Here is a 72,089-nt window from a genome sequence, read left to right on the forward strand (position 1 = left end):
CGAGGCAGTTATGCAGGGCACGGCCTCTGCATACTTCGTAAAATGATCTATCATGACCAGCACCTGATTATAACCATTGTCTGTCATGCATATCTTTTGGAGATCTATCTGCACCACCTCGTTGAATTCAGACGACTCGATCGATTGTAAAGGAAATCGCAACTTCCTTGGATCTTTGACCTGCTGGCATGACAGACATGCTGTTACCCAGTTCTCGCATGCCTTTTTCATTCCAGGCCACTCAAAGCGCTTCAGGATCCTCTGATATACTTTGTCGATCCCCTGATGGCCCATCTGATCATGTGACCTGAATAATAGTTCTGTCTGATAGAGTTGCGGTAACACTATCGTGTTATACTTGTATAGGACTCTGTCTTCCTCCCTTCTTTTGTAAGCCACAATCCCGTCCTTGTTCAAATATAACCTCCCTTCCTTCTGCATGAAGTACTGTCTCAGGCTACGATAACTATCTTCCTCGAGGTCCCCTTTATCCGGAGAACCATTCTCGATCCAGGTTGCTTGTCATGCGATCATTTCTCTGCGCCCTGAGAAGATCCGAGAGTCTGTATCTCGCCTTCAAGTACGTCTTCATGACCCTCATCTGACTATTCAGCTCATTAGGCTGGTGTGTGTCTTCTTCCATCTTAACGCACCAAATCTTCGCCAACGGCTGTGTTTCTTGTTTAAACGACTGAAGATCAGTCCTGACTACCTCTTTCTGCGGCAACAGACTTATCGAACGCTTCGATACCGCTATTGTTTCCAAGTCATCCGCTGCGTTGTCAAAGACTCTTTCGCTTGGTATAAGGTAGCGATCGCTGTCAGGATCCTGGTACACCTCTCTGTCCAGGTCCCTTGCCCGAGTTTCCACTAGTAGTGTGTGTATCGCTAGTTCTGACAGTTCTGATCCCGAGTTCGAGTTCCTGTCTGAATAGGTGTCCATTCCTGAGTTTCGGGAATCGTCATCCGTCGAAGAGGTTGTGCTGGAGACTGCACGCTCCTCCAGATCATGTTTGTGCCTTCTTCGCATCCATCTGAACTCCCCGGACAAAACCTTGTTCTCTAGGTCTTGTTTCTCATCAGGAATTTTCTCGTCTATTTCAGACTCCCCGGACAAAGTTTCTTGTTCCGGGCGTTGATCTTGTGCTCGCTGGTTCTTCTCATCATTCGTCTCCCCGGACAAATAGTCTCGCAGCAGGTTTTGTTCTAACGTTTCACCTTCCTTATCCTGGTCCACAAAGGTGACGGTTTTCTTTCGCTTGCTGCTCCCCTGTTCTTTCTGTCTGTAAGAAGTACTGGTTAAAATCTCGTGGGGTATTGAGGATACTAGTTGCTGAACTATTGTCCTACAATCCCTCTCGTTCTCTGCAAGCTGTCGTCTAGACGGCATGATCTTCACCTTCTCCCTGACTGTTAGCAATGCCACTGCTGCTGTCCAATCGGGGTAATCTCTGGTCAGTTCTCTTTCTAACAATCCACCCAGCATCCGCATCACTTGCGGTGTGACCTGCACCGTTTGATCCAATGATGAGAGACTGTTTATGTTCATGCGAGAGAGTTCTTGCTGGACCAGATTCGAGCGCAGCAACAGATCCAAGGGGACCGGGTCCTCCTTGGATAGGATCTTTATCTCGGCTGCTTTCTCTACAGGTAACTCAGGATTCCCTGGAATTGGATGTCCAGACTTATCCAACCATCTCGTTAAGGGAAGCGCTTCATAAATTTCTTTGTCCAGAAACGAGAATCCCTCCTTTATTTCCGCCTGATTGGCCTGCTTCTGCTCCAATCTTTTATAGAACTCAGTTTTCTTGCTGAGGCTGTCAGCATTCTAGTGTTTATCACGCATCCTATGTTCGATTATCATATGGTAGCCATCCAATCTTATTATCCATCTACCAATATAACTCTGATCCATCGAGTAGGTCTTCAACCAGGATAACGCTCTGTTGTCCACGCGTAACTTGAAGGGAGCGCTCCCCAAGTATGCACGGTACTTTTCCACGAAGGTGACTACTGCAAACATTTCTGCCTTTGGTGCGCCGTATTTCATCTCTGTGTCACTCAAGACCTTGCTGCCGTATGCAATGGGACGGAGAACTGTTCTTCCGTTCCATTCTTGCTCTTGATGTAAGATTCCTGAGATGGCCACTACTGATGCGTCTGTGTCAAGAACATACATGCCCTTTTCTGTAGGCATGCCCAGCACTGGCGCTTCGCACAGTTCCCGCTTTATGTTCTCGAAAGCAACCTGTGCCTCATCATTCCATTCGAACTTTTTTCCCCTTGTTGCGCATCAGCTTCTGCATCGGATACACCTTGTCTGCATATCCTTTTATGAATTCCCGGTAGTAATTGGCAAACCCTAGGAAGCTCAGGAGCTGTGTGTCCGTTCTGGGAGCTTTCCACGTCAACACTGCTTCCACTGCTTCCGGGTCCGGCCTCACACCATGCCTATCCACCATTCTTCCCAGGTACTTTATCGAATCCCTAAGGATTTAACATTTCGAAGGTTTGCACTTCAATCCTGCTCTTTTCATGCATCCAAAGACCTCATCGAGCCTATCAATGTGGTCTTCCAGAGTCGGTGTCGCTATGACTACGTCATCCACGTAACACATCACGAGATTCCCGTACTTCTTGGTCACTCTCGTCAAAGCCTGAGCCATCAGTCTTTGAAAAGTGGCCGTTGCCTTGCTCAAGCCGAAGGGCATCCTCTTCCACTGGTACAATCCCAATTCGCACGCGAATCCGGTTTTCTCTCTGTCCTTCTTCCGCAGAGGGACCTGCCAGAAGGCAGAACCTAAGTCCAATGTGGTGAAGAACTTGGCATCACCAAGCTTAGATAGGCTCTCGTCTATTCGCGGTATCGGGTACGCATCTTTTATCGTTACCGCGTTCAAGTAACGAAAGTCGCAACAAAATCTAAGCTGCCCCCCTTTCTTTTTCGCCATTACTACCCGGCAAGCCCATGGCGATTTAGAGGGTTCTATCATTTCGTATTCAAGCAACATTTCTATTTCCGCTCGGCACGCTTCCGATCTGTGTGGCGTCATTCGCCTTGCGCCTTCCCTATGGGGAACGGCACCCTCTTCTAGTTCGATTTCGTGTTCGACGAAATTACAGCAACCGATATCCGCCTTGTGTTGTTTTGAAAATACATCTGCGTTCCAATTTAGGAGGTCCCGCAATTTTTCGAAATCTCCCTCATCTATTTTCCCTTTTAAATGTTCTATCTCTGGCAAAACCGGTTTGACAGATTCTAGTTCATATGACGAGGGGCGTTCCGGAAAATTCGAGCAGCTTGATAAGCCGTCGTCCGTTTCGGATTTCATTGAAAACAATTTATGAATAGATTTTAATTCATTAATGCTCTTTAAAATTTTATCTTTATTGGCATGATAAGGACAGTCTTTCACACTATACTTCTTCAAGTTTTGTGTCTCCTCATAGTCGGTCCTCATCGGTAAAGCGTAGCCAAGCTTTTTTCCACGCTGGATTGAAACCGTGGTGTCCAGTGTGTTCAACAACACACTGACACACAGTCCGTTTCGCGTTACCGAGAAGCTCCGGCCTAAAATCACCGAAATCTGACTATTTGGATTCGGTACTAAGCAAACCTGTTTACTATCACTTAACGAATTCAAATTTCTCATTCTAAAAATTGCTACCACAGCTTGTCCTGGTTGTAGTTTTACTTTTCTATCCAAAAAAATTGGTACCTTGTTTTCGTCTGTTATTATCCTATTAATTAGTCTCTTAACATACTTCCGGTCCGGGTTTCTAATCCGTATCAGACCGTTGTTCAAGTCAATCATCACGTCAAAATTCCTGACAAAATCTCTGCCCAAGATGAATTGGTCGGCGTCGTCCAAATTCTCTACCACCAGGAAGCTCATCCAAAGATCCCGTCCTCCCATGTGGAGGACCGTTATTGGTGTTCTTCCGGCTACGTAGATAGCTCCTCGATTGGCGGCGGCCAGTCGGAGATTCGTTGGTATTAGATCTTCCCGCGTGAAGCCCATTCTTTCCCAAGTTTTTATCGGCATCACACTCACTACCGCTCCTGTGTCCAGAAGCCCTGTGACTCCGATTTTTGTTCCGTTGGTGTCGAGCAGATGTGCGGTCACATCTGCTTCATACCCAATGTGTACTGCGTCTTGTTCCATCATGGCGTCATGGCCTATACTGCGGACTTTGAGTTCCTCTTCACCCAAATAGATTTGCCCCATTTCGTCATCATCTGTTGTTACATAAGTTCTGGTGTAGATACTGATTCCATCCACGTTCTGCATCACTTGATACGGCCCATAGACCTCTAGGTAGCGTCCATGAAGTTTCTTCATGCGAGGGCCACCCGTCGTTAGTAGTGCTCGCACAGCTCTCGACTCGGTGCGTGGTTCCACCTGCCTCAGATAATCTGCATATGTGTCCAAATGTATCAAAGTGAACTCGGATGGTTCACTCGGATTTCTTATTACCTGGTGTCCAGCCACTGAGATTATCGACTATATCTTGCTTCCTTGCGGCACCATGCCGAACCTCTGACCGGAGATCACATTAAGTTTCATGCTCAAACTGCTTGGTGCTTTCGTTTCTTCGAACTCCGTTGCTTCGAAGGTATTCAGTTGCTCCTGAAGTTTCTCATTTTCCAGTTCAAGTTTCACTTTTTGCTCGATCTCTTTCGTCAGCAGTTCCTGCTGCACTATATTTAGAGCATCCCTTGCGGCTGCCCTATAATCAAACTTGAAGTCATCAGCCGCAGTTGCTTGTTCCGGTTCACGTGTCTCCTCTGTTACCGCTTGCATTTTCTTTGCCGCCAGCTCTTGAGGTTTATCCTTTCTGCGTGCCTCCGCTTCACTCAAAAGGCGAGCCTTGCTGGCTTTCACTCCTGACAAAGCTTCTTCATGTCTTGGATGCTTGATGTCTGCCACTGCATCCCAGAATTGCGGACAATCTGATTTGAAATGACCTTCCAAGTTGCAAAAGAAACACCTCGGGCCGAATTTTGTAATTACTCCTCTCATGAAATCCTCATGGTCCAATTCTGACGCATCTTCGTCCTCGAGGCTAAAGCCTATTGCTTTCATGCCTTGTTTGTAAGTTGGGCATGCTGACACATGATGGTCCGTCGAACTGCAATTGGCACAAGAGCGTCTCTTGACCACATCATCCCTCGGTTTGTACCAATTGTTTCCTTGGTTTGCTGGTCCGTTGTTAAAATTGCCATAATTGTTCTTGTAGTATCCAGATCTCGAAGGAGGTTTCAACAAAAGATACTCTTTTGACTTGAGCCTCAACTCCTCCGGTGTTGGCGCATTGGTTGATAGGGGTGTGTAATGCGTTGCTAGCATCGTACGAAGTTCATCATTCTTCACACCATCGATGAACTTTGAGGCTACGGCCAGGTTCATCCTTCGGTTTGACTCATCCGGTTGGCTGGGTCTTCTCAGCATCTCCAAGTCATCGAGAAACTTGTCTATCGTTTCATCTTCTCGTTGCCTCCGTTTCTCGAAGCGCATCATCGCTTGGTGCCCCTGCACCCCTGATCCGAAACGGTTTAACAAGATTTCGAAGATTTTCTCAGCTGCGTCACGCTGATATTGCTTCTTGGCCATGGCACAGTTCAAGGCTGTCCCTTCCAAGTTGCTGGTTAGCGCATTGCATTCCTGTCTCTCCGACAAGTCCTCTTCCTCGAAATGCAGCTTCATTACCTCTATCCAGGTATCAATACAGCCATCAGATTCGTCTTTATAGCATCTTGGTTTCTTAAAGATTCTTCTGGACTTCTCACTGCGTTCATTGGTTCTGGATAACTTTGTAAGGAATGTCTCCAAAGACCTGTTTAGGGGTTCAAATGCTGTGGCCATTGCCGTAGCATCCCTTGAGTGTCCCGCCTGAGTGTCCTCACACCTCGTCAAAGGCTCTGTATGCGGTGCATCCCTGCAATCCGAATCGCCGTGAGTGTTTCCCGCTTGGCCCACATGACTCGTCCTCGGGCTTGCATGCCCCCTGTTACCGGAATCACTTCTCCCAGTCGCATGTGTGCCTTGTGTTGGTCGTTCGTTAGAGGTCTGTCTGTTCCCCGTTGAACTTGTTCTACTGTTCGGGCCCCATGCTCCATTACCCCTTGTGGCATAGCCTGATGAACTGCCCCTGCCTCTAGTGGATCCATACGTCTTCCTCTTTTGATGTTCATTGAAGTTCACCCTCGGTTCCCTGCTGGGACCTCCCGAGTTCGGTTCTCCTTCTTTTGGTCCACTCTTGCTGCTTAGTAGCCCGTCCAACCTATGCATGATAGCCTGAGTTCGCCTCTCCATCATCGCGTCTATCTTTGTGTCAAGAGTCCCAAGAGACTGCTCTTGCTGCACTCTTAACTTCTCCATGTCGTCTCTTAAGCGTAACTCTCGCTGTTCCTCTTCTCTTGTCATTCGCGACAAGTTCTTCGCCATATGCTCGTCTGTTCTTTCTTTCAAGCGTTTTTCGCTCCTGCCAACTTCTTGTCTATTGCGGTTTATTTCTTCCCGCAGACTTTCTCTTTCAATGTGAACTGCTCTTTCTAGTTCACTCATTCTTATGGACATCTGTTCATTTTGTTCTCCTAAACTGTCCAATATGTTGTTTAAGGCTTCCTCTAGTGCTGCCCCGTTATCCACGAGTGGCGTCACTAGTGGTGGTGTAATCCTGTCGGTCCCAGGTAGCTTCGTGCTGGTCGAGATCCGGGCCTTGACTCTCTGCCTCGACGTCTTTTCATTATCCACCTCAGGATTCGCCAATGCGTTGCCTAGCCCTCTGTTTCTACTCTCTCCAGTTTGCGGCTCTGAATTTTTCATTATCGCGAAGCCTCTCGACTGGCCCGGTGTGTTTGCCTCTTTGCTTATCGTTGTCACCACAACAAATTTGTCCATGGTTCCAGTCTCTCTTCCGACGTATGCCTCATTCTCCTGGGTCGAACTATTGAGGCTGACTTGAGACCCAAAGTCCCCTTGCTCTTCTTCGTCCTCTTCCTCCTGGGATTCACCTTCATTTCCTGCGCCTCCTCCCATGGTGAATGGGAAGATGTTTCCTAAGGTGTTCCTCATTCTTTCTGAGAACGATGATGACGTTGTTTGTTTCTCAGTTCCGCCTGCCATCATAGTGTTGTCTGTCGGAGATCTTCTAATTGCCACTATTTCAGTCGAGATGTCGGACAGTTCCGACATCTCCTCTCGATCCAATGTCCCGGTGGAAGTGGCAAAATCATGGCCTTGTTCTACCGGAGTAGATTCACTAGCCAAGTCGTTCATGGCATGGTCCGTATTGACCTCCACTTCTAACAGTTCTCTTCGCTCTTCTGAGATCTTCTGACTCCTTGTTTCAACCATTTTGCCTGAAACCGTCTCCCCTTTGTCGGTCCGGGCTCGTTTGATCCAATCCACAAAAGGATCGGTCATCGTTTTTCTTTGCTTCTCAGGTATGAATTTCCTAGAGCTATTACCTCGTTTAGGTATCCTTGACTTGTCTAGACTCATTTTCTATCTGTCACTTCTTAATGCCTATACACTTAATTTGATTGCTAGTGACCTTATAGTTTTATTACCAATAAAATGACACAACACAATAAATTTCACAAGATTCTATAAAAAAGTGACTACGAATCCTTGTACGTTGTCAGAGTACAGTTTGTATATAATTTATTCACACTAACCGATTATCGGTCGTAAGATTTGGAAACTAGCACAATATGCTGTTATCAGTCAATTTAAAAGATAGTGTACTCACTACCCAATCAAGCACAGTTTATGTTGATTTAAAATCAAAAACAAAAAAATATAATGACAGAAAAAGTATATCTCTATAAAAAAACGTATGTATAATGTACTTTTAGTCGGTCGCAGTACAATAGTCGAACTTGTTTTTGAAGGCAGTAATTTTCTCAAGTGGGCGTCTATTGCACCCACCGAGTACTGTGTTACCTATCTGCCTTCGGATTTCCCGAGCTATCCCTACTAAAATCCTCAGGGCAGTCACTTTTCACAAAAACGTATTGGGTTTCAATCCACACCAATGAATTACGCTCTTTTTAGTTTAGACTTAATGTCGCGAATATCCGAGTTCGGACCTGTTTTGTTTTGGTCTGGTTCTTATTGAAACGCAAGTTACCAGTGCAGTCACTGATTCCTAGCCTGTCTGCTAATAACCTAATACCTCTCACTTTAGTCTGTCTCCCGTCTACCTAAGTCCTTTAATAAAATAATACCCCTCCGGATTGGCACAAATAGGACCCTTCCGTACTAACAAAATCTAGACCCCTCCGGATTGGGACCCCTCTGAGTTAGTTAATATAAGACCCCTCCGGATTTGGACCCCTCCGAATTAGCAACTACAAGACCGCTCCGGATTCGGACCCCTCCTAATTTGAAAAAAAAAATTGGCCCTTCCGGATTGGGAGCCCTCCGGTTTTGTAAAAGAAGCTTTTCGGAGATTTCCTTCTTTCAACCTATACCCCTCCGGATACGTTCTCCGATGCAATTTTGCTCTTTCAATTAACTAGGAAGGGTATGTACTACTTTCCTAGACCCTTCCGGATTGAAGTTAAGCCTCTTATTTGACAATTCACAATAACGGTGAAGGGTCTTATCGCTCGCCTAACTTCGGCTCGAATAAGGTTTTTCTGTGCCTTTAGCCTTCCCTTTTCGTCTAGAACGGCCTAAAGTTACTTTATTCAACCGCTATTACCTTTTGGTAGGGGTATAAGGGTTTTCCTACAAGAAATTTACAAAACGTGAAGGGTCTACCCTCCCAAATTGGTGAATTTGCTAAAAACAATCTCAAAAAAAATTTTCGCGCTTACTTTTCCGAAAAACTTTTGTCCCTATCAGTAAGCTCAGCTAATTTCTGATCTATTGGTACCAAGATCAACTCGATATGCCTAGTAGTTCCAAAGTTATTAACCAAAACGTCTTTTTTCCAAAGTCAAGAAATTTCTCTCTTATAGGTTCCGCCTAACTTTTTCCGCAAATCTGGTCCTTTCGACCTAAAAATTATTGATCCGAGCTCAGAAGGCCTATAGTTGAAAACATTTGCGAGAACTATGCTACCTGTACCCCTCCGGATTGATGAATCCACCAAATCAAACACGTTAAATTCGATTTCCCTGCAACCGGGAAGGCTTTCGGGTAGCGGGTTTTAAAACTTGTAGATTCACTAGTGGACGTTGTCCGAACAACTATTTTTACTGTTCTAACTCAAAAATTTCAAAAAATTTTTCTGAGTTTTTAGTGTTTCGTTTTCTCAAAAATCACGAAAATTTGGTTTTTTGTTCCAAATTAGTTCCAACCACTTCCGAACTAAACTTAACCGGTTCTATCTATTGTAGTAGTGCAGTTACAATGTAACACACTAATTTAGCGCTTTTTTTTTGTTTCAAAAATTATCGATATCTCAAAAATCGCGACTTGTGGGGGGATCAAAATATCGCTATTGTGACCCTAAAAACCGGTCTGCATTCTGTGTTTTTCACTGAAAAACGGTATAAGAGTATTAATATAGACTAAATTAGTAATAATATTAGTAATACTATACCCCTCCGGGTTTGTTTAATATCCGAATTAAGGTGCTTAACTCGGATATTCGCAGTTCGGTGAAGGGTCACTACAGTGCAGCACTGTCGAGCCCCCCACAGATTACTATCTTACTTTTTGTACCAAAAGGGATACAAAACTTGTTAACGATACCCAACAGTCGATTGTTGTTGTCGTTGAGCGCCTTCTTGTTGCTCCTTGTACTGCTTGCCGGATCAGTCTTCTCCCAAGACCCTTCCGAATTGAGCGCAAATCAGCTGACCCTTTCGGATTGAGCGCAGTTTATCATTAACGTGCTTAAATGCTCAAATAACCCTACAGTACAAGCCTCACAAACAGGCTACAAAATTGATCGTAACGATCTTGACTGATATAAATGCCTGTAACAACAATATATCTATCAACAACAACGGGGGGGTCGGATCACATCTTGTCTGGGGGGGATGATTTCTACTGATTTTTTACTTTTTTTTACTGTTTTTGGTTTTTTCGGTTATTTTTTTATGTTTTTTGTTTTTCTTGGGTACTATACTACTTTTTATTTGGTTTTATATATATCTTTAAGTGTTTTTGGTCACAAACCTGTCAGGGAACGAGGGAATGGCCGATCCCCCCACCCTTCCTGATTCGTGAATTTTCGGTCTTAACTAAGTTAAAAAGCTATTCACGGTAATCCGGAAGGCTTCCGCGTTCCGAACTACCCTTCCGCGCCCGCGTTTTAGGCCTATTAAGGGCGTTAATGTGAGCATCCGCTCGGCGCGGAGTGCTCGTTAACGGTTCTGCCGGTCATGATGTTAAAAAAGAATAACACCCAGGAGCGCCATAAAAACATGTATGTAACATTCGCCCGGAAGACTGGCTAACGTCTAAACAGAGCTTTATATGCTTTTCACCGTCTCTACCAAGCCAGTACTTTCAGTGGTCTTTTCTAACATCGGGTCGACAAAACGTTACTGCTTTCGGCTTCGGTCAAAACACTCAAATTAACTTAATTACATGCAGAAATAGTGAGCTCATGGCTGGGTCTCAGTATCCCCAGACCAAGATATCACTCCTAAAAACAGGGCTACTACTTATTATATTACTATTGTTTTTGTTCAGTAGATAAAAATCATCATCTCCATCGAAGATGGATCAACCCTTTCCCCCAACTCCTAGCTTCTCATCCTTATCAAAATGAATCCAGTTGTTAATTAAATTCAAATCAGGACATGACAAGAAGCTAAAAGTCTATTTAAAAGAATAAAAGTCTCAGTTCCGAAACCCTTCCGGATTCTTGAATCCACTGAATCAAGCTCGTTAATCTTGATTTCTTAATCCGGAAGGCTGTCCTCCACCCTTCACCGTTGTCTGCAACAGCCTTGCAACTATTGTAGCGACACAATAGTTGCAACTCGGAGTGTTCACTGCTATTCCTGCAATCTGCTATTGTTTTTTCTCACAATTCTCGTACTTATCGTCCGCGCAACTAATGTTGTTCTGTTTTTCTTAGTTCTTTTTGCTAAAATGGCCGTTTCTGACGTTTCTCAGAAATGTTATGTAATCACTTCGAAAATTTAAAATTTAGGAATTTCCGAATCCTTCAACCTTCACGTTTTGTTCAATCGTTCAAATAACGTTCTTAATCCTCCAAAATCACTAACTCGGAAGGCTCGCTGCTAAAAATGACTAAACTGCAGAGATTGCATTTTGGCACATTCTGGTCGAATGTCACAAAGGTCGAGACGGTGAAAAACGAGTAGGATTAAGGTAACTGACGCCTGCCAGTCGTTAATAGGTACTTTTTCTACGCTCCGTCGCTGTGTAGTATTTGGGCGAATGTTACACAAATAGGACTGCTCAAAATCTTGCAGTTTTCCGGATATGATATTTTTTGTGTTTTTTTTTCAAAAAAATTTTCATGAAAATTTATTTAATTTTTTGAAAATTCGAAATTCCTAACCTGTAGCTGGGGGAAGGCTGTCAGAGTAATCTCAGGATTCGCAAAATTGACCTCCAATTAAGAATGCCCTAATCATCTTTGTATAAGAGATATGACGATTTTTGTGATTTTTTGAAATTTTCGGAAAACTCAAAATACAAAATAATTTGTCAAAGGGAAATTCCCAATCCTGTAGCTGTGTACTTTCAAAGATTCCGAATATTGCCATCAAAGAAGGTTGCTCAAATTTTGGTAGTTTTCGAGATGTAATTTTTTTTGGTTTTCCAAAAAATTACCTCTTACAAAACTTGAGGTGAAGTCAAAATTGTAGTTGGATGATGTAAGAGAACTCTCAGGAGTTGCAAATCTTGCGTCTAAATGCGACTGCTCATTTGTTTTCAGTTTCCCAGATAAGACTTGTTTTAGTACATTATATACTTCGATCTAAAAATGTCACAAATTTTAATGGTTTTTTCAAAATTTGAAATAAAAAATTGAATGAAAATTTTTACAATATTTGAAGTTACTCTCAGGAGTTGCAATTCTTGCGTACAAATGCGACTGCTCAATTGCTTTCAGTTTCCCAGATGTGACGTTTTTTAGTTCATTTTAAATTTTTCGAAGACTTTGTATAAAACTTACAAAATTTTATGGTTCTTCAAAGTTTGTATGAAACACTTGAATAAAAAACTTTGCAAAATTTTTAATTATGAACCCTGTAATTGGGTGCTGTCAGAGTATACTCAAAGAATAGTTTTTTGGAGTTGTTGAAAATTCGAAGCACCGGTTGTTGAAAACTCATAATACAAAATAATTTGTCAAAGGGAAATACCCAATCCTGTAGCTGTGTACTTTCAAAGATTCCGAATATTGCCATCAAAGAAGGTTGCTCAAATTTTGGTAGTTTTCGAGATGTAATTTTTTTTGGTTTTCATAAAAATTAACTCTTACAAAACTTGAGGTGAATTTAAAATTGTAAATGGATGATGTAAGAGAACTCTCAGGAGTTGCAAATCTTGCGTCTAAATGCGACTGCTCAATTGCTTTCAGTTTCTCAGATAAGACTTGTTTTAGTACATTATATACTTCGATCTAAAAATGTCACAAATTTTAATGGTTTTTTCAAAATTTGAAATAAAAAATTGAATGAAAAATTTTACAAAATTTGAAGTTACTCTCAGGAGTTGCAATTCTTGCGTACAAATGCGACTGCTCAATTGCTTTCAGTTTCCCAGATGTGACGTTTTTAGTTCATTTTAAATTTTTCGAAGAACTTGTATAAAACTTACAAAATTTTATGGTTCTTCAAAGTTTGTATGAAACACTTGAATAAAAAACTTTGCAAAATTTTTAATTACGAACCCTGTAATTGGGTGCTGTCAGAGTACACTCAAAGAATAGTTTTTTGGAGTTGTTGAAAATTCGAAGCACCGGAGGTGCGGTACACGCTAGTTATCATCTAATTCATTTTGCAGAATATGAGTAGCTAGAAATTGAGGGAAAGGGTTGATCCATCTCCGATGGATATGATGATTTTTATCTACTGAACAAAAACAATAGTAATATAATAAATAAGTAGTAGCCCTGTTTTTAGGAGTGACCTCGTGGTCTGGGGATACTGAGACCCAGCCATCAGCTAACTATTTTGCATGTAATTAAGTTAATATGCGCGTTCTGGCCGATAGCCGAAAACAGTAATGACCTTGTCGACCCGATGTTAATGTACCACACATTGAACTGGCTTTGGTTGAGACGGATAAAAGCATGTGAAGCTGTGTTTAGACGGTTGCCAGTCGTTTCATAACCTAGCTTTATTTGCAGTCGGTATGTACTTCCGGGCGAATGTTACAACTTCCGGGCGAATGTTTCAATAGTTAATTGTAAGTGACTCGAACAAGGTGCTTCGATTTTCCCTGCACAATCTGTTTGACCCTTTTTTGTAGCAATATTTTATTATAGCTAAGTCGAATATTCAAATACTCAACAGCTAAATATGATATTCCAGTCCTGAACAAGAAATTGGAATTAAATCTTTTTCTTTTTCCAAATATTTTTTTTTCTGGTCGAATTTTTGTCAATTTGATAAACTAGCTGCTTTATTCGTGGCTTATGTTAATAAAATTACAAGCGGGCTTGAAGAAGATGTGAGAACGTGTTACTCCTAATCTCAATTTTTCTTCAAGGTTTTTTTTTTAAAATCTTTTCCTTGTGTTTGACTTTGTTTTGCCTGTTTAGTGCTATTTTTTGCATCTTCCTTGCTTGTGTTTGCAAAGCGCAGCTTCGCCTCTGTGTTGGAATTTCGCTAAAGCTTCAGGTAATGTAGTTCCAAGATTAAGTTATAAATAAAAACAGTTTTGTATCGTAAATGCAAACCAAGATTATTTTCAGAGGTCTTTGGTGCTTGGAATTAGCAGAAATTTGAGCAGGTCGAGACGAATGAAATTAGCAAAGTGGGATCACTCATAACATTATTTGATTGCTGCTAAAATGAGGTAGCTGAAATAATACTCTGAAGGCTGTTGACGAAACCAGGCGAAGTCATGGAGTACAAAAATGGTTAAGTTTAATGCTACAAGCTCTGGTGGATGAACCATAGATCAGGTTTGCTGGGAGAAATTCGCACTGTTAGAGAGATTGGTTCAGATACCAAGGGTACCGTAATACAGCTGCTGATCAGAGCTGGATGGTAATATTCCTTATGAAACTAGATACATGTATCTATTCGAAGAATGTCTATGTAGTCTTCATGAACTTAACTTATGGAACTGGAAATGTGTTTCTTCAATTGAATTATGTCAATTTTGTAAATAAATTAATTTAAAAATCAAGCGATGCGTTGTCTTTCCTTCTTTTGAATACAAAGAGAAAAATGAATCTAGATAAAACTTAAGCTGGCGAGTCGTTTTAAATTGTTAATGTGTAATAAAGTCTTAGATGTTTTATAATGTATAATATCATCTGGTTCAATAATATCATCTGGTTCAAGTCTTAGATGTTTTATAATGTATAACATCATCTGTGTGAAAACTTAACTTTCGTGAAAATAGTGATTTGCTCTCAAAAATATGTTATTTAATGAACATCGTTCAATACAATCACAGTTTTCTTGCGAGAAAATTTTGAGTCTAAAATCGTTGACAAAAGAGCCAAATGAATATACGAAGTTCCTCAAAAAATAACGAAGGGGTTTCACATTGCAGCTCAGATCAAACGACTTGTAGAGGTTAGTAGTTTAAGAACCTGTCAACAATTTCCCCCTAATTGAAATTTTTTGACTATCCTCTAAGTATACTCTAACTTATTAACTATCCTCTCTATTATTTTTCACAACCCATTATGTATAAAATATGCATTTCGAAAATGACAACCATTAATTTGGCTTACGTTTCCTTGATCGTGTTTGTTTTAAACATTACTTAAATAGAACAAAATATTTAAATAATTCCGTTATTTAAACGAGATACGTAGATTTAATTATTTATGGAAATTGAGAAATTTGAAAAAGATAAGGTTTGTATTTGTATAGTTTGAATTGATCTTACCTGGTCAATACCATTTCTGCACTTCCAAATGAATTACAATAGTTTTTAATGTTGATTGTATCGCTAATGGGTTTTCTTCCGAGTTTGCTACGGTTTTTCTTTCCGAGTTTGCGCTGTGGTTAAACACTGAACATTATGGTTCAAAATAGAACGCAAGCATGAGCATAACAATGAAATGAACTGACTGTAGCTCCATTAAGCTAACTTAATTTTACTCAGTTATTAAATATATGTTTGCCATGAATGCTAATTTTCTTGAGACCTGTTAAACTGAGCCCCAAACTCATTCACAAATGGACCTTGAGTTGCCAACTTATGACCAAAGATCAATTGTTTGCCTAATTGTATTCTTCGCAAAAATGAACAATACATGATTCGCAATTTTTCACTAGTAGTTAAATTGCTCCTTGAAAAGTGTCACTCTTTGCCTGAAAAACTTCAACTGAGATGAGGCAGCAGGAATCATTCGTTTTGATAGACTGCCTTGACTTGGCATGCTTTTTACAATTCAGCGCCCGACCATTCTTGATCAGCAGATTGTGGATAAAATTTTCAAAGGACGATCTCCGACGTATTCAAACAATACACAGTTGAGGTTACAACCGTCGCGATATATTCTATAGTGTTATAAAATATATTCTGATTACGCTAGCGATTAACATGCGTTATCAAATCGAAATATTTTTTTTTCCGGTAAACAGTCTTTTTTTTCTGGTAAACAGTTTGCTGAATAAGCCATTTGATAGGTTGATTTTTTATTATTAATGAACGCAGTGAGTACTCTTATATAGGTCTTGCTGATTTTTTTTTTCAGGAAAAAGTCTTAAAATTTGTTGACGCTTATCTTTGATTTTTCGCGCTTTGACTTGTGATTTATTTTCAAGTTCAGTGCATTTCCATTGTTGAAAAGAAGGCAAACACCACTTTCGAACAGCAAAAGCGTAAAGTTCACAAAAAATGTGATCGACTTCTAATTTCTAAAATGAAAATTAATAATCAGATTTCCCAGCGAAATAAAAGTTTATGATAACCACATATTTTTCTGCTGATCTTTATCGGCTTAGTTATCACATCTTTAAATAGTTTTTTAGTGTTTGATTTACTCCTGCAATTTGTAATTTTACTTACCGCGACTTCGTATTTCCTTTTTGTTTTGTTTCGCTTAAGATAAATTCCTCGGTCCGAATTATTTCGCCCTATTTTTATCGACTTAATGACCTAAATTTGGGTAGTTTCATGGGAAACACAAGTTGATCCTTCTCCTCCGCAATTTCATGTCCGTTGTATTTTTATAATTGGTTTGTTGTAATTTTCATTATGGACAATTATTTCCAAATTCATTGGAAAAATTTTAGTTTTTCTCAGAAAATTCTGATGTTTTTCAAAAAGGGGTATCAATTGAAACACCGCCTTCTCCCCTGTGTTCTAGTATACTCCCCTAGTTTTTTGTTCGATCCCTCTGTTAGCAGCCTTCGAAATAATCTGTGGGAGATTATTTGACCTATATATTTTTTTTGTTTCTCGAAAAGTACCCTTCCCAAATCTGATTTCTTAGTTTCAACGAATAGAACGAGTTGGAAAAGCTCCTTGCATGAGCGGCTACGCCCATTTTTTTTGTACACATAAAGTTATGGTCCTTGGAATAGTCAAAATTTTGATTTTTGACCGTTTTTCAAAGTTTTTGCGTTCACGAAAACTACCTTTCCCCTCCGTGTGTGATTGTACTAGCTGATTTTATTCAATTTACTGTTGTTTTCCACTTAAAAGCTCATTTGGACCTTAAATTGTAGCTTAAATTGCTTTTCTGTAGCCAGTACGTTATTCAAAAGTTTTTCGAGTTTTTTTGTATGAGAAATAACTTTCAAGAGACTTCAACGAAAAAGGTAATGTTTTACTTTGTCAGTTTTGAACGTTTCAAAAAGATTGTAAATTAATTGTAAAAAAGATTGTAAGCTAAAGTGAAATTTTTCTTGAGAATGTGGATTTTGTATCAATTTTTGGATGAAAGTTAATTTTTTGGCGTAAAGTTTGGTATCACATGTGCAAAGCTCTGCTTCGCCTCTGTAGTGAAACAACATTTTTTTGCCACATATAGAGTTTCGGCCGATTTGATTCATTTAATTCGATATGGCTTAAAACTTTCGGCTTTTTGCCCCGCAAATGATTTCACAGCAGAATGAATTAAAGAAAGTAATCATATATTTTAGGCTTTGAAAATGGCAGTTTTAGTTAACTTAAACTGTCATTCAAATGTCTATTGGTAAGCGTTATCAAATCCGAATTAAGATTTTTTAAGATTAACAATTAATAAAACAAAATCACTTGAATCATATGATAGTTTGATTTGTAATCAATTCAAAATAGTTTCAGTTTCTCTGGCACACTTGGTCTAGAGTAAATGATTACGCCTGGGAGGGCTGAGGGCCTCGTTTCGAATCCGACCAGGATCTGTTTTTACTTTGATAGAAATAAGCTGCAAAATTTCCTTCTTTTTTGCATATCAATTTCCTTCTTTTTTGGTCGGCTTAATCGCCAAACCACCAATTTTTGTTGCGTTTAAGCAATTTTCCTTGTAATTACACTTGCAAAAGCAAGTTTCGTTTAATCGGGAATCATACTTTTTTCAGTTAAAAACTTTATACAGATCTTACTTGTTTTTCTTTCTTGCTTTATTGCGGAACCCTAATAATTTTCAGGCTCTTTCCATCTTGGATTTGAGGAAACGTGGCCGCCTATTCACCCTAAGGTCTGGGATTCGAGTCCTGTCCGGACCTTGTTTTTTTTCAGTATCTATGAAATTGAAATTTTTGTCTAACTTTCCTTTGTCTACTCAATTTTTGTCGGCTCAGTTGCCACATGGCGTTTTCTTTGCTGTAAGCAATATTCGTTATAATTGCGAGTGTTGTTAATTGCAGTTTCAGGGTGACAAAACTTTTTTTATACAAAATCGCTTTTTGGACGCAACTGATGTCTGCTCAAAGGTTGTCGGCTTTGTTTCCACTTCGTAAGTTTTTTAATTGCTTTTTTATTATTCAAAAAAAAATTTTGGCATGCTTACCTAGAACCAATTTTTAGCGAGACAGAATTAACTTTTATCGAGACGAAATTTTTGGTGAACCTGTCATTCATTATTTTTCTTTTTCGATTTCTTGTTTTTATTGTTTATGATTCGTCTTTGTTTTCATTCAGTTTTGATGCATTTTTGTTGTGCGTAAATTTACTAAATCTAACTTCAAGTTATTTCGACTGTTGTCTGCTATTGAGCAGTCTTGTTTGAGCTAAGGACTCTTAAGTAATTTTAATTTTTGTTACTTAGTTAGCTTGAAATCAATAGTTTGCATACCCTTTAGCTCAATACCCTTTAGCTGTTCGTAAATCAGGGCAAAGCCCTGAGTGGGATCAATTGAGCAATCTAGATCCAGACGACGCCGCCTTCCAGTGGTGGATCCGACATCTTGGGCCCCACCAAGATGCAAATGGCGTCAAGCCCCCCCTCCCATTGGGTCGGGAGAAGCTCAGAAGTCTCCGGGTTTTCGGTTACGGAGCGTCTGAAGCCGGCCAGGCTGCTCCGTCTGCTCATCCTTATACTACTACTCCGCTCCGGCATTAATCCAAACCCTGGTCCAGGGCCTTACTTTTGCTCCCCTTGCTCTTTCCGCATCAAACGCACCCAGCCCAGTGTCTGGTGCCACATCTGTGGTTACATTCACCTTAAATGTAGTGGTCTTACCCACCTTAACCAACACCACCCTGACTACAATTGCCCTACCTGTACCTCTACCTACAATTTACCTCCCCCAGGCACCAGGTCCTCTAACTTGACCACCCCCAACTCCCAAACTTGTTCAACTTCCCTAACCGCCCCCAACCCCACCTCCCTAACCCCCCTCCCCCTCCCACCCTTCCCACCTCCTCGAATAATAATTCCTCCTCCCAAAATCGCGCAAATCGTAATCGTGTAAATAGTGTAAATAACTCAAGTTCAAACAACCATTTTAATCATACTGCTGTTAATAATGTAAATAGTTCACCACACCCCGCCAAAGGCCTTTTAAAAATCCTTCAATTTAATTGCAACGGTATCTCCGGAAAAGCACCCGAAATTGCTGCTTTCTTATCTCAAAATCAAATTCATATTGCTGTCTTCCAAGAAACTAAATTAAGAAAGAAATCTCGAAACCCCTCACTTGGCTCACACTACACTTTAATTAGAAAAGATCGAGAAAAAGAAGGGGGCGGTCTTCTCATAGCCATACATGAGTCGATACAATACGAAGAAATAAATATTAACAACGATGGAACACTAGAGGCTATGGGCATATCAGTGGTAGCCAGTTCATCCAAGCTTCGTATTTATAATTTCTACATCCCCCCTTGCTCGAGCTGTCCCCCTGGTTACTCTGCGTCCCTTGCCGAACTACTTGAACCTGGGGACGCCTTAGTACTCGGGGATGCCAACGCACATTCACAACTATGGAACTCCAACATCGAGGAAGATCAACGCGGCTCTGTACTTAGCAATGAAATAACCGAATCCACCTTTGCACCATTAAATGATGACACACAAACCAGAGTCCCTTTTAACTCAGAAAACCAACTCTCGTCACCAGATATTTCCCTCGCATCCCAATCGCTCTTACTCTCCACATCATGGACCCCAATTAAATCTCTAGGATCAGATCACCTACCCATTCTTCTAGAACTACCCTTGGATGATTTTATAAATTTTTCACCTAAAAGGACTTTTATAAATTTTTTAAAAGCAGATTGGATCAAATTCACAGAGGAAATTGAGGAGGGTTTCTTTTCAGCGGTTCCACCTTCCGGAGTTGCCGCCGGAGAGAAATTCTTGAGGGACCTGGTGCTCAGGGCCCCACGCCACCACATCCCCGCTGGTCGTATTCGCCACTTCACTCCCTCTCTTTCCCCCGAGTCCACTGCCCTTGCCGCCGAAAGAGATTTAAGCCGACAACAAAATCTCCCCCCAGAAGTCATATCCCAACTGAACTGTAGACTCATGAAACAGACAGCAAAGGACAAAGAAAATAAATGGCGAGAATTCCTCCGGACTTGCGACTACCGCACTGGTGCCAGAAAGTTCTGGAAAGTGGTACGCTCCTTAAATGGATCTAAGCCCGTGGCAGGAAGACACCCCATTACTTTTGGTTCTAAACCCATACACTCACCTCGTGATATTACCAGCTTTTTTAACAAACAATTCACCAATGCCAGACCCCACGCCTCTGACAAACTCCTTCGTATAACGAGAAGAAAAATTGCCAAACTACCGCTGTCAGACAGCCCAATTTTTACCCCTGAAAATACTAAACAAGCCATTGCAGACAGCAAACCATCGCGAGCGCTAGGTCCCGACGGCCTTTGTAATATACATCTTAAATGTAGTGGTCTTACCCACCTTAACCAACACCACCCTGACTACTATTGCCCTACCTGTACCTCTACCTACATTTTACCTCCCCCAGGCACCAGGTCCTCTAACTTGACCACCCCCAACTCCCAAACTTGTTCAACTTCCCTAACCGCCCCCAACCCCACCTCCCTAACCCCCCTCCCCCTCCCACCCTTCCCACCTCCTCGAATAATAATTCCTCCTCCCAAAATCGCGCAAATCGTAATCGTGTAAATAGTGTAAATAACTCAAGTTCAAACAACCATTTTAATCATACTGCTGTTAATAATGTAAATAGTTCACCACACCCCGCCAAAGGCCTTTTAAAAATCCTTCAATTTAATTGCAACGGTATCTCCGGAAAAGCACCCGAAATTGCTGCTTTCTTATCTCAAAATCAAATTCATATTGCTGTCTTCCAAGAAACTAAATTAAGAAAGAAATCTCGAAACCCCTCACTTGGCTCACACTACACTTTAATTAGAAAAGATCGAGAAAAAGAAGGGGGCGGTCTTCTCATAGCCATACATGAGTCGATACAATACGAAGAAATAAATATTAACAACGATGGAACACTAGAGGCTATGGGCATATCAGTGGTAGCCAGTTCATCCAAGCTTCGTATTTATAATTTCTACATCCCCCCTTGCTCGAGCTGTCCCCCTGGTTACTCTGCGTCCCTTGCCGAACTACTTGAACCTGGGGACGCCTTAGTACTCGGGGATGCCAACGCACATTCACAACTATGGAACTCCAACATCGAGGAAGATCAACGCGGCTCTGTACTTAGCAATGAAATAACCGAATCCACCTTTGCACCATTAAATGATGACACACAAACCAGAGTCCCTTTTAACTCAGAAAACCAACTCTCGTCACCAGATATTTCCCTCGCATCCCAATCGCTCTTACTCTCCACATCATGGACCCCAATTAAATCTCTAGGATCGGATCACCTACCCATTCTTCTAGAACTACCCTTGGATGATTTTATAAATTTTTCACCTAAAAGGACTTTTATAAATTTTTTAAAAGCAGATTGGATCAAATTCACAGAGGAAATTGAGGAGGGTTTCTTTTCAGCGGTTCCACCTTCCGGAGTTGCCGCCGGAGAGAAATTCTTGAGGGACCTGGTGCTCAGGGCCCCACGCCACCACATCCCCGCTGGCCGTATTCGCCACTTCACTCCCTCTCTTTCCCCCGAGTCCACTGCCCTTGCCGCCGAAAGAGATTTAAGCCGACAACAAAATCTCCCCCCAGAAGTCATATCCCAACTGAACTGTAGACTCATGAAACAGACAGCAAAGGACAAAGAAAATAAATGGCGAGAATTCCTCCGGACTTGCGACTACCGCACTGGTGCCAGAAAGTTCTGGAAAGTGGTACGCTCCTTAAATGGATCTAAGCCCGTGGCAGGAAGACACCCCATTACTTTTGGTTCTAAACCCATACACTCACCTCGTGATATTACCAGCTTTTTTAACAAACAATTCACCAATGCCAGACCCCACGCCTCTGACAAACTCCTTCGTATAACGAGAAGAAAAATTGCCAAACTACCGCTGTCAGACAGCCCAATTTTTACCCCTGAAAATACTAAACAAGCCATTGCAGACAGCAAACCATCGCGAGCGCTAGGTCCCGACGGCCTTTGTAATATACATCTTAAACATCTCGGCCCACTTGCTACTCAATACTTAACATACCTTTTTAATATCTCTTTGTCCGAAAACATTATCCCCCAAATTTGGAAAAATTCAAAAATTGCACCGCTTCCAAAGCCCAATAAGGATCTTAAACAATCAACATCTTACAGACCTATATCCTTACTCTGCCCAGCAGTTAAAATTCTGGAGAGGCTCGTTCACCCCATCTTTACCAAACATCTCCCCAACGCCAAACACCAACACGGCTTCCGCCCTTTTCACTCCACCACCACAGCTCTCTCCACTCTCGAATTTTACATTTCAGACGGTTTTAACCAAAATCGCCCCCCTAAACGTACGGTACTGGCCACACTTGACTTATCTTAGGCTTTCGACATGGTGTGTCATCGCTCACTTGTGGAACTCGTTCATGACACTCCCCTCCCAAGAAGTCTAGTCCGCTGGCTAAGTAATTACCTTAATGGTCGACAGGCTGCCACCTCATTCCGTGAACACACATCCCCCCATCGAATAATCCACTGTGGCGTACCCCAAGGTTCTGTTTTATCACCCACACTCTTCAATTTTTATGTCCATGATGCACCGCCACCTCCCGATAATGTAAACCTTGTTTCGTATGCAGACGATTTCCACCCCTTCGCAAGCAGTTCCAATATTGATATCGCCTCAAACTCCATCAATAGCTACCTAAAAAGGCTCTACGATTTTTTCACCTCACGCAAACTAAGTTTCGCGTCCTCTAAAGGATCAGTTACACTTTTCTCCTCTTATAACAAAGAATTTAATAAAACACCTAGTGTTCTTTTAAATAACGAGGCGCTACCCCTAAACAAAAATCCAACAATCTTAGGGGTGACATTTGATCCAACACTTTGTTTTGCCACTCACTGCAAACAATCCGCTGAAAAGGCCAGACGCAGGATCGGAATCCTGAAGGCATTAGCAGGATCAACCTGGGGTCACTCCAAAGAAACCCTCCTCCTAACTTTTAAAGCTTTAATTCGCCCCATACTTGACTATGCAGCCCCCGCATGGTCCCACGCATCAAGTAACACCTCCATAAATTGCCTGCAGGTTGCCCAAAACCAATCCCTTCGCGTTGTTACTGGATCAAATCTAATGAGTTCCACTGCCCACCTGCACAGTGAATCTGAAATCCTAACGGTCAAAGACCACCATACCCTTCTGTCATCTCAATTTTTTATCTCTACCTATCGTTCCCACCATCCCATTAATTTTATACATTCACATCCCCCTCCTCCCCGTCTACTTCGCCCCTCAATTATAAGCTGCTTCAAAGAAGACACCCAGAAAATTTTAACCGACTTTTCAGTCTACGCAAACCACCCTCTAGTTCTGGACGACCGAGACGAAGTCTCCACTTTTATTTTTAACTACTACAAACCAATTTTAAAAGACAACCATACCTCCCTTGTAACCAAGTTCCTAGCCGAAACCCCTCCGTCTAAAGTTATTTGTATCCCTCCCCCAAAGATTGACCCCTCTGAAAAATCTCTCCCACGTCCCACGCGCTGTAAGCTCTCCCAACTCCGGTCTGGCTACAGCCGGCTCCTTAACACTTACCTATCCCGCCTCGACAGCTTCATCTCCCACCTTTGCCCAACCTGTTCCCTTGACCCCCACACAACATGTCACCTTTTCAACTGCTCCCAAAACCCCTCCCCACTCACCCCAGCAGACCTGTGGCTTCGGCCGGTAGAGGTTGCTAAGTTGAACTGGAGACAGAAGAGCCCAACCCGACCCGCGTGGGCTAACAACAATTGAGCAATCTCCCCCCCCCCCCTATTCTCGCGTGGGGGGGGGGGGGGGGGGGGGGGGGGGGGGAGAGCTCAATAGGTACTTGAGACATGTTCATAACCACTTCAAAATTGTTTGAATGATATGAATTCTTAAATCAGTTTCTTCAACGATAGTGAAACGCCTAAATTTACAATATCAAAACTCAAAAATTACATTACGAATGAAAAAAGAATCAATAAAATTGCTTTTTTTTTCATTTAGGACAGAAAAATTTGATATTCAGATATAAGGCTAGAGCATCAACCCTGGTAGGTCGCTTTGCTCGATGAGGCAATGGTCGCACAAGCAAAAATTTGCAAAAAAAAAAACTCGATTTTTTTGTTCAAATTTTTCTCGAAATGTACTTGCGTTTGCTGACATATTTTTGTAGTGTTTTACCGTTTTTGCTGGGGGGATTGCTCAATTGGTCATTACGGGGGGGGGGGAGGGGAAGAGATTGCTCAATTGATCCCCTGAATGTTCCAACTGCCCTTTAACTGGCCTCGAATAGTTTGGGCTGCTAATATTTATTACTAAGTGTTGAAGTTCGAATCTTATATGTAATTGATACGAAAAAATGCTTAAGCTCGAAATTTTTCAAACCCGCTTTGTTATGATTACTCGCTTTTTGAGAGAAACAAGTAGTTTGAAGTAGTATTCGTTAGATGTTCAATAAATGAATGTCGAAATGAAAAGTTCCAAAAACTATTTAGCAATGGCGTTTACAGGTTCCAAAGAAAAAGTAGTCATTGGATCCTCAGTCTGAGACGAGAGGGAAACAATAACAATAAACCAACTAATTGTGGGTGCTTCGAATAAAGTAAACGGATTTTCGCATTCGCTTCGCGTATTTATAAAAAAAATCTAAACAAATAAAACAATTAGGTAAATCAATACACGTCGCTCATTCGTTTTCAAGACTCTTCTCAAATGTAATCGACCTGCCTCATTTATGTTAGCTTAAATTGATGCTTTAATTTGACATCCCCGAATCAATAAATTAAATGGTTTTGAGGGATTGTATTAGGGATCATTTTAATTTCTTGCGACCCCGTTATCTCATGAATGTACCAAATGTTTCGATCAAAAAAATCACATTGGTTATTTCCCAAACCACCTCAAAAGAGCTGTCTAAATCTGCTGTTGACTGGAGGACTTTTATTTGAAGCAAGCACAGGCATGAGTAAATAAATTAATCGTCTTTTTTGGCACTATTGAACTTTTTCCGGCCCTTTGCATTTAAAGCCCGAGCAGTCTTGTTATTATTTATTTTTGGATTATTTATGTTTTATCTCGATTCTGATTGGTTCATACAGTATTTGTCTAAATACTGACGAGTATGAATACGCGGTTGTCTAAATACAGACCGCACTCCACAATTAGTCGCCACAACAAAATAAGTCAATGCCGCGTATCAAACGCTAATTTGATACGCGGCATTGTTAAGTAGACACCGCTTGCTCCGCTGCGCTCACATTTGGCACGAGATATAAAATGCGCGTGAAAAAGTATTTGCCTCTAATTTATTCGAATTGAGGTACAGTTAGTTGGAATTCGAAAATGAAGGTTTATTAAAGCAAACAAAAAAAGTTCGCTGAGATACCGTGAGATAATTGTATTTAACTAGACTACACGGTGTTGTTTATCAAGTCTGGTAAAAGGCCTGTTTTAATTTGTTAAATGGTCGGTCTGGTGAAACGTCCCCAAGTAGTTTTTTTCTGATATGTCACAAAAATGACTGAAGTGAGAAAAAAAGCAGAAAGACCTTTGGGGCTTTTTTTGCGCTTGTTATTAGAGTTTTTTCCGCTCCCCTGCCCCCGCACATTTGAATTTCAGTTTCAAAAACTAATTTACGTTGTCAGAATGTAACGAAATTTTTCATGCTGAACAACCTAATTATTGTGAGCAATTTTGTTCTTCATACCTTGCATGTTTACATCACGAATTCAGCCATAGAAACATGGAGAAATTTAAATGTGGGGGAGTGGAAAAGAGCCGCGATTAGTAAGCGTTATCAAATCGCAACAGACTTTTTCACGGAAAACATTTTGGCTAATAGAATCTCTGAAGCATTTCGTCATCCATCATTGTGTTTTTAAATACCCGATCTTCTCAAAATGTTTTCGATTGTTTGTAACTTTAAACTCAGATTTGTTTACGTTTGCGATTAGCAAGCGTTATCAAATTGGAATGTAGACTTTTTTTGGGTTAAAAACTAGTTAAACGAAATCAGTGATTCATATGATGCTGCTATGAAAAGGTCATCTGATGCTGCTATTCAGCTGACATGCTCATTTTCATAAACTCAAATTCAATAACTTGGTGGGTTCTAGTACAGGGTGGTTTCATTGGGGACGTGACACTTTTTTTAAAAGTTTTTTTTACAAAATCTGTTTTTTCGGCTCATCTGTTTTCTGCTTAAAGCTTGTCGGCATTGTTTCCACTTTGTAAAATTTGTTTCGTTGCGAATTCTTAACTCAGATTTCTTGCTCGGCATCTTTGTGATAAAACAGGTAATATGAAAGTGTATAGGATTTGTTTTGTTTCTACTTTGTTTTCGGAAAAGTCAATTTTTTGAGCTTGTGCTTTCTATATTTTATGATTTTTACCGGAAAAGATTTTCACATATCTGATATTTTGGGTTCATTGCAAGGAACGTGTTGTGGGAAGCTCTTTTGCATTTGCGACTACGCCCCCAATTTTTTTGACACAAAAAGTTCTGGTCCTCGGAAAATTCAAAATTTTGATTTTTTGACCGTTTCTCGAACTATCGTGCCAAACCTGGGTTTTTGGGCTCAATCGAAGTTACAGGTTGGGTGAATTTGTTCTGCATAAGCGAATGCTCCCATTTTTTTAAAACCAAAAAAGATATGGTTCTCGGAATTGTCATTTTTCTGATTTGTTGACCGTTTTTAGATTTTTCTCTATAAATATCTTGCCAAATCTGATATCATAGCTTTAATCGACACACCAGTTTGTCGGAAGCTTACTTTTGTAATTTGCTACGCCCAGTTTCTTTCAGAAAAAAGTTTTGGACCTCAAACAAGTGAAAATTTTAAAACTTCGACCGTTGTTTGGAAGTTTTTTGACTCTACTCGAAAATTAACGAGCCAATTCTCCGCTTAAGTGTTGAACGATTTGCTTTTAGCAGAAAAAAGTTATGGATTTCGGAAAGTAAGTTTTTGAACTTTGATCGTTTTTGAATTTGCTTAAAAACTACCGTATCAAAGCTGAGATTAAAATTTCAATTGAAAGAAGCGGTCGAGCGAGTTTTTTTATAGAAACGGCAAAAGGAAGGTTATGTTTTGGGAAAGTTCCAAAATCTCAATTATTTTCACTTATTTTAGTAGAGAAATAACTGAGCCAACGACTTCATTGATCCTTTGCTGACTTTTTTTCGTTTTCTATGTAGTTTTTTTGTTCATTTTGGTATCCTACATTTTTAAAACTTGCCTCGAGGTTGAAATTAGTGCTGTGCAGCTTGACTTCAGAACGGTCTGTCAATCTGTCTTTCTTGTTTTATGTTTCTTGTCTTGTTTCCTTGTCTTGTATGAAGGCTGGAAACAGCCATGCGTTAACCTACCATTGATTTATGCTCTCCGCAAGCACATATTTCACGTGGTCTTTCAAATAAGGAACCTTTTTTCCCACTTTAAGACAATCGAGTTCGATTTTTCAGCTCGTATGCACAAACGAACATTCGTGCTCGCGTTAATTCTTTTACCGCTGATGGCTTAAAAATACCAATTTCGTTTTGTGCTAGAGGTAGGCTAGCTGTACCTTTCTGTATTTGACTGAAATTGTTCTATCCTTTCTGCATAAGGAATGGAAATTTCCTTTCTCCAACACAGTATACCATACCATCTACCTATACACTTTGAATTTTTATACCAACCATACAAAATGATGGCGTGTCCGTAACTTGCTTATAAATTCCCCCTCTGCTCCCGCTTCGCTCTTAAGGCTGCGTATGTTTTCCTCAACCCACTTGAAGTGTATGTAACAAGGTAATGCTAGCCCTTGTTTCAAAACTAACCCAATCCCCGCCGTGTTTGCCCCTATCCTTCTCCTATACACCAAGTCTTTAATCTCAAATTGCGCAAAGGCTTTTTACTTACAATACATCACAAAATTAAGGTAGAAACCACTGCGCCTCGGGTAGCAGAAGAATTATCAAAATTTCGGGCATTACCGCAAATATCGCCATGAGTTCCTGACAGTTTCATTACCCCGAGGACATTTAACGTTTTTAATTCCACTCCTACATGGATACATTGTCTTAGATCATATTTATATCGTATTCACTAATACAGTAATATCCCTGGTGTGCTTGCTTCTTATTTAATCAGCTACGCGTGACAATATCTATCTATCAGTAGCCAAAAATACTTGCAATAGTCTTTGAAAAACGGCACCGTAGCAATAGTGCTGTTCTGTAGTTCAAAGAACACGACCAGATGTATGCGAAATTCGATCATGCACCATGGATTCAAATTACAATCGCAGGCTAGTTTCCGAAATCTTGTTTCAACTGCCTTGAGGGACCATTTAACAGGTATGTTTAAGCGCGCTTAACGTTTGCTTCTCGAAATAGTCTAAAATCAGATAAATAGTGGGCTGAAACACTTCTTATGAGCAAGTTTACATCAAACTGTAGAAAAAGATGCAAAAAATAGTCTGTTCTAATTGTCTAGTTTGAGCATAATTTGGCCGGTCAGTGCTCTCCTAATAAAATCAAAATAAAATCTACCGAATATTAAGTCGGAACTCAAAACTGCGCCAGTAGAATCTGTTAGTTCGAGATGATCTCAAAATTTAATTTCAAGGTTTAGATACAACAAATACTACATATCAATTTAACACAAACTGTCTAAAGCTATGGAAAAAAATTTTAAAAATTTTTCGGAAAAGGTTTTAGAATTTTTTCGGAAAAGGTTATAATGCTTTTGACTTTTCATTCAGATCCTAGTTGTTTTCGGCAAATTCTTTCCATTGCAATCCTTGCGGTTGTTCTTTTTTTCTTTTTTTTTGCGATTACCAAGGGTAATCAAATTTTCTGGGTACTATAATATTCCCTCCGTGAAGAACTTTGTTACAAAAATCGCTAAATATCATGATAACTTAAATAAATTTACCAGGTGTTACATATGCTGACCTGAGATGCTGTCCTGCTCAATATCCTGAATGTTCAATTTCAGCTTTAAGATCTTTTCAGAAGTGAGAGAGGGGTTTGTAAAAAGAGGAGTTTCAAAATCTTATAGCCATTATATGTTCATTTACCTTAAATTACCTTACATGTCCATTTAAAAAAAATCAAAATTGTTTCAAAACATTATCCAATTGTTGGCCTCAATGTAAATGTTTCCGAAACTAATTGAATTTTCTTCGCAATTTAAACTTTAATGAAACCAGTTTTTTGCCAATTTTAGGTACTTTTCGCAATTGAAAGTTTTTTCGGGCATATCTACTTGCAACAAAAATTTATCAATATCGTCTTGAGGTTTCAGATTTTTTGCATTTCCAGCTAAATTCTGAAAATAGAAATTAATTGACGTAAGCAAACTGTGTACTTTTGCGTCGGATCGATTTTTCGGCACGGTAAGTAATTTTTTTTTTCAATTAAAATGACTTGATTCTCGATTTAAATTGAAATGCTTCATTTAAATTGCGTGGATTCATAATTTTATATTTGGATAACTAAAAATGTAAGTGAAAGTTGAAATAAATTAACTTGTTATTTCTTAAAAAGACATCACTGCGTATAGCTCTAATTTTTTTATGACAAAAATTATTATTTCAGTTCAACTGGAGACTACCCAAATACTATCGACTCAGTTGCCGCTCGATTAGTTTTTATAGAATTCTTTTTCATTGCTGTTAATTTTTCCTACAACTATCCTTCAAAATGAAAATTATTTGAGTTTTTCGTTATATTTTTTTTCAATTTCCTTTAATATTTTTAATCTCCGTTTGTATACAGTAGCTTTCATTGATACATTGCCGTTGTGCCGCAAGCGGTGCAGACCTCAGCTTCGCTGCTGTGTCACTACTGCTTTTTTCTGGAGATATCCTAAAACTTTTCAAATACGGAGCACCATCCTGAGGGTCAGTCGAAATTTATGATTGGCTTCATATTCAGTTATGAATTGATAAGATTCGTAAAATCAAGACACGGCTCTCTGGTTTTGCGATGGATATTTCGAAGTTACACTGCTCTCAGTGCTCTACCAGTTCATGTAATAACTACTACTAGATACTTCATGTCATAGCTACTAATCTTTTTAGTAGCTGTGGTATTTGGAGGATTTCCTAGCTACTTGCCTTTTCTCTCTTTTTTAAAAAAAATAAAATTCGTGACCAGAAGAAGCAGTTGTTTAAAACGACAAAATGTAAACCAGCAGCAATCATTATAACTAACGATTTGTATTTTTTAAAAGAAGGATTTTTTGACAATTAATTTTGGCAAAGTGGACCACTTTTTAATGCTTATGCATCGCTTTTCGGTCGCAACTGGCAGCTACGTGAATCACGATTTTTCTTAATTGTAATTAAAATGAATCCTACCAATATCTGTTTAAACCTTGGATGTAGTTATAAGAAGCCATAAATCTCACTTTCCGAAACATGATTTTCTATTATTTCTCGCGTAATTAATGAGTTAGAGGATTAAATTGAGGTCATCAAATGTTTTAAAGGGGAAAATAGTGGATTGAATTTTTTAGAGGAAACAAAAGTATAGTTTAAAAGCAATAAAAACGAGGTAAGAGAGAGTACAGAAATTTAGAGTTCTCTAATATGGCGATTAGGTTTGTTCAAATTAATTGCTTCTTTGTTTGCGAAAAGAATCGTATGCCGCCAAATGCCAATGATGTATAATTCGCGTAGCTTTAAAATTAGTGGGAGAGCCAGTAGCTATGCAGGGAGTACAGAAATTACCGTCCTCACATGCGCTTGTCTTTGCTATAAATTTAAAAAAACGGAAAAATGCATGCCTTGTTTTTTCAGTATAGTGAGTTTTGCGACTTCTCCAATCATGAGATTGTAAAGAAACTTGAAAAAGGATATTTTTTTCGGATTTTTTTAAAATCCGGACTCACGATATAGGAACCAGGATATATAGCTAGAAACCATTGGACGCTTCTGCGTGGTTATTGGATTTGCGCGAGAAATTAAATACGCGAAGATAGAATTTCTCCCGACTATGTGATTGGAACAATATTGATACTCAGTGGAAACACTTTTAAAATTGATAAATAAATTTCTGGTTTTTTGTTAAATTTCTTGAGCGATCTGAAATGGGAGCATTCTCTGATAATGAAATATTTCTTTTCATACCTGAGGAAATATTTAGATACTTTCCTTTGTTTACCTATTTGAAGTGCAATGAAGTCATACTTTGTCAATGAAGTCATACTTTGCGTTACCAAAGGTCGCCTTGCAAATTTAGACACTCCAAATGTTTCTCAATGAATTCTAGCGATTTTATACGGGGTTTTCAGATGTCGATTATGATTCTCCTGAGTGTTGAAAGTGATTAAAAGCGCCACTTTTCTCATGGTATTTTCGTCAGATTTTCGTACATAAGTTTTTAATTTAATTTTGTTGTTTTCCGTTTTGTGAATAAGGTTCTTTGTACCATTGTGAGAAACTTAAGTTTCCTTTGAATGTGAATTTTATTATGTGTAAAAATTTTAATGCAAATTGCAGATTTTGACTCACAATAAGCTCATGCTTATTTGCCCTTGCGATCAGAAAGGGTGTTGCAACCAGCTACTAATTTTTTCCCACGTAAACAACTTTGTTCACAGATAAGTCAATTTAGTAAAAATGTTAAATAAATTTCAGACATGCTCATTTTTTTTTAAAAGGCAAATAAAAATACGATCATTTAATTCAGGTAATAATTATTTGGAGTTCGTTTCAGACGTAATTATTTAATAATTAAACTGAAAGACTATTAATTTTTTCTCGGACTCGTGGTTTTCGTCCTAGTTTCCGTCGGTTAATTTTCCGTTTTTAGTGCCATTTTGATAATCTGGTACAGTTTTTATGGCTTTTTTCCAAAGCATAGGTTTTTTCGAAAGTTCTGTATTTTGTAAATTTCCCAAATTGATTGTGTATATTTTTACATATTTTTTATTATTTTAGATTAAACGGTTTGGGCTTGTATTATATCGGCTCAGTCAACTTATGTTGCTAAGTTTCGAGGACTAAAAAATTTATGGGTGAGTCTCAGTAGGGATGCGTCGTAAAGTTTTTAAAGCTTAATAGTTTAAATTTTTCAAGACAACAGCTTTGTTTTCGGCTCAATGTGGGTCGACTAAAATGTTGTAGCTTTATTTGCATCTCGGTAAACGATTCCCAGTACTTTTCAAGGCTTTTTTTAACCCTATTCGATACAAAATCCGTCTCTTTTTTATTCACCGTATTCTAGCGCAATGTTTTTTTTTGTATCGTAAGTGGCTCTGCGCTAAAGTCTTAGTTTCTCAATTACTCGTTTAGTTGATATGATGCTTCAGAGTTGTTAAGCTCGAATCCCGTAGACGACAAAGTTGTAGTCGTCTAGCTCCAAAATGACAACTGCTTACATTTGCGACAAGCGAATGTTATGAAATCAGGCCATTTACTTTTTTCAGACTAGATTTTTCTCTAACTGAATCACTAAATCATTTGCTAACTTGATTGAAAATAGTTTCAAATTCAGCAGACGACAAGGGTTTGAATCCGACCAAGATCTGTTTTTTTTGCACATTGAAAATTAATCGCTTGAAATAAATTTAACGTTAAAGAGCTCCTATGCTTTTTTGTCGACTTTGCCACCAGAGAATCGAGCGTCTTGTTATCTGGAACTAGACTTTTTCCTTTAAACAACTTTTAGATATTTTAGAGATTGCATATGCTTTGTTTTTGAACTTTCAGGGCCCCTCCCGCTCGGTCTAAGGGTAACGCGGTTGCCTTTGCGCTATACTATTTAGGATTTGATTACCGGCTGGACCTTGTTTTTTCAGTATGTATAAATTTGAACGTTTTTTTTTGGGAAAAATTGAATGTCCGATTTTGTGTCTGCTAATTTTTTGTCGGTTTAGTTGCCACATCACGGATTTTGATTCTTCCTGTGCTCTCGCAATATTTGTTTGTAATTCTAAGTTTTGTGGACTTAACCCTGTAATTTTATGACTTTGCTAGCCCTGACTAGTACATTTTCCTTTCTTTGTTTTTTTTTCGCTTAAAAGTTTCATTTGGCCTAAATGGTTGTGGCCATAATTTTTTTTTGTATTCGTTGTCCTTTTTTTGTCGTTTGAAAGACATAGATTGATTTTACAACTTAATTGCTCAAGAAATTTTTATGGCAACAATTTTTAGGGCATTTTTTTGTTTTTGACTTTTGTTTTTGGCTCACTGTTTTTTTTTGCTGTTGGCCTTGTTTATCGACAGATTTTTTAAAATTGAATTTTTCAAATTCTTAACTATTATTTGCCTTAGTTATTTTGGTCCTATTTTTTTCGCTAGCTTGTAATGCTACGCTTGCATTGTATCCCAATTTATTCTAAGCTCCGTTTCGCCTCTGCGTGATGCCTCTGTAAAATGTACAAAATTTTCACGATAATTGAAATTTTTTTAGATGTGTTTCTGTAATGGTGCAGGTAATTGATTTTTAAGAGTTTTGGTGTTCCTATTTTTTGAAAACAATTTTGGGTCGATTGTCAATTTGTCTTTTCAGTCTGGTCTTAGTGAAACGAAAGAAATTAATGGAAGAGTTTAATTTTTTTACGCTTGTTATAATCAAATCACTTGTAATCGGTTTTAAATTGTTTGAAATTGGTTTCTATCTACTTGCAATTTTTTGAAAAAGACATATGATTTTCACAAACCCTACGTGAAGACAGAAAAGGCAGCCAAACATAGAAAATTTGGTCTTGAATTGATTGTTTCTTGCAAAACGGCACAATCTTGTTTTTGTACATCACAAAACGTTTTGTTTCTTACAACTCTGGCGGTGTTCTAAGTTAGTAGTCTGCATTTTAATAGATGTTAAAACATCAGTTGGCGGTTCATTATTTGATCATTTCTGTTGTGCTAAAATTGCTTTGAGCTATTTTTGATAAAATTCAAAACTCAACAATTTGAACTCTTGATTGAAGAGTCTTTCTGATTTTCATAAATATTTTTTGTTATTAATTCTGTGTACCTGAACCGAATCATCCTTCATTATTTGGTAAAGATTTTAAAAATTTGTTTCCAATCAAATTCAATCATTTTCGCGGTTTCTGTAACCTCAACGTCATTTCCTTGTCTAGTATTTTTGTCCAACAAGAGTTCTTAAGTGCATCAAACTAGATAGTAAATATGATGATTGGCTATTCGCTGGCGGATGATACGATAGTAAGCGGCTCATGATAAATAAAGGCCTTCTCTGTGTTTCTCTTTGACCTGTTCCGGAATAGACTTATTGCCTGGAATTACCAAGACTGAATTCGATCGCAGTTTATACCAATTGGTGCTTAATTTTATAAATGTGTCCTGTTCCATTAGCTGAACCAGTGCATTCACTTTTGCCTCCAAATCCGATATGCAATATCGATAAGCATCCGTTTATAAGTAAAATTGTCTCCACTTTTTGAAAACTATTATTTCTTGTTTCTATGGCTCACGTTAAGTTGTCTTCTCTTCTTTTACCAATCTAAAAGAGAAGTTTTCCTCGTCTTAAATTATGCCTTTATGTTTCTGTCTCTGTTCCCTTTTTGAGTGTTGTTTATTTTTCCCGTCTTTCTTTGTTTACTTCGCCACCTGATCCAAGTATCTTCCCACACGCTAAAGTAATCCGCCTTTGTAATTTCAATCAAGCCAAATTTTTTTTTTAAATTAAACAAAACTGCTTGGCGCTACTTTTTTTATACGTCGGTAAGCGAAAACACAGTTTTTTGTTGTTTCTTTTTTTTTTCGCTTGTGCCTTTATCTTAAAATCATTTCCTGTGCGATGTATTTATTAATTTTTCCCTTAGTTTTATCCGCTGCCTTCTTAATATGCGTACTGTTCTCTTTTTCTACATTTCAGTTTCAAAGAGGAACGAATGTTTGGTATACCAACTAGCACACTTTAATTGTCAACTCGACTGTATAATTGCAAAATCGGTACCTGAATGAATAAAATAACCAAATTTTTCCATTCAGTCGGCGCAGATAGATTTTAAAAATAAATTGGTGTCTATTCTCTCCGAGGCAATTTACAGCTCAAGAGTCAACACACTTTACTGCTGATGTTTAAACCAAATCATAATATTACTGCGAAAAAACGTAAAAATTTCTGCGCTTTTAGGCTTCGAAGAGTATAAAATGTGACCCGAGAAGAAGCTAATTTGAATTTGAAGTATGTCACAATTTCTAGTTGCACCATATTCAAATTGATCAAGAAGAACGGACGTGCAATTTGCATAATCCCCGTATGAGCAAATTACGAAAACAACAGTGGAAATCAGATCACCAACAACTGAATAGATATTATAACTGGATTATAACCCACTGAACAATAACAACAATGGACGCGTTTTGGCGGGGAGGGGGCAGGCCTCTTATTAAGCGACAAACAAGTGTAGTCGACACCGAAAATGAATCTCATGGAAACAATAACAACAACAATCGAAGCAGTTCGGCTTCTCGGGTTTCGAGTCGTAACATCAACGATTCGATGTCGGCGAGTGACACTCCGAGATCGCCAGATATTGTAAATTTGGGCTCGGAACATTCGGACGAGTCGTGTAATGGAGACGTTTTGTCTGCTAAAATGGGGGAAAGTGTGGATAATTTGTCGATTGGGGGAGTGGGGTCTTCGAATCGTCTAGGCATCGACAGTGTGAGAGAGCCCAATAGTTCAGCTAGGTCAGTTTTAATTATTTATTCAGTTCTATTCTTTTGATTCGCCATGGAAAAATCAATTGCATATATTATTTCAGAGAAAAAAAACATGCACTCTCATTTTGTATAAATCAGTTTCATGTGGACAGGGGCGGATCTAGGATTTTCTCGAGGGGGGGGGGCGGATTTTCAAAAAATTTTCCAAAATTTTGACGACCTTTTTTTTTTTTTTTAGGTCGACCAAATTGATTTTGATTTTTCGCGCTCTCCCAAAGCACTATTTTGCCCCTATTTTTGGCGAAATTTTCTGCGCCGCATGCAAATTTTTGAAAGAACAGTCAAAAAAAGCCGTTTTTGGGCACTTTTTGAAAAATTTTGACAAAAAAATGCGTTTTTTTGGCGCGCGCTCCCCCTCAAAAATAGCATATATTGGCGCCGAAGGCGCCTTTAGAAAAATTTTAGGGTCGGTCGGCCAAAAATGGATTTCTGAAAAAGTATCAAAGGGGGGACCCTTTGGGTCGGCAGGGGGTCAAATCCCTGAGGGGGGGGGGGCGTCCGCCCCCCCCCCCTAAATCCGCCCCTGCATGTGGAGAAATTTTTTGTGGAGAATTTACACTAAACTCAATTTTGCAAAATCGATATTTTGACGATGCGCATGATGAAATTTTCGCGGAGAGCCAAGAGTTTGGGTTGCAGATTCAAATTAAATAGCAAAATTCAGCAATAATTTCAGCTCCGTGTCTGATGACGCTGGAGGCGCCACCACGCCATCTCATCACCTTCCTCGGATCAGACCCGAGGAGGCCGAGAAACACTTTGAGGCACTAGACACGATTCTATGTCCCCTCCTATCCTCATACAGTGCAAACGACTCACAAATGTCCAAATGCTCAATTAGACGAAAGTTCTATACACAGACCTACATGCATTACCCACATAGTATATCTCTAGGAAAGAGTTACGGTGATTTAGCCCGGGCTCTGAGGACCCGCGAGGTGATCCAGTTGACCCGTGATTACGTTATGAGGATAGGCCAAGTGCAGTCGTTTATCTACACATTGCAGAGATTGGCAATTGAAGAGCACTGTCTGTTGTTGCAGAAACGAAAAACCGGTCAGCGAGTTTCCGGTAAGTGCTGGTTGTTCCGTTTTTTAAAGATTCTGATTTTTTCTTGATCAATAGTTTTTCGTAAAAAGATGTTAATATCGTTTTTCTTCAGGGGTGTTGGTTCAGTTCTTGACTACTACGACATAATGTTTACTACATAAATGTACGAGAACCAATTCTATATTGAACCAATTCCATAATTAACTGCCTTCGGCGCAGAGCCATTGGTTTTTCGACATAAAATAAAAATAACATTGTTGAAACATGACCACAGCATTCCCCTTCTTTTTCAAGCGGACGACAGTCGTGTGGACTGTGTGGTGGCCATCTGTGACGACATGAGGGGTCACGTGGCCCACTGGACCAGTCTCACCAACAAACTACTCCTCTCACACTCCATCAAGTGTTACAGGTAACCACCCCCGATTTCTATTCAGCAAACGACTCTTTTCTTTACCGTCCACAATCCCGTGATGGTATTAGGTTGTTTTTGGCCTATTGAAATTACGTTATATGTAAAGGTGCCCAAAGTCCCATGGCTCTTTTGTATACCTAGGCAATTTTTGATGGTGCGTAGGAGAAAGCGAGCGTACTCACCATGAACAGCATTTATCTGCGCTAAATAAAATTCAAGCATAAAAGCTAGACAGTTACATTAACCTATTTACTTATGAAATTTAAGTGTTCAGCTTAAATTTTATAAGTAATAATAATGATATAATAAATAATATGTAAAATGACAAGTTCATCAGTTGGAAAACTAAATGTGGGTTTTCTTGATTTTTTTTTGGTTTCTTCAATCTCAAATGATATCAGAAACTTATTAATAATAAATTTTCGAAGTCGTAATTTGTGTGTTTAGATGGCGTATCCTACAGAAGCTACAGGGTGTACGGAAACAGTTGCACTACCACATGCAAGTTGCTCTGTGGTGGTTGGCTCATCTCATCAACAGCTGCATACACGTATTTGCCATCACTCCTTTCCATCAGATTCCAGACGCAATTCTCTGGAACATCACGAGAGGAGTGGAAGAGTTCGGAATCATTCTGGATCTGGCCAAGTCCAGAGGCCTGTTGAAACAACTCCACGCTATGGGCTGGTGCAATCTGCCTATATTCAACCCTCAAACTAGCGATTGTAGTTTGCCAATTCTTTCTATCACTAACAGACCGAGTCTTGCCAAGTTGCTGAACGAGATATCAAAGTCAAGGTCAACCCTGGTAGCTGAACTAGTTTATGAAATTTTCTCATCTAACGACACTATTGTCGAGCTAATTAACTTGGATAAACAGTCCGATTACAAATGGTCATTGCTACAAGGAAAAACGGAAGGTGATAATAATGAGGATCTGAAAGATGGTATCACGATTCATTTAATTCAGAAACACGTTTCTTCTTTGCTGCAATATGTTAACTTGGAGGAAAGTTTTGCTACACAAATCCTAACTTCCCTGTCTACGAATACAAACATGTTGCGTAAAACTAATTTGAGAGCGGGCGGCGCAGCAACAGGTGCGGGAGGCTACGTCTCACCTCGGAACTCTTCGGCCCAGGACGTCGTGGCGCAGTTGTCACGGCTCAAGAACCGTCGAAGTAGTGAAGCGTCGCATTACTTTCAAGAATCCTCGTTTTCAATTGATATCTACAAGCCAAAACTGAAAAACGTCTCTAATAATCAATCGTCAGATATCCCACATACGTCATCAGAACCAAATGCCACTAAGCAACATACACCTTTGAAGTCCTCGACTTCGGAAGTCCATCATAATTCTTCTCAAAACGAGGGAACTTCGCCCGGAGGATCGGCTCAAGTGTCGGCCCGAAAACCGAGAAAGAGTGTCAAATGGAACGACTCGGCTACATCGAGTACCGTGAACCACTTCAAGACTCGGTATTTGAATTTACTTTGGATGCATCTAAAGGAGACTTTGAGTCGTAAGTTCCGAGAGCCTAATTGGACTACTGTAGAGTCGTCTCGTTTCTGCCTCGGTGATGTCAGACTTCTCTCGACTACTGCAATCATGTTCGTGAGCAAGTCGCTGCACCATCTATCCAACGACGGTTTGTGGTATTCATCTTTTGGAACATAGTAAACTTTTATAGTACTTTTATTGAATTGTAGTGGTCCTTGCAGAAGAAATTGAGACTTATCTTATCATTGTTTGATTTCTTACCTAATGAAATTTTTTGCTTTTTTAAACTGCCTATGACTTAGTACAAAAGCTTAAATTAAGTCAATAAATGTCCACATTTTGAAGGATGAAGCTAGAAGTAAACTCTAAATGTTTCGCTAAGGTAAATGCTAAGTGTTTCTGCTTAGATGGTTTCGGAGACCCCTTGCGGAATGTTATTCAACACATATCCAAGAGTATTCACTGCATCGCTGTCAATATCTTCACAGAGCAAGGTAAATCAGTTGGTACTTGGTAAGTAAGACGGATTGACATCATGAAATTGAGACGACAAATGAGCTTTAAACCTTATAAAATGTTCGAATTTAAGCAGTTTAAATTTTTCAGAAATACAATTAAAGAATTGTGTCGCGCCGTTTAAAAGTCCCATCAAAAACCGTTGTCGTCTTAACAGATGTCGTCTCATTTGTCGGACACTAAATTAGTTGTGTGATCTGTAGTTTGTTTGAAGATCTCGGAAGTTTGCAGTGTAAAAAATTTCGCTGATAAGATGATGTTTATGATGATAAAATGAAACATTTGGGATTTGAGCTCTTCTTTTTTTTTATATAAAACTTTCAAAGTAGCTTGACCCCTTTTGGTTAAATTCATCTCCCTCCTTGTACATAGTTTAGTTTTGTGCTGTAGAAAAGGGTTTCACAAAGGATATGAATATGAACTAAATGTTTTCACTTCAGTTAATTGTTCTTTCTAGTAAGTCTTGGTATATTTTAGGACAAAAAACTTTCATAAGCTGAATCGTTAAAATGGACAAATTGGAAAGTTAGAAAGAACCGCACCTTTTTTTAACGAAGTTGTGGATGACCTTTTTAATTCAGAATTCAGAAGAATGTTGGTATCCACCCTGAGTGATCGGTCTATCTTGACGGGGCTGGGGACAGGAGACTCAGTGGCTCAGCTGGAAGAGGTCAGTTCCCCCACCAAACTGGTCATCGGTGCCCTCAGATCCAGTATATCTCTAGCTGAGTGCACGACGAGGGAGCAGAGTGCAGACACCGCTGACCTCACAGGTGACGCCTTTTTTCAAATAAATGAAAAATCAGACTTTTTTCTCCACACGACCCTGTATGTAATATTCCAGGGGGAGTAAGCGCCGAAACATTTTCGACAATTTTTTTGAAACTCCGCCCTCCTCCTCCCCCCCCGAGAAAATCCTAGACCAGCGCCTGAATTAGACCTAACAATTAGCTTGGCTCAATTCAATTTGGATTATTTTTTGAGCCGGATTTTTTGGTAACTTGCGCGTTATTTACGTGGCAATTTTGAAACCCATATTTTAAATTTTAGCACAGTATCGATGTATTTTGTATGCTTATAAAAATTCCGTCAGAAATTGCTAGTTAAAAGGTCTAAATTTCTCAATTTCGCTGAACAAAAGAACCCAGGCAGAAGAATCAGTCACTTTTCCGATAGTCGGAACAAAAAACTAAATATCACCTTTTGTACAAAAATAGCGTTTATCAAATTCCGAATTGGCTTTTGTTTGGTAAAATAATAGAATCTTTATTAAGAGTCGATGAACGTAGCTCTGACTCTTATATAGGTCGCGATATTTTTTTTCTAAACAATTGTTCAGGCTCAAATTTTTTTTTCGCAGTTTTACTTTTGATTTCTTTTAAGTTCAGTTCATTTCTTTTGTTGAAAGGACGGCAAACTCCACCATCGAACAGCAAAACTGTAAAGGTCACAAAAAACGTGATCGGCTTCTAACTTCGAAAATGGACTTAAATTGTCAGATTTGCCAGCGAAACAAAAGTCTTACTTATTGTTCCAGTTTTCTCAAATTGGGCCAATTTTATCAAAAAAAATGTCAATCTAATTTTTTTTTAGAATTTCCAATAGCTTTAAGGCATCATATTTTTCTTGTAACTTCGAAAGCTGAGATTTTTTTCAAAAAAAAACAAGTCTATATTTTTTTCTGTTTATTTCATTGGCTCTTTTAGAACTGTCTGTTTTCTATGTTTTATTTTTGTGTTAAACTATTTTATGAAATTATATGCTTTTATTTCTGTCTAATGTCTAATTCTGCAGTTATTTTCTGGAAGTTTTTCTCATGTTTTCAGGCGTGAACGACAGTGGTAGAATTGGGATGTCTTTGTGGAACTGTCAGCTATGTGTGAACTGCAGCAGCGTGTTGCCTGGTAACCTGGTCCAGTGCTGCACGCTCATTGGCTCATACTCTGCCTGGTTCTCCTCCCAAATCAGCCAATCAACCCTCAACTGGAACGTGCAATCATACATCAATCTTGCCCACATTGACCTTATTGTGAGTTAATCAAGTTTGTTGTTTTTAACCGGAATTTGTGTTTGGGTTAATTCAACTGGTTATCCAGTGTTAAATGAATTTCAAACCAAGAGCAAGTTTTTTTCACTTTGACTTGCATTCAAAGATTGTTATGAAAATTTTTCATAATACTATGGAGTTCTTGCGCGCAATCCTTCTTTCAACTACAGCCCAAACTGCGCCCGTGTTTAAGAATCGATAAGCGCCGTGAAGACTCTTATATAGGCGCTGATGAGTTTTTTTTAGGAAAGTCTGTAATTTAAAAAAAAGTTGTTCAGGCTCAAATTTGATTTTTCTCAGTTTGATTTTTGATGTCTTTCTAAGTTCAGTTGATTTCCTTTATTAAAAGGAAAGTAAACTCCACTATCAAACTGCAAAAGTGTATAGGTCACGAAAAATGTAAACTCTGGAATCATTGAAAGATTCAGTTTTTTTTGTTTGGTTGCGTTCATTGACTCTCATCCGACTCTGTTATATTCAAATTGCGCGTACAGCGGTTTACGTTTAGCTCAAATATTACGGGAGCATTTTTTGGTGCTAAGAACCGAGCGAAACTCCCATGCCCGGTTCCGAATGGCAGTTTTTGATCAGTACAAGGAACCGAGAAAATATCTTAAGGTGAGGTTGTGTATTTACGTTCTGGGACTTGGAGGCAAGTTTTTCCTTCAGGGGAAGAGAAAAAATCCTCCTGTCTAGATGTTAAATTCCATAAATTTCTTCAAGTATCTTGTTATTGCCATTAATTTGAAGTCTTTCCCTTGCAGATTTCTTTCAAACGAATGAATGAAAAATGCTTGAATCTTAATTGCGCATTGCGAGTTTTGCTCAATTGGCTTTATCAGCGATTGAACGGAAAAGAAAGATGCCCAAAAATCACAAAAACTGAAAAGTTTATTTGTTGATCAGACAAACCCTGATTTTTTGCCATTGGTTGTCGAAATCATGCAAGCTGCAGATGAATCCGAACTGCATTTCGTTTTGTTTAGATGGTGAAAGAGTTAGTGGCCCGGCACCTAATCGCAATCGAGACTCTGATGAGCAGCCAGGGTTCGAATATTCCTCTCTCTTCTCCTATCGGTAGCAACCCCAACAACCCCCGGCAGCACCACGCGTCCCCATCCCTCCCCAACTCGCTCTCGCTCATCCCCCTCCACATCACGGCCACGCAGCTGAAACAGATCCAACAAGGGTTGCATTTGCTGACAGCGGAGTCTGAGAAGTTGTGGCTTGAACAGTGTGAAGTAGTTTGCAAAGCACACTGGCAGAAGAGTTTCCCATTGCACAAAGTGTGGAAGACCAGAGGATCAGGTAAGACTGAGGTTTTTCCTAGGTTGATTGAGTGTAATCAGACTCCGCCGTCAGCATGGAAAGGGTTTTTTCTTCCGCTGATAATCTCAATATTACAAGTTAATTAAATCTTGGCGTGCATATGTTTTAGCTATTTATAACTATCTATTTCGTATATGAAAGTTATCAGCAAATATTACTTTGCAACTAAGTAAAAATTAAGTCGTTGAAGAAAATTGCGAAAAGTAAGTAAATTGATAGCTCAAGGTTGGTGCTAAGTTTTCAACCGATTTTTCTTATGCTTATGTATGGTTTTAGGTGCAATTGGGAGTACTAAACCTCAAGAGTATGCCCAGAGGGCCATAGTGAGTATAGTGGAGCCAGTGGCCAGGGCAGCTGCCCCTCTGAGAGTGAACTCACAGGTGAGGATTGTGGGGTCTGTGCTCAGGACTCTCTTCCACACCTGGATGGACTACATTCTACAGAATAGAGTCCGATTTACGTGAGTCAATGCAAAGATTAAGATGAGTCGCTGAGATTTAACTTACAAAGGCCTCACTAGACTCATACTTGATTAAGCCTCCCCTGCATGGTCCCACAATGCCAGTAACACCTGAATAATCCACCTGCAGCTTACACAAAGTTACGCTCTCTGTGTTATTGCTGGTTAAACCCTCAGTGAAGTTGACACTAAATGTCAAAAACCACCACACTCTTAACTTCTCAATTTTCCATCTCTCCGCCTTCCGTTGCCATCATACTAACCCCTTCCCCCTCGCCAAGTACGTGCTTCTATTTTTAACCGCTTCAAAGAAGAAACCACAGAAAGGTTATCTTACTACTCGTTCAACGATAGATTTTAACAAACTGCTCGTATCAGGGCAAAGCCCTGAATGTTCCGACTGCCTTTTGAAGTTTATGGAGCAGTAGTAACATCAAAAAAATTAAATGTAATAAAATAAAAATAAAAAAAAATCTAAAATTTGAATTTTTTTTATGAAATCATCCCCCCACACGCCATATAAAGTACAAAAGAATAGATTTCGCTCATTTTAACAAATCAATTATGGCAAATAGGCTTCCTTCAACCAATTTAGAACGATTTCTAAGACGGATTAAATCTACGCTTACGCGTTAATAGCGCGAATTATATCGCGCGTTAATTGTCCCAAATTGGCCAAAATGGCAACCTTTAAACCCCCATAACTTTACGAAAAATGATCACAGGTGAAATATCTTTTCAAATTTAAGCTCACGACAACAATACCTTTCGAATGATATAAAAAAAATTCCGTCAAAAATGGCTAGTTAAAAAGTCGAAATTTGTCTGAAGAAAAAAAACCCACCCCGAGCACAAATATTCCGTTACTTTCGTATCGAAAGTCGGAACAATATATGACACGAAGTCTCCTGCTTTGTTTTTGAAAATTTTAAAAACTGTTTACACTTGCGAAGCGAGTGAATAGTACGAACCTTCCTTTTTTTCCAACCTAAGTCACAAATATTGGTACCACTTTTAGGGCACCCTTTACAGCTTTTTTCATAGTATGTGCTTTGCCATTCAAATAGTAGTAATTGACACAGTTGGTGCATTTTTAATTCATCAAATGAACCGAAACAAGTAATTTGTTTCAAACAACATAACAATCATGAAAACTCGATTTCAGAAATTTTCTAACTCAATCTATCTCGCAATTTTTTGAAATGCATAATTTACACATAATGTAGTTTTATGTTTTGCGATTTGTTACATGCAAAGTTAGTGTCGATGTCTTCAGTTTGTTATATTCCAAAATATTACTCGCAAAATTGAATATCTATGGTGCCACATTTGATGAATAGCATTGGCATATGTAGCTGTTTATTACGGATTAGTGTTTTTCGGTTGTTAAGCTTGCGTGGCTGGGTGGACAGTGCGTGAGACTCAAAATCTTAATTGCAATAGGTCGCAGATTCGAATCCTACACGTAGCCGAGTTTTTGCTAATTCGAGGCTCATTTCGACTTTTTCTTATTTCACTTGATAGAGCTGCTTTTTGGTCGTCCTCTCGCAAGTGTTTTCTCGCAAACACTTACCTTTTTCGGGTCGACAGCTCCTTTTAACCTCTATGGCCAACATGCTGTCTTTGCCACCTTTGTGAATTTCTCCAAAACCCTTCCCTACATAACCCTGCAGACTTCTGTGACTTTTGCCGGTGAATGCCCCGAAGTTTTTAGACCTATAGACGGACGAGCCCAACCCAACCCTGGGCTAACAACAAGAAGACAAAAGTTCCTCCGCATTTTCAATAGTCGGAATAATAATATCCAGTTGGTCATTTTGCGATTTACAACAAACTTTTGGAATTAAGTTATTGCTTCTCAAATACAAATCAACGTATAATATATATAAATAAAATAGTAGTTAAGCATAATAATTAGTGATTCTGAATCCAGTGTAAAAATATGAAATCTTCAATGTATCTGTGGAAGTTGCAACTAACATAGGTCTGCCAACGAGGAATCCAGCGCATTGAAATTGTAATTGCCGTTCGATGAATTCCGAATTTAGATGCCACAACTAACTATTTGGAGCTGCAATCTGTTTGCGTGTGGATCAGTGGCTAAAAACACGTCAATATGGCGTGCCTTTTTGTGCAGCCCACGAAATTGCTTTTTATGGATTGCGCTTCTAGGGGTTTTACGAACTTTCCGCACGGCAGCATCTTGGCCCGGTAATATTCTACCCATAGAAACTTTTAACGAATTGTCGCTTTGCGTATTATTATTATGGCTGAAGTAGACAAACAATTTGCAAACTTATCATAATAAGCCTAAAAGCACTGCGCAGGCGAAAATTCTAATATCTCCGCTATCGAAACGAGAGGTTGGGTTTTGGGCCTTCGAAAAATATATGGTCCGCGCTCATTGCTCGATTGTGGGCCAGCTTGTTCAAATCCCAGGAAATTCAATAAACATTAAGTAGTTTCCAATACAAGATGCCTCTGAGCTACGCCCTATTAGGGCGAGTAGTATTTTTCTTTCTATCTTGTCTTATGTGGATATTTGATTCAAAAAAAGTTTTTTCAACTAAAAAAAAACATGAATCTACAGTCCTGATTGTGGTTTTGACAACTTCACGCATAAACTGAAAAATACTCCTGAAAAATTACTCCTTCATAAGCTGAAAATTTTACAATCATCAAATATATGTTTCTATTGAATACAGCTAAACTATGACTATCGTTTTCTTTCGAGAATACAGCTAAATTTTTACTTTAATTTTCTTTTTCCTACCCAACTCATTTAGACAGTCTCATTGCTTCTACAATATTTCAATGTATCAAAATTTTGGAACGCTCTGTCTTTTTTTTCAACTTCAATCTGAAGAATATGGGCTCACATAGTTATCTGAACGCGAAATTTCTCTTTATCTGAATTGAATAATGCTGCAGGCTTCAATCCATTTAGAAAAAAGTCTAGTATGTTAACTCTGGATTTTTTTCAGAGTTGTTGGCGCGTACCAGTTAAGTGTAGACTTCGATTGTATCCAAAAATGGATCAGCTGCAACTTCTGCCAATTGGACCCAGAGACAGTTGCCCAGTTGGGCCTGCTGCACATATTCCGCGAGGCGTCAGCTGTGATTGCCATCCTGCAGGACGAGCAGCCGACATCATCATCTAGCATACCGCCGTCTTCTCCACAACGACATTCCCAGATTACAGGTAGCTTGGAAGCTGAATTGAAATAAGTCTCATTCAAGGTATAGGTTGGGATTTTGAGACATAATTTGAACAGCGGTAATTTTGATTTCAATCATGGATCAGAAAGCTTGCCGTATGGGGTTGAATAGCTTATTATTTGGTTGCTTTGGTTATAGATAAATTTTTTTTAAGTTTACCATCTTCATTGAACCCTCACCGGACTATCATTATCATTAGATAAGGCTAACCCTAACCATCTTCGATCATGTACTATTTGCAGAAAATTAGTTATTATGATTAACTTCATCATTGGGAATTGTTGCTTTAAAACGTTTGAAGCAAAACCGGAATGTTGAAAAAGGCCGATCATTTTAAGCTATTAAGCTTCCAACTACTTCAAGGGAAAGTTTCTATAGAAATAAAATTGGTTCAAACTTTTCAGACGTGAAAACAAAAAGCGCCAACTCGCTTCTTGACGTGATAGATCCGTCTCGAGATCAGGTAGTTTCGGATAAAGAAGGGCGAAACAGCAGTGGAACAGCCTCGGCGCCCATTTTACGAGAGTGGGATACGAACCGCATTCCTTCACTCGACAAACGACGGAAACTTTTGTCGGGTTCCGAGTACTCAGAAGTGTCAGCCAATCAGAAACCAGCAGTACCATTCGGCAATTTCTTCGCGACAAATAGCGACGCTGAGAGCAGTTCGAATTCAGTTTGCGGCGCTCGCAAAAATTCGAGCTCACATCAAAGTGATATTTCGTGCAGTTCGACGTCAGCCTTTCGGATACCCGGCGACTCGGGTCGTTCGGGTTTTGTTCACGTGAACCGAGCCGACGAATGGGAGTCATTGAGAGCAGGGAGTTCGCTGTGTCCTATGTCATTTGGAATAGTTCCTTTTCTATGTACCGACACTGAAAATTAGACGATGAATTATTGTGAATACCTTAATTTGTTTTGATTTGAGTTTGTAAAAATAATATAGTTGCATATTTAAATTCATTAAATATTTAATTAAAAAACTGTTTTCTTTCTGATTTTTTTGTTTTAAAGAATCAAGCATGGCATGCTTTCTACTAAGTTGAAGGTTTTAGTTTTTGCAACAAATCGTGAAATTTAATTTTGCTCGCCATTTTAGTAAGCGCAAAAAAACATGAGTGATTGTATCAGGGCAACAATATTTTATCTACCCGCTTGAGTTTTAATCCAATGGTTTCTTTCCAATTTTCAGTTATGTTTTTGAAATTTTACCTCATATACTGTCTTTGAAAATCTGAGAATCACAAGTTGCTCTGAGTCTTAGTTAGTGTGGTGTGCTTGTGGGTAAAAAGAAGTTAGAAAGCCCTGCATGCTTAGACTTGACTGCCTTTAAGTGGTCTCCAATATTTTTCTTAAAATTTTGATTACACGAAAATTTTGATTACACATTACTACAAAGCAACTTTTTTTCCAACATAAGTCGCCCTTGAAAGTATCATTTTATGGCACTTCTGGTATATTTTGAACCATAGGCATATTAATAATCTGTTGCTACTCTATTAGTGGCAAGAGTTAGTTTACTTCGAATAGACCATGTTGCAGTTATGAGGACGTGAAATTTTTTTTATCTACAGGCCTAAGACTCAAATCCGATTGAGTGAAATGGTTTTTTTATTTGGGGGCTATTTTGCTGCATAGCATTGGCGATTTAATAGCAACCTTAGCTGCTTAAGGGTTTGTAAGTTCTTATGCGAGCGTTATGCAGATGCGAAGACGTGAGGCTCGCGATCTCAAGGTCGGAGGTTCGATTCCGGCTTATTTTTAGCTTTTCCTTTTTCTTTACTACACTTGCGAGAGCAAGTGTCTTATAATCAGGAACTAGACTTTTTCCGTAACCTTTTTTCCTACACATCTATTTATTATTCTTCTCTTATTCGCTTCTCATTACAAATCTTTTCTTTATCATCGAGCCGTAACGACTTTCAGGTTCCTTCCTACTTGGTCAAGAGGTAACGCACAAAAATTATGGTGAATTAGTTGACACCTCACAGACTTTTTTCAGCTCTAAGCAAATTTCACTGTAGTTGCAAGTATAAGTTATGTTTATTGTAGTTTCAGGTGGAAAGTGAAACTTTGACGATTTTTTTTTATAAAACTTTTTTTTTCGGCTCAACTTGAATTTTTGTTCTGCTGCTGAGTAATTTGGTTGAAATGTCATGCATCATTTTTTTGGCGTCTTAAATTTTTTTATGTTTCCTTTGTATCGCAAGTGACGCGAAACTCCGCTTCGCTTCTTTGTTTTACTTTGTTTTTGTCTTTTAGGAGCTTATTTTTTTGCTGTGTTCGTGCCTGTGTTTTCAAATACAAACTAGTAAGCCTTAAAGGTTCAGTCGTATAGCCAAAAAGTAATAGAACTCCCCCACGATAGAAGGGCCGAAAAATTGAAAAAGAATACCCAGCAATCAGAAATTAATTTTCAAAAATTAATTACTCGTGCGATAAGCAAGGGTGTAACAAACGGCTTCTAGATGTTTTCCCATAAAAAACTTTGTGAACACGATGACTCAAATTAGGGATTATTTCCAAACCTGCATTTTTGTCAAGTGACAGAAAAATATGCACTTTGTGAATTCTAACTTTATGGTATATATGGAGTTATCACTTGTCTGATTGTTCAGCTCCTCTGTTAAGCTCCTCTGTGGTAAACTCATCCGCGTAAGCGGCTACGCCAAACCTTTGTAAAGAAAAAGCGATGGCCGTTTTTTGAATCTTCGGCTTTTGTGTCAAAATCTACCCTCCCAAGTCTGAGATTTGAGTTGGTCAAAAGGAGAAAACAGGCTGTGAAAATGTCTCATGCTCTAGCGGTCACTCCCAAAGAATTTCACCGAAAAATTTATAGCCCTCGGACTGTTTTTGAAATTTTTGACATTTCTTGAAAACAACCTTCAAAAGTCTCAAATTTTGGATTCAATTCAAAGAATGGGCTGTGAAAAAGTCCTCTGCATAGGCGACTGCGTTCAGTTTTTCTACACAACAAGTTATGATCCCCGTAAATCAGATTTTTGACTGTTATTTGAGTTTATGACATTCCTCGAAAATTACTTTCTCAAATGAGAGTTTGCGTTCAGCTTAAATAATGGGTTCTGCCAAGCTCTGCATAATCGACTACGCCCATTTTTTTACGCAAAAATTTATGGCCCCAAGAAAAGACTTGTCTTTTATAAGTATATGACTTTTCTCGTACATTACCTTCCGAAATCTGAGTTTTTTGATTTAACCAAAATAACAGATTGTGTGAGTCTTTTCTGCATAGGCGGCTATGGTCAAATTTTTTCTTACAAAAAGCTATAATTCTTGGAAAAGTCCGCTTAGTAGGCTGGGTGCCTGCATAATTCTCTAGTCTTTTTTAAAATCTCGCCCTACTTTCTACAGCCTTCGAAAAAATGGGGGTATTAAATTGTTGTCTTAAATTGTTTCAAAAACTACCCTCCCAAATCTGAGGTTTTGAAATCATGGGTAGAACAGGTTGTGGGAAGCTCCCCTGAATAATCTGCTACGCCCGAGTTTTTTCACACACAAAAAAGCAATGGTCTTCAGAGAATTCAATTTTTCAATTTTTGAAATTTTTTTGAAACTTGACTTTTCTCGAAAACTACCCTCCTGAATCTGAGAATTCGGTTTCAATGGGTGGAAGGAATTATTTTGAAAGCCACTCGGTATAATTTTTTACGCCCAAATTTTTTACACTGTCAATTTTTTGACCGTTTTTTCTGCAAAAGCGGCGAATCCTGATTTTTGATAGGATTGCCGTTTACTTGAGAAAATTCGGTTTCAAAAGTTTTCTCTCTTCTTTTTTATTTTAGTAGATAAACAATTAGGGTTTGAAATTTTGAAACGTCCAGTTTTGAAATTTTGAAATTGCTCATTGCTTCCCGCGTCAGTGTAACATTTTGAATAATTATTAAAAAGGGTATTCCAGCACTAGCTGCACTCCTAGTTTTTTTTGATTCTGTTGTATTGCAATTTCTGCCCCACTTCGCCTCTGTCTAGATTTATATACAAAAACTAAAGTCCGGCCATCGCCGCAAAGCAGCAACACTTGCTAATTGCGGTCATCAGCTACTTCAAACTGAGAGTTGTTAAAAACGTTGTAGTTTTGATATCTACAAAACTACTCACGAAGTTTCACAATATATCTGTGTGAAATTTTATTTTTCATGTTTCGATACTCTCTGGATTCGTTCTGAAACTCAATATGGCAAAAATTTGTCAAAATGATTGTTGACGTTCCAAAATAAAACACGACAGCTCGTATCATGTCGAAGCCTTAAATTTTCCGACTGCCTTTAAAACTCGATGGACTGGGGTTTGCTTTTAAAAAAAGATGTTCAAAAAAAATTGAAAATATTAATTTTTTTTTAACTTTCTGAAAAACCATCCCCTCCCTTGCAATGTTAAGTACCAAGTGATACTTTTTGCAGCTGTTTTTCTTTTTCCTTCCACCTACGAATTTATACAAGTAATTTTTTGTTGACATTTTCTGATTGCTACAAAATTTGACACGCGGACTAGTTAGGCCATGACAAACATATGTGGTCCTCATGTTTAGCCTTTTAAAAATTTTTGTTACACCTGAAAGTTGATGCATAAGTGAGATAGGGTGGAAAATGCCCATTTCGCATATAGCAAAGCAAAAAAATAGACCTAATAAGATACCTCATTTCAGTCTGGAACGATCTCTAAAACATTTAATATCTCAGCAAAAACGTTAATAGCACAAAGTATTGCGCGTTACTTGTCCCAAATTGCCAAACTGGCAGTTTTTAAACCACTGTAATTTTTCGAAAAAAAATCACAGAGAAAATATCACTGAAAATGGGAGCTTAAGACAACAACACCTTTGGGCTGCTATGACAAATGCCGTCATAAACTCTTAAAATTTTGAAACTTGTCAGGAGATAAAAAACTACCACGAGCACAAATACTTCGTCATTTTTGTCGAAAGTCGGAACAGTAAAACGTGACAGTATCAACCAAACTCGAAGAAAGTGTGATAGCCCAACCAAAAAGTTGCGTGACAGCGCAAACCAAAAGCGTGACACTATCAACCAAACTCCAAGAAACGTGACAGCCCAAACCAAGAAAACGTGACAGCCCAAGCAATTAATTTTCTTACGTACGAGTTTCTGGTCATTTCCATATTTGACTTTACTCCAGTTTTGACAATCTATTTGTATTGTCGTATGCTATCATTTTTTGCATGCTGAACAAATGAACTAAGAAAAACAAATTTAGTTTCGATATCCTAGGTTGTAAAATCCACTCTTTAAGCACCCGGGTCGAGGTGCTCACTTTACATCTTATGTTTCGACTTTCAGTGCTCGACCGAAAAAGAATAGTCGAGCTCAAATTCGAAACATTCCTCGAGCACAGTCGAAACATCCCTTGAGCAAGGTCGAGCATGTCGAAACATACCTCAAGCGCGGTCCAAACATACCTCGAGCTCGGTCGAGCGCGCTCGAAATCTACCTCGAGCACGATCCAAAAATGTCAATTTTCTTCTGATAACTCGCAGTCAAAACTAAAAATTTCTTCCGAATGTCAACATATTTCTTAACCTTTTTGAGTGAAAACCCAAACCAGTATTCCAAAAAATGAAGAAAAAAAACAGCTTAAAGATAGTTCATCTCTACACTCCATCTAAACTGTAAATAACTGTAATCATTTCATTCTGATAAAAAGGCATCATAAGATGTTACCTAAAAAACTTAAATTATAACGTTTAAACTTAGATAACTCCTGTTGTTTCAACAGATCCAAATTCGGTCGAGCACGGTCAAAACATATCTTGTTTGGATTGATCATGGTCAAGCACATTTGTTTCGGTCGATCACGGTCAAAACATACCGAATTTCGGTCAAGCTCGGTCGAAACATACCGCATTTTAGTCGAGACGATCGAAGCATACCGATTTTTGGTCGAGGCGGTCGAAACATAAAGTGAGCACCTGATCCGTGCATTATAACTTAAGTATGAATATTAAATATGTTCAAAATAGTTGTGTTGGGGTAAGAATTGGATAACAGATAATTGAAATTAATTAACTGTTTATTCAATACGATTGGAAAACAACAGCATATTTTTTAAGACATCTGTTTTAATTTTACGAGAGTGGGAACTGGAAAAACAAACAGCTAAAGTTTAAAGAGTGCTGATTCCGTACGATTCCAAAACAAGAGCCAATTTAAAAAATTCTATGTTTCAATTTAACGAGAGTGGAAACTAGAAAAGCACAAATAAAAGTTCAAAGAGTGTTCAAGTTTGACGATTAGCTCATAAAGAAAAGTACCATACAAGCTGCTGACGTCATCGCGGAGAACCGCTGTTGTGGCCCTGCCTAAGAACTACATGCAAGTTTTGGTTATTTTTTCTGGGCTGAAAAATTCCCTTACCCACAAGCACCGATCACAGATCATGTTGGGCCTCGAACATCCGACTTTGCGATTGAGAAAACAAAAGACGTGACTATTCGAAAAGAAAAGACGGCATTTTTTATTATTCTTTTTATTATTAAGACGGCATTTTTATTATTTTTATTATTCCAAGATTCTTATGTGGAACTAATTCGTGATGAAAAACTTTTATAAAAAAACTTCAGATGTAAAAAAAAAACGAGAAAAAACTCTGATTTAAGAACTTCAAAATCAAGACTAGGAGTGGCCTCACTAAATTGGAATGGAAAAACTATGAGTCGTGTAACATTCCTAAAAGATATTTTGCAAAGATGTTAAAATCCAAACCGGGATTCAAAAGCCTATTGACCTTTTGTAATATTTGTATAAATCGTCGATCGCTTGCTGACTGACATGAAAGCATTTTGTAAAATTTCTTATCTTTCTTGAAACACATAAGATTATTTTTTAATGTGCTGTTACCCGGGTATTAACATTAAGTCTGAAAACTGACCATTCTTTTTTCGTTTACTGAGATAGAGAGAGAGAGAGAGACAGATGTAGCTCCAACACAAAGAGTCGTGTACAACGTCCTTGTTAGACAAATCAGTCCTAGAAGAAGTACTCCTTTCGGCATTCTTTCGATATACAAAAAAAAAATATTTGAATTCAACCTTGGAAAAAACAGCCGCGCTTTTTTTTAGGTAATACACCATTTAGTTTCAAGAAGAATCACCCTACGAAAAAAGTTTTTTTTTGGGAAAACCTGACCAATATATGGCCAATTGGTGCCAATGAGTCAAAGATTTAATTCAACAACTTGTTCACACGTTTTTTTTTGCGGTTTCAGGAAATTTCACTACATTTTGTGCTGAACAAGATGCTATTGTGTTGAATTAAAACAACCGGATTGAATGAACCAAAATTGAGCTTTCAAAATGGTTATTCTCAATTTCAGTAGTATCGTTATGACGTGGACAAAACTTGGTTAGATTCTTACCAGTTTTTTGTGGTGCAGTTTTTTTTGCTAAAATTACACCCTCGAAACGGGTCAATTCATTTTGTTCAAAATTGAGAAAGTTCAAAGGCTAAATTGTTTTTATTCTTATATCAAGTCTTTTGTCCTCTTCAATTTTCAACAAAATGAATTGACCTGTTTTATTGACCCGGGTATAATTTGGGTCCCAACACTTGCAAAAAATGCACCATAAAAAAGCTGGTGAAATTCCAAGCAATATTTGTTGGCATCCTTTTTTGGCCAAATACTACTGAAATTGAGAAAAAAGAGTTTGAAAATTCAGTTTTACTTCATGTCATCCGGTTGTTTTAACTCAACACTATAGTACCTTGTTCAGCACAAAGTGCAGTGAAAGTTCATAAAACCGCAAAAAAAGTGTTGAAAACTTTTTGAATTAAACCTTTGAATCATTGGCACAAATTGGCTGTATCTGCTCAGGTTAACACAAAAAAAGTTTTTTTTGTAGGGTGATTCATCGTGAAACTAAATGGTGTATTACTTATTACATCTATCTGAAAACCCTGTAGTCCCCAGATAAAAAAAAATAGACGACTCTTTTCCATTATACACTCAGACCTGATGAGTTTTGTCGCACGTTTCTATTCTCCCATTCTTCTCCCACATTTGAATCGCATTGTTGAAAAAAGATATCCGATTGCTGTGCAATTTGCACAGAGTTCCGACCACATTCATAAAAACCTAAAAAAGAAAATGTTTATAGATTTTTCAAATTAGTGTAGCTCCTTGTGCGTGATTGGATGAGAAAACTATACAAACGCGTAGAAAAATTGTAATCAGGCATATTGGAAACAGTTGTCTTCAAAAATTTCTATTTGTTTTTTGCACAAAAGTTTTTTAAAAGGTTTTCGACAAGTTTTTTTTTGTCTAGGAAATGCTAACTGAAGTTTTCAAAGTTAGTTTTTGTTAGCAAAACAACTTATCTCAGCCTAAATGACCAACCTTACTCAATTTAACAAGTATTATTTAATCGATTTAGTCGATCGAAATTAGTGAGGGTACCTGATGGGTATTAGTGAGGGCAATTTAGTTTTGTAATTAAAATTCTGACACAATCCGTTTGTATTGGTTTCAGTAAGTGACTTAGCAAACAACTGAAACCCATGAACAATCAGAGCTGATTTTTGAATTTTCGATTCCATCTGTTGACACGATAGTCACCATCTGTTGACATGATTTACAAAACGCCGCAATACTATAAATGCATGCGGAGTAGAAACAAAACAAAAACGCTCCTCTGGTATTTGTTCAGTTTTCATTTAGAGGCCACCGATGCAACTAAAACAGATTTTTGAATTTTCGATTCCATCTGTTAACATGATAGCCACCATGTGTTGACATGAATTGCAAAACGCGGAAATATGCTAAATGCATGCGGAGTAGAAACAAAACAAAAACGCTCCTCGGGTATTTGTTCAGTTTTCATTTAGAGGCCACCAATGCAAACCGAAAAACCATGTTAACTTTTGCGAGCAGAAGAACCAATTCGTCCGCTTATGCCTAAAATTGGTAAACAAGACTGATTGCCCTGAATGTTCAGACTTCAGACAGTTTTTGGGAAAAAATTTTTTGAAAAATTATAATTTTGAACAAAATCAAAGATCATATGTGAAAATTTGAGTCATACGAAATTAATACGACTTCTTAGCTAGCCTCAATTCAGTTTGGAACGAATTTGTTGCGCCAGATAATTCGCAAAGCATAAATAATTTGCTGCGCGATTTCAGCATTATAAATAAAATCTCCAGAGCATGGCCAAATAGGCGTTTTTCAAACTACCAGAACTTTGAATAAAATGAACGGAAGTAAGAATGTTTTTTAGATTTGATTTCAAGGAGTCGACGTCTGATGGGATTTGAAATTTCTTTTGTTAGAAACTATTATTTCGGTTGCCGAAAAATGACTGAATAAAAAACCACTCCAAGCATAAAAATTCCGTTTTCTTCAAAATTCAGAACAAAAATCGCGATTGCAAAAGCACACATAATTTTTTCCTTTCCTTGAGCAGAACGTCTCTTTCGGAAAAGGAGTAATACCAGAAGTTGAAAAAAAAACCACAGCGCTATACACTGTTATCATCAGATACCATGTTAAAAAAATGAGAACAAAACGAAATTTATAATTACAGATGCGTTGCAGCGCTTAATAGTAATTCAAACATAGTCACAACGGTTTTTTAGAAGAAGTTTTTTCAGCAGGTTTCTTCTAGCTCCGTTAGCCTAGATACCATTGCAAAGCGTATTAGAGCTTGAAGTCATCCTTTTGTATATAATACTAGCTTAACCTTCGTCTAGGGTTAGCTGGTACAAACTTATAGTCCACTTTTAATGGCAAAAACACAATATCATGATTAAGAAGATAATGATAGTCGTTATTGGTTCAGTGGCTATGTTCACAGGATATTAAAGTGCTAGTTTTTTGATAACAAAAATTCACATAAAATTGTTTTCAAAAACACAAACAGAGCAACTTACACGAGCTATCTGGTTGTTGAGAAAAATGTGCTCTAAGAGTTTTGATACTTTTCAATCAAGAATTTTTGTAGAGCTTTTGTATGGTTTTTTGTAAAGCATTGCTGATGTGGGTTTTAATTTGCGTTTAAGTAAGCTGAAGCCCCTCATGATCTTGTTCATTGGTTACTGCCGCATGGTCTCAATTGGGTGTCCTCTGTACAAAAAAAACTCCATCAAGTTCTACAGGCTACTATTTGCTTTCAAAAATCACCGTTTTGGTTTTCAAACAAGCCTATAGTATATAGTTAATCAGGCATAAAATTGATAACCGGCCACAATCTGATCCACGAAACAAAAACTTGAATGTTCTCAAAACTGAAGATAGTTCCTCTTCTGTAACTGTCCGTACCCCGTTAGATTAGTATCAACTTGATTCAAGTGTAGTTAAGTGACAATCAACGTACTCACCACAAAAAATCTTAATCTATTCAAGTCGAATGCGCTTGCAACACAAGATGGCCCCGTTCTACGCTGGCGATTGACCGCAAAAACTTCTTGGATTATAGAAGCCATTGATGTCTTGATCTAATTCATTTATTAAATGCTGTGAGCAGAAAATTGAGTTTTATCTACCAAAAATTACTTTTCTGATCAAAAATGCTAAAAATAAAAAAAAATGATTTGAAAAAATTTTTCTCTTGAGGATCAAAACGCTCTTAAATTTTATAATGATTTTTAAAAAGGCTAAAGAGATAGGGTACCAAAACAAAGTTTTCATGTGATTGAAATCTGTAATCAGTCCCGTTGTAACCCGAGCGAGCCGGAAAAGTCCGTCGTGTTTTTTGAAAAAAAGGTCAAAATTTCTCAGTCGATACAAGCTTTTTAAAGCCAGTCGACACTATTAAATACCCATCAAACATCATTGCCGTTTTTCCTCTTTTTTCGTGTATTTAGTAAGCAATTCATAGCATCTAGGCAATTCAGAGTTGTTGGCATGTTTTCCGTGATCCAAAAAATTGATTTGTTTCGAAACTGAATGGAGTTACTTTTTGATTTAAAACTTCCCTCATAAAAACAATTTTTGCATTCGCTGCTCTCGTACATGATGTTTGTATCCTATACATAAGCTGAGCAACTACATTTTGAAATTTGTAAGTTTGATCATCCTTATGAAAATGTATCCAAAATTTGCAAATAAGCCTTCAGTATCTTCTCCGATTTTTTGTTCCAGGAAGAAACAACTGATTTTGGGCTGTAATAAACCATTTCGGGCTGTAGTTTTAATCATAAATTTTAGGAAAAATACATTCTAGGAAATACGGTTTTACTGGGCATGCTTTGAGACATTTTATTGATCAATAAGTAGAACTTGTTTCTGTCGGTTTCTAGGTTATGGGTAGAAAAGACTACCCGAGAAAACAAAATAATAAAATCAATTTTTTTCTATATAGAGAATGGTTTAAAGGTGCGAATAAAGAGGCTTTACGTTTAATAAGTGCTCACCGGTAGAAGTTCCATTGCATTGGATCGAAGAATTTAACTACTTTTCTTGTTCTCCGCTTAATGAGACACCTGAAAACGGGCCATGTTGGCTTAATGGTGTTCTCCCAAACGATTCTAATTTGTTCTTATAAATTTTCATAAATAACTTTGTAACTAGATATCGTTTGGAAACAATTTATTATAATATTATTATAATAATAAATCCGGTTCCAACTTAGGTTTGGATGCTTCCAATTGATATCTGGTGCAGCACTTTTTGTGAAATTTTTTCAATAAAGAATTAAAAGTTTTGTGTCGACTGTTGATTTTTAGGTCTTTCATTTTTAGGTCTAAGGAAAAAGATTACTAACATGCTAATGCCGCATGCTTACATATTAGAAAAAGTGACGTTTTGGGTCTTGTATTAAAAAATTTTTAATAAAAGACCTAAGACGCCTCTGCCAACATATTAGAAAAAACTCTTTAGATCTTCTATTAGAAAAAAAATTTCAACAAAAACTGCATAATTTCCAGTGTTATTTTGCTGCTTAATTCTAGTGAATATTGGCATCCAACGTGCCGTCAGAAATTTTTTTTCTGACGGCGTGTTAGATGCCGATTTTCACTAGATTTGAAAGGAAAGAGAGCACAGGAAAAATATGCAATTTTTGTTGAAGTTTTTTTTAAAAATGACCAAAACTATACGGATATTTAAACACAAATATATGCATTCGATGGTCGCATATTAATTATTTTTAACTTCTAAGCATTCACGTTGACGTAAGCTGGTTCATTTGAAAACTTAAATTACGTCAAATCTCATGATACGTTGATAGTTTACTCAGCAAAAAAACTGTTCGAACACAATAATGTAACTATGAATTGTAAGCATTGTTGTCAGCAAAACAAAATCAAATTCTTCACAAAATACTGAATGTAATCAATGCTGTATTTTGAATAGCTTTTGCCAAACAAATTTGCTTGTTAACATCGTCATTTTAGAATCGGTTAATTTTTTGAGCTTTTTTCTCTCAAGTTATCACTTTTTCACTCTACTAAAACAGGCTATTGAAACTTTTATTTAAATTCTACTTCGATTAAGAGATAAAAAAGACATGGCTGTTAAAATACTAGTGGACGTGTGGCTTTTGATTGCTCTGGCAATCCACGTGTGTACAATAGTGTTTGCTGTGGCTTCGGTAGCCGGACCCTACTGGATGGATGGACCAGTGGCTCATTTCGGCCTGTGGAACTACTGCTACGAGTACGTGTCGGCTACGCACTCGGACAAGTGCTACCAGATCACAGACGTGGATGGGTTCGATGTCGACGGTGAGTCATGAATTAATTGCAAATATGCCAATTGGAAACCAAAAAAAGTCGAGCAAAAATTTGTTCGACCAATTCGCATCAAATTACAGACTCTCGAGCGTATTAATTTATTTTTAATGAAAAGCAGATTGCTGCACAGTTGTTTATATAGTGTGGACACAGTAAAGTTTGCTTCTCAGACGATTTCATCGTGTTTGGTTTTTGTTTAGTTTCAGCTCGGCAATAATCTTTTACAATTTCTAGATTATTTGGCGCTTTGCCACTGTAAAACAAAACTGCTAGTATTCGTATAGTCATGTCATTCTTTCAAATTGTGCAAAATTACATTAACCTTGTAATTGAGAAATTGGTGCTCCCATCAGAATAACTCCCGTCGACTGAATCTTATGAAGGCGGTAACTTGCTTAGTTTTTTTTAGCGCTGCAGAAATATTTTCTGTACCAAAATTCCGTTTATGAAATACTTGAAAAGTTTTGACCAACAGGTAGAGTTTTTCCACGCTATTCCCTTAAAGTTAGTAGATATAATGCATGTGAAACTACCATGAACTCGTTGACTCAAAATGGATGTAAAATAACCAAGAAACTGGAGCTCTTGGTCTCAGCTCCCACTAAATTCTCTCCTGTATTTGCTCCTCATTTTGTTGTTTTGTAGATATTTTTTGTAAGGAATTTCGTATGGTATTTTGAAAATATTTAGGATTGAAAACTTTTCAAATTACAACTTTTATAAACTCGAACGGTATTCTACACCTGGGGCGTTGCTTTAGCTCAAATCTAGTTCTTGTTTTGAAATTTAAGTCCATAAAATTTTATCAAAATTGTTGAATATTTCCAACAATAAAATTCCGGTATTGTTTCGACCTTTGGCTCTTTTCGAACCCCCACCCCTTATTTGGGAAAAACTGTATAAATATGTATCAATATGTGATAGTTTAGTGAAAGTTTGCTTGTTGATTAAATTTATTATGATTCTTCTTGAAAGCTCATAGTAGAACAAGATTAGCCGACTACTGTGCAAACAGCACAGAATGTTCCGACAATAGAAATATATAAAAGAAAATTTTTTGAAATTGGTGTTGTATGTTTTTTTTCTCTGTGGTTTGATAAAAGGGTCTGAACAAAAAACTAAAAGCTAGGCAAACTCGATTGTCATAGTAAATTAGGCAAATTTGACAACAGTTTTGTAGAAAAATGACTGGAAAACGAAAAAAAAAAAACACTCATAAAACAATTCTTTTTTGATTTTTGAAGTTTTTGATTCCCAAAATAATGTTTAATAGCTTCAAAAACTGACTTACTCGACTAAGATTAAAAGTGAGCATAAATAGTTTTATGATAAACTGTTTAAATTAACCATAAAAAAGCCTGCTTGTTTGCTTTTCGCGCTCGATATTAGACGAAAAATCACCTCAAACCGGTTTTTCTCAACACTGGGGAACATTTTCAGAAGATTTTAGGGTGGATCGAATCGCGACTGAAAATACTCTTGTATGATACATCACTCAATCTAGTCCAATTTTTGTTTTTGGTACTTTATTTTGCGTGTAAAACAAAAAACTAAAGTTAAAAAAAACGAAACCACCCGAATACAAACTTCCTCCCCCTTTTTGAAATGGTTTGAACAGAAATCACGCCGCGTATAAGTGCGTTCATAAGTATCAAAAATACGATTCTTTGCAAATTGGGAGAGAAGGATAGCAAAAAAGCAAAGAAAACGGAATTGAATAATGAAATTTTGTGATGTGTTTTTTTATCCAGACTAATAATTTCTGGGAGATAAATTTAAAGATTGGGGAAAGATTTTGGAATCTTTATATTCCCAAGCGGGTGTGTTGGTGCTATCCTTAATTCACTTGAGTCGAAAATTATACGTGAACTGTGCGTTTAAAAGTTTGAAGAAAAGACTAAATCTATGATGCTGCTATCATCCCATTCACAAAATTGCTCTGGATTGAAATCGAGCTAACTGGTCAAAATATTTCCTAAGACTAAAATTGTAACAATTTTAAAAATTATCGGAGACCAATTAAAGGGCAGTCGAAGCATCCAGGATGTACTTCTGTTGTACGAGAAGCAATGTTTATTTCAATTATTTTTGTTGACGCCGTATATTGGTGAAGATATCAAACACAAAGGTCCAGATATCGTAAGCAATAAACAACCCGCATCGAAATTTTAAATTCTGACGAGAAAAACTTAATTTGTAATCTAAATTTGCGGCCAGAAACTCGTTAAGAATTGTTTACTTAAAGCTTGGATTGTCTAATAGTTCTTCATTTTTGATCAGACTAATGCTCAGAAATTTTCTAGATTTATATTAATTTTTTTAAACTTTTTTTTTGCCAGAAACCAATCTCATGTTTGCTTGACAAAAGTGTTAACTGCTAAGCCACAAGACTTGATAAGGCTCAAGAGTTCTTGCAATTAAAGAATCAATAGCTTCAAAGTATAGCTTAATGAAAATCAATTGCATGTAAAACGAGTATGTCTTGATTAATTGGTGATCTGATTTTAGCTTTACGTAGAGATTATTTCTTTCGAAAGTTAGATTAGAATCACTTGGTTTCTGTACAGATATTGCAAAAAAAAACTAGTTTAGTTTACTTATACTAGATATCTACCCAGTTTAGGAATTTCAGTAGTAGTTGATGAAACGAATTCAAAAAATTCAGAGAAAACACAGTTCTAATAGTTAATACTTGTTTCTCACCTTCGAGGAAAATCGAAGCCAACTAAAAATGAGGTCGCAACACTCCTTATTGAAATTAAATATTTCAAAAATTGCGTTTCAAATTTTGCAGTTTTTGATTAAGCACGGTCCTAAAATAATTTTTAGCTTGGATTTGATGGAAAACATTTTAGTTTTCGTTAATCAGTTTTTTCTAGAGCTAGTCGGCCAATTTTTGATAAGTTGGTGAAAAAAACTCATATATTCAAAAAGCAACCAACTGTAGAAAAAAAAGTTATCGTAAAATAGGAAGTCGCGCTTCCGCGTCGTAAAATAGTCACAGAAACCTATAACCTTGCAGGCCTTTTACCGACGTTTTGGAAATGCCGAGGAGAAAAACGCCTAGGTTATATTCTCTTCGATTAATTGAGATTGGTTGGGAAAATCACTTGCTTAATTAAAACTCATTTGTCTTAACTATACCACGCACGGTTGTAGACCTATATACACGAGTTTAAGCTAAATGATATCACACTTCTTTTAATATATGTTTAGCATCTTATATTTTTGATAGTTTTAGCGCTAAATTTTTTAGGAAACGATCGGAACAATAATGTCACCTCTAACATAAGTGAAGTTTCAATCAGAAAACAAAAGCTGCCGATTGTTTTGTAACTGATTCATGACCTTGTCTGATTTAAATCTTGTCGTCCTTACAGATGGGATTTAGATTGACGATTGAAATTTTTTACCAGAGATTTTTAGTCGATCATTGACTGTCACATCGGCCAAAACCTCGGGTCATCTAATGCTTCAGTAAAAGAATGGCAATATTAATTAAACCATTGTTTGAGATCTGCCCATCATATATCAAGCAGGTCAAAATTTTAAAGCAGTTAGATTAGGCTTTTGGCTAGGGAAAGTTGACATAGGGTCGGTCCATACATCAAATCGACTACCACTTTTGGAAGTAATTATTGTTTTTGTCTGTGCATAGGATACTTCCGAGGTATCCAAGTGTTCATGTGTATGGGGTGCATTATCACACTGGTCACTTTCCTCCTCATCTTCGGCCTCATTTTTATGCTGGTCAGACAAGACAACAGGAAGTACGCCCTCTTCGTCACAGTCATCGTCTGCTTCATACAAGGTCAGTACAGGTCAAATCACCCAAATGTCAAAGGGGTTCAATTGAAAAAACTCATTTAGACAAGATAAACTCTAATTGGCCTCAATTTTTTATGCGCCAAAAACGCAGTTTTGAGAAGTTAACCGAAAAAGATTATTTCCAAAAAACATTATTTCTGGTGCCTTTTTGGAAAATGTTTGCTTGTGAACTACAAAATTTGGGACAAAAAACGGCATAGCATTTAACCATTAAATCAGAGTTCAGAAACGAAAACTTTTACCATGTGTCTTCGTAAAGCTCCCACCCAAATCGACACCTTAGGACGCTTTCATGATATAATGATTTGTTTTTTAGGTCACGATGACTTTTTTCTCAGCATAAAACATTGTTTTCTGGTTTATAGGCATGCTGTTGTTTACGGGGTGTGTGATGTTCCTGAGCCAGAAGGAGAAATACGCGGGAGTCCAGATGAGTGCTGACTGGGCTCACTACCTGGCATGGGTGGCCTGCTGCTGCAGCTTCATCGCCGCCTGCTTCCTAGTTGTACACTACGCACTCAACCGGGAAGTGTACGAGGAACTGTGATGTGCTGATAATTACTAACCAAAATTATAACTAATGAGCAATGATTAATTAATCACATAAATTTAGTTCATTTTTAGCAACTGTGAGATTCGAATCATTCATGCCGTTGATAAACATGGCCGTGTATTAAGTAATAATTCATTTGTAGCTAATTGATTGTTAATGCCAAAAAAGGTTTGTGAAAAAATCGATGAATTTAAACCCGCCTCGATATTTCATTCAGACGGTCATTTTTGGTCACTTTTTTGTTGACTACCAAGTTTCCTTTTAATTGAATTGCACAGGTATTAATATTGAACGTCGTTTTAAATTCAGCTTGCTTTTAAAAAATAATGGTACTCAGTCCTGTTTAGCTTGTCGAGAAGGTTGTAAAAATCAATTTGGAATCATAACAGTAGCATTAACAATTGGCATTAACAATTGTGACTAACAATTTGAACTGTAAAGAGCAGCTGACGAACGACAAACTAACAAAATACAAGCAGACAAGCTTCCGAGACGCAACTTTTTGGATTCAAAGTTTATTCCAATTTGTTTTTTGACTAATTTAGTGAAAATGATTTAATCAATGGTTAAAATTGCTATGAATAAAATATAATTTTGTTAGTTTGTTTGAATTAATTTTTTAAAAACTGTTCGCTTTTGTTTTTTCGCCAGTCTTAAGAACGTTCTCTGAATCATTTTTACCAATTGTTGACTGGCCCTTAGATACTATCTCACTATGGGCACATGAGTTTTTTTTCTACTTGTCCTTAAATTAAAACTATTTTAGGACCAGACAGTGCATACCAAAAACGCGGCTTTTTGACGCAACTTCTCAAATTCTGCCAGAAATTTTTTCGCTGAACAACATCCAGAAGCTTACGTAGCTTTGAATCATCACAACCGATGCTTCCGATAAAAATCTTAAGAGCTGGGAGAAATATGCCACTAAGCTTAAGCAGGGCAAAATGATTGATGGGCTCATTGTTAAATATGCATTAACATAGGTCTCAGTGGTTTCTGAAAACTTTGTTAACTCAATTGGCAGGGTTTTGTTTCAGATTCTAACTAAGTCGAATATTTTTTTTTGGTTCACTTTAATTACAAATCAAACCTTGCTCGACGCCAAGTTTTGCTCCCAAGTTTTTATTTGGCAAGCAACGGATACAAGGTCTTGAATGCATTTCTTCACTCGATGGCTCCGAAAAAAATCATCGGAGAATTACAAATCAGGTTAAAAGATTGAATCACTGATCCAATCTCAATTGAAGGGACAGAACAAAATATTGGAGTGATGAACTCTGAGGTCATTACAAGTGTTTTTTCACAGTGTTTTTAGTTTTTTTCAAACTGACTGGACACATTTGCTGCAACTATTAACATACATGTTTGAAGTAGCTGGCATATATTTTTCATTAAATATTGTGCATTCTCACAAAAAATTCCATATGTTGCATCTTACCATTCAGCTATAAAAAATTTTACTTGCTTTTTGGAATGATTCTTTTGAAGCGAACTCTCCTTAAATTCATTTTAAATCAATTGAGTATGTGTGAACAGACATATTTTTTCTTCGTCAGGTAAGTTTTCTTCGCTGATTTTTAATACTAAATTAATTTTTGAAAACTTTATTTTTTCTATGACAAAATGGTTATCATACAATTTTCATACCTGAAAATTGTATGATTATGATAAGCATTTTTTAGTTCAAATTTTCAATCATTTTTTTTAATGGCCAGAAAGCTTCAAAAGAGGCAAGTAGACCAAAAATCTTCATTATAAATCTTTAAAACAGTTTTTAAATTTTGTATGAAAATTGTATGATAAGCATTTTCTCCATAGACGCCATATATAAAATTCTATGAAAAGTATTTTTCTGCTATGGACGTCAACCCGGGTTTATATGAGTTCAGTCTTTTTTGTGTGTTTTTGTTCATCAATGTTTTGTAAATTGAAACAGTTGACACAGTTAAGTACCCAATTAAGTACCCAACTACAAATAAAATTTTTCCTGATATACAACCTCGTAAAGTTAAAAACACCGTAAAACTGATTTTTATATCTGGTGGGGGTGGTGTTGGTGGGGGGGGGGGGGGGGTGGGGGAGTAGAAGAGCCGAGGAGCTTAAGTTTGGTGATATCATGTTGATAATATTTGAAAACGCACAATTTAAAGTAGGAGTGTATCATAATTCTTCTGCAATGATTAAATTCTGAATTATTTTTTTTACCCATAACATCAACAACAACACTTCGAACTTTCATCTCCGCCATTTTAAAGATCAGTCTGACATTGAATTGTAATTATAACTCATTACTCAATCGGATCTAGACAATCCTTGTCATCCATTGTGTCCTGTGTAATGAATGTTCCCCAATACGGAGAAGAAACAAATTGTATCTTCAATTTTTGGAAGTCCACCGTCATCACCTGCAGAAAATTTTATCAAAATGTCACCTTTTTTCAAAATCTTCCGCACAAATAGTTTGATACTCATAGTTTAGTCATTATTGTATGGGTAAAGAGCATTTAGTAACATAGATAGTCGGCGACAGCGCAATTAGCAAGAAATGTTTCGACCACATTCAATGAACTTAAAAGAAATTCACCAAAGTTCTTTTTTGAATTTAAACTAAATTTCCTATTGCTTTTTTCCAGTAAAAAAGTAATAGAATTAGTCTAGAAAAACAATATAATAGTTAAATTATTGTGCAAATTGCAAGAAAATTATACTGAGAGTTCATCGACAAATGCTTGTTATCGTAAATTTTCTTTCATTTTGTCTAAAAACGGACGAGTGCTGTTTTTTTTCTAATGTTTTGACACTGCTTTGATTTCTTGGAATCCAATTTTTATAGTGACACTACATTCGATTTCCTGTAAGTTTTCTATGATTTTATCTAGATTGTCTAAATCATTTAGATTTTTATCTAGATTTTATCTAGATTTATCTAGATAGTGTCTTTTCCAAACCTGCAACAAGGCGCGGATCCGCTGGATTTTTTTTACGTCGACAAGACTAATTTATTGATCCATCTCAGAAACTTCACATATATAACATCAAAATATCTACAAAAGTTCAACATAGAAATCTGAGAACTTGGATTTTGGCGTCGATCGGTAGTGGAAACCCATTTTTTTCTATTTTGACCTCTTCACTACGTAAAATTCTTTCTAATAATCATTTTATTCTAAATCGTAACCAAAACTTTAGTGATCGCAGCAAAAAAGTATTTAAAAAAATCTTGCTGACATTTGCAAAAAATTTTTTAATTTTTTTGTCTGAAAAAAGGTTTTTGGCAGCTCGAAAAAGCAATTTGGTCTACAAAACAAAAAGTCGACAAAAATCAAATGTTTTTTAAACGTACACTAAACCAACCTCATCATGAAAGCCTATCCGGGTTGACAATTCACTCACCTGCATCAGGTAGTTCACGGCACCATTACCCGTTAGTTGCTCTCTCACGAGCTGAATGTCAACAAACCCACGGTCGAATCCCTCCTCTCTCAACACCCTGTTGGCCGACAACCTTTGGGTATAATTCAGTTCTGTCGGATGACTCCATCCTCCTATTAATTGTGTATAGCTACAGTGATCATTAGCCGAACCAATCGATACATGAAATAAAGCCGAAGTTATGAATGCTATAACTAGTTTCATTTTTACTTTTGTAAATATACGATGGACCGTTTAGTAGCAAAAACATGCAAAAATGGGTCTTCTGTGATAATCCGCCCTAATTTTATTTTATCAGGGCAGTCTGATTTTCCATCTGTTCTCGAATTTACAAGTTTGATTTCTGAACAAAATTTGGTTATGTAAAAAAAATAAGATAAGTTTCGCCAGCATAAAGTAAGTGCAATTTTAAGGTGTATTTTAAGGCCTTTTAAGGTCCATGGAGTAGTGTTCGCTGTCAAAAATTAACAAAACTCTAAAAAAAAATTTAAAAAAATCTTTTTTAATGTTTTGAAAACCATGCCCCATACGCTATGTTTAGTACAGAAAGATAAATTTTGCATACAGCAAAGAATTAAATAAACCAAAAAGCAGGCCCAATTTTCCCGTGGAACGATTTCCAGGACCTTCTAAATCTCAGCTTACGCGCTAATACCACGAAATAAATCGCGCAATAATTATGCCAATTGGTCCAAGCTGGCAGTTTGTAAACTCGCATAACTTTTTAAAAAAATCACGAAATATACATATTTTTAAATTTAAGCTCCGTACAAAATACTTGTCAGCTGATAGAAAATTTTTAGTATGAGACTGCTAGTTTGGGTAGAAATTTTATATTGATAATCTAAACTAATTTTTGTTACTGATTTTTTTTTCTCATTTAAGATTAGAAATATACAATTTCTACAGGAGTAAATTAAAATCAGTTCATTGCCCATGTGCAACGAGATAAACGTTGATTTTACATGTTTCGATTTTACACAATGGTTGTAGCAATACAATGCAAGTTTACCTTTGTTGTTATAAGAAGTGTTTTTTGCAATAGATTGGTGAAACAAAAAAGACTCAAAACAAGATTTTAGCTAAAAAATAATCTAAGTTAAGCTAATCTCTGGTTAAAATTGGCCAAAAAAATTCAATTTTTTTTGAAACATCCGTGCTTCAGAAATTCAAAAAAAATTATGGCCGGATTTTTAGGTTACAAAAATATTTTTGCCAGAAATAAAGAACTTTGTTCGGAACGGGATAGAGAGTCGAAATTTTCCTGGAGAAGCAAAGACACCTCGAATATCACAAACATGCTTCAGAACAACAAAGTGGATTGGAAAGCAGCCCAAAAAGTTCATTCCAATCACAGTGTCCAACGAAAAACACAATTGAGAAGTTTTGATTTACAATTAATTGCAAATTACAGCAAACGAAGAAGAAATGAAATTTCAGAACTGTATTTTTTGTCAGAGCCAATAAACACAAATTTTTGATTTTGTTTTGAAAAAAATTGCTCTGCGGACTGTTATTTTTTTTTGAAAAATGGCGTCGTTCAGTGTTAAAAAAGAGACTAAGATCAATTAGGCCATTTCAAAAATCGAGAAAAAGTCAGCCAATCTTGAATTTTTTTTTACAACTAGTGCAACCACGCATGCGTTTTCAAGCGTTAACAATCGATTGCATTGTTGATTTGCACCAGGTTTTCTAAAATTGAGGATAAAACTACTCTAATCCAACAATCATTGAATATAATCTCTCTTTTTCATATCATAAAATTTTATTTTATCAATACTTTCAATAGATTATAACAGATTAAAAGTCCATCTGTTAATTTATTACAGCTATAATTGAATATGATTGGTTAATTTCATATCAATTTCCACCTTTTGTTGTGCACAAAATTCCATTATAAATGATTATAATGGGTTATAAACACCTTCATTGGCTATTTCGTTTGAGCTTTGCACTAAAAAGTCTAAAAATTATGCATTTTCAAAGAAATTGGTTCTTGTGAAAATTTTGAAAATCAGCAGTTTTCAAATCAGTTTCAATTTACTACGTTTTTTTATTCTAATTTTCTTAGCTAAGTTTTGTTCATGATAAAAATTTTACCACCAAAAAACGAGCCAATTGGTTAAGCTCGGAGATGATTTTGTTTTGCCTACCGCGGTAATGTTTCAACTAACATGAAGAGAAAATCACAAAACTTTTTGGTATGACAATTTTTTGACAAAATAATCTGAAACAATTGATTTAAAGATTTTAAAGAGGTTTTTTAAAGATTATGAAACTATGAAAGGTTATTATGAGGTTATAATGATCATAAAAATTTAAGTTCTTTGGAAAAAACGATGATTAATATCGATAAAAAATCTTAGAAAAAACTGAATTGGATAATTAAATCACTTTAGATTGTCAAAAAATCTGCATGTAAATCCTTTATAATCAATAATTTAAGTATATGCTTGAATGCGGAACACTAGAATTAACATTCAGGTTCTAATTCATTATTTTATGCGCGTGATATGTGCACTAGCAGATTTACAAAATTTCTATGTTTTCTAATTTTTTTCTCAATTGAGTTTTGTTCATGATGCACGTTTTTTATTACCAAAATACAAGCTCATCATTTATGTTCGAAGAATAATTTGTAGGAGTCAATCTTTCAACTAACATGAAAAGAACACCACACAATTTTTTGGTGTGACAGTTTTTTGGCAGAATAAATTAAAACAATTGCTTTTAAAGAGTTTAAGGAGGTTTTTATTAAGGATTACGAAATTGTATAAGATTGTTATGAGATTATAATGACCATAAAATGTTAAGTTCTTAAGAAAAAATGTTTATTAACATCGATAAAAAATCTTATAAAAAACTAAATTGGATAATTGAAATCACTTTAGATTGTCAAAAAATCTGCATCCAAATCCTTTATAATCGATAATTGTAACGAAAGTAACGGAATATTTGTGCTCGGGGTGGGTTTTTTTTTCTTCAGACAAATTTCGACTTTTTAACTAGCTTTTTTTATATATCATTCGAAAGGTATTGTTGTCTTAAGCTCATATTTGAAAAGATATTTTACCTATGACCATTTTTTGTAAAATTGCGGGGGTTTAAAGATTGCCATTTTGGCTAAACTGGGACAACTAACGCGCGATATATTTCGCGCTATTAACGCGTAAGCGGAGAGTCAATCCCTCTTAGAAATCGTTCCAAATTGGTTGAAAGAAACTTATTTGCCGTAATTGACTTGTTACAAGGAGCAAATTCTATCCTTTTGTATTTTATATGGCGAATGGGGGGATTATTTTCATAAAAAGTTTCAATTTTTGAAACATTTTTTTTTTCATTTTGTTTCATTTCAAATTTTTTTTAAATGTTATTACTGCTCCATAAACCTTAAAAGGCAGTCGGAACATTCAACGCTTTGCCTTGATACTAGCAGTTTTGTTTAAGTATATGCTTGAATGCGGAACACTAGAATTCATATTGAAATTCTAGTTCATACTTTTATGCGCGTGATATATGCACTAGTAGATCGAAAAAAAAACGAGATAATTTGGAAGATGGTATTTGAAAACTTGCCATTGATTTTTAGTGTTCACTGATTTTTTGTTTAAACGATAGTCAAATCATCATCGACTAGCTGGTTTAAGGTTGAATTTGTTGACATGGAGCTAATTTTGTTTATATTAGAAAAACAAGTAAATTGTTAGGTGTAATGCGGAAAATTCTATTCAATGTGGACACTTTTTTTCATTGTACAACTAAGCGCAAAAAAATATGCAAATTACAAGTTATTTGCTGCGTATCTAAAAAAAATTTTTTTGGAAATCAGGAGTACTTTAAAACAAATTTCAACAAATTTATCTTCTGTTTTCTAGTTCAAATAAACAGAATTTTCGAGCACTTTGGAAACACAATGAAGAATTTTTGTTGCAAAGAAACTTCTGCGCAGCAGGCAAGTTTTCAGGAAACCAAAAATTTCAAGGATAACATGAAAAGAAATAGTTAAAACTGATGGAATTCTTGAACGATGAGTTGAGTTAAATATCTGAGACAAGGCAAATTTACCCCTAAATTGGCCCTTGAATTGGAATTCATTTTGTCTGGCTACAAAACATCAAAATTTGGGTAGTTATTAATGGACAAATAATGAGCAGTAGACTCTTCTAGGAGTTGCCCTGGATAAATCTATATCAAAAACCCGCGATTGGATTTTGAAGAAGCAAAAAAATTGAATCTGCAGAACTTTTTCATCTTTAATATTCTAAACTAAAATTGATCAGCCAAAGCTTTGATTTTTCAAACTTGAAGAAATTTTTTTAAAAAATCATGAGACAACTTTTGTATCTTTCATTTAAATTTTTCTTGTTAAATCGAAAAAAGGCGACTCGTTCATTTTGCTCACAATTTTTTGTGAAAATTTTTCAGATTTAATCGAAACAACAGTATAACAACCAGAAGCTTTCTATCAGTTTTGTACACTACTAAATAAGTAAAACAAGTGAAAAAAAAACAGTGTACTTGAGCTCAATTAAGGACATACGAGCAAAACTTTCCAAACACGAGATAGTTTCCCCGTGTTTTACTTATTTTCATAGCTACTTTAAAAACTATGATCTTCAAGCAGGAAAAATACCCAATATCAACAACTTAACAAGTTTTTATTATTAGTAAGGGTTTTGATCGAAGTCGGGTAATGATCTAGGATAACAAGATAAGCAAAAACCTTGATAATTTAATGGTAAAATGGGTCAATCCGCCACTTATTTAAGGTTACTATTTTTCAGATAATTGATTGGAAAATAACAGTGAACAGAAAAAATGTAGTTTTTGTCAGACTTCTCCTGAGGTGCCAGATGAATTTCCCTCTCTTGCCATGTCAGCCAACACATACTTCAATCAGTTAGTCATTTATCTTTGATGAACCTACTTGCTCATACATTCAGCGCTTGAGTGCATTCACTACTTGCTAAATACTGCTTCGGCGCACAGACAAATTGGCCTAAGACAATTCAGCCAATTTGAAATTCAGACAATTCAGCCAAAAGTATACAGACAATTCAGCCTGAGATAGTTCAGCTTGAGACAATTCAGCCAGTTTTACAAAACGCTAGATTCGAAAGAAAAAATCGAAGTTGAAGGTATTTCTCGGTTTAAGGTCACCGGTGGGCGCGGGGATAATCGGCTCTAAGTTTCGTATAGAGTCCTACGCTCTGTTGACAAGCTCG

The 72,089-nt window shown here is 37.3% G+C and overlaps 3 protein-coding genes and 1 long non-coding RNA gene across 7 annotated transcripts in view; all 4 read left to right on the plus strand.

Annotated features, from left to right (window-relative positions):
• Window positions 1-12,537: 12,537 nt before the first annotated feature.
• LOC134843695 (uncharacterized) lies at window positions 12,538-14,462 on the plus strand. The gene is made up of 3 exons (XR_010162608.1): window positions 12,538-13,361; window positions 13,717-13,795; window positions 13,870-14,462. It is a non-coding gene; the product is annotated as an uncharacterized LOC134843695 (long non-coding RNA).
• Window positions 14,463-14,501: 39 nt separating this feature from the next.
• On the plus strand, window positions 14,502-47,291 carry LOC134843694 (uncharacterized). Of its 4 annotated transcripts, none has more exons than XM_063859923.1 (12): window positions 14,502-14,704; window positions 35,218-35,777; window positions 36,487-36,881; window positions 37,155-37,272; window positions 37,723-38,924; window positions 39,184-39,270; window positions 39,874-40,065; window positions 41,119-41,321; window positions 42,326-42,647; window positions 42,945-43,128; window positions 46,113-46,330; window positions 46,752-47,291. In XM_063859923.1, the coding sequence occupies exons 2-12, from the start codon at window positions 35,437-35,439 to the stop codon at window positions 47,231-47,233; spliced, it is 3,744 nt and encodes a 1,247-aa protein (XP_063715993.1). In that variant the 5' UTR covers window positions 14,502-14,704; window positions 35,218-35,436; the 3' UTR covers window positions 47,234-47,291. The 4 variants fall into 4 exon arrangements, with proteins under 4 accessions (XP_063715993.1, XP_063715992.1, XP_063715994.1 ...); XM_063859922.1 differs by lacking the exon at window positions 14,502-14,704 and adding an exon at window positions 27,355-28,455; XM_063859924.1 differs by lacking the exon at window positions 14,502-14,704 and adding an exon at window positions 34,027-34,116.
• Window positions 47,292-58,543: 11,252 nt separating this feature from the next.
• Window positions 58,544-64,061, plus strand: LOC134844033 (uncharacterized). The gene is made up of 3 exons (XM_063860487.1): window positions 58,544-59,042; window positions 62,710-62,862; window positions 63,245-64,061. Exons 1-3 carry the CDS (start codon window positions 58,826-58,828, stop codon window positions 63,424-63,426), a joined length of 552 nt encoding a protein of 183 aa, XP_063716557.1. The 5' UTR covers window positions 58,544-58,825; the 3' UTR covers window positions 63,427-64,061.
• Window positions 64,062-64,847: 786 nt separating this feature from the next.
• Window positions 64,848-72,089, plus strand: part of LOC134844172 (uncharacterized) — a gene marked incomplete at its 3' end in the record, with an annotated part of 41,374 nt that continues 34,132 nt past the window's right edge. Inside the window, 1 exon segment of the mRNA XM_063860724.1 lies at window positions 64,848-64,988.

This window comes from Symsagittifera roscoffensis, chromosome 4 (genome assembly GCF_963678635.1).
Source record: "Symsagittifera roscoffensis chromosome 4, txSymRosc1.1, whole genome shotgun sequence".
NCBI lineage: Eukaryota > Metazoa > Xenacoelomorpha > Acoela > Convolutidae > Symsagittifera > Symsagittifera roscoffensis.

Bases quoted from the DNA above. Each gene is read 5' to 3' on its own strand.
- LOC134844033 (XM_063860487.1), top strand. From the start codon at position 58,826: ATGGCTGTTAAAATACTAGTGGACGTGTGGCTTTTGATTGCTCTGGCA. The intron at 59,043-62,709 runs GTGAGTCATGAA...GTCTGTGCATAG, and splicing joins GGATGGGTTCGATGTCGACG to GATACTTCCGAGGTATCCAA. The intron at 62,863-63,244 runs GTCAGTACAGGT...TCTGGTTTATAG, and splicing joins CATCGTCTGCTTCATACAAG to GCATGCTGTTGTTTACGGGG.
- LOC134843694 (XM_063859923.1), top strand. From the start codon at position 35,437: ATGGACGCGTTTTGGCGGGGAGGGGGCAGGCCTCTTATTAAGCGACAA. The intron at 42,648-42,944 runs GTAAGACTGAGG...GTATGGTTTTAG, and splicing joins GTGGAAGACCAGAGGATCAG to GTGCAATTGGGAGTACTAAA. The intron at 46,331-46,751 runs GTAGCTTGGAAG...CAAACTTTTCAG, and splicing joins ACGACATTCCCAGATTACAG to ACGTGAAAACAAAAAGCGCC.